Source organism: Megascapheus bottae, chromosome 6 (assembly GCF_031878675.1).
Source record: "Megascapheus bottae isolate mThoBot1 chromosome 6, mThoBot2.hap1, whole genome shotgun sequence".
NCBI classification, from domain to species: domain Eukaryota; kingdom Metazoa; phylum Chordata; class Mammalia; order Rodentia; family Geomyidae; genus Megascapheus; species Megascapheus bottae.
Window position 1 is genome coordinate 66,214,890 of NC_143514.1, and position 71,634 is coordinate 66,286,523.

Consider the following 71,634-nt stretch of genomic DNA (forward strand, 5'->3'; position numbering starts at 1 on the left):
TTGGAAGATGGAGCGAAACCTGCCTAAGAAGGAAGCACAGCCAAATTTTGGGTCTTTGTGACCGAAGCCCACTGTCCTTTTGGTCCCTCAATTCCCAGAACTGGACCGAAGCAGGAGTTGGTACATCTTTCTGAGGGGAGGCCTGAACCCAGAGAGCAGAGAAGGGAAAGGAGGTGAAGCTGGATCCGCGTGGCTTGGTCTCTCACTGTGTGAGTGCCATGGAGACCTGTGCTCACATCTGTACTTCTACACACCATCAGACCCATCTCCTTCTAGGGTCTTCTGAATACCCCAGCGCTGAGCCAGCACCCCACTTTCTCAGGAGCACTAGAGTGCTCTCCTCCACCACCTGCCCAGTAGGTAAACACCTCATCCCATCCTCTGTACTCATCCCCTACGTCCTCTACCGCTTTGGCTGGGGTGTATGTAAGGATCATTTTCTCCAGTGAGGTGACACCTCATGCATGCTGAGTTCCACCAGGGCCATATGGCAAAGGCTTTCCATCGTTCTCCCAGACCGCACAGCATACCTTCCTCCACCCCGCCCCTCGCACCGCTGATGTTAATTACATCTCCTGGAAGGTAATTTGTGGAGAAACAGGGAAGCAGTTATTTTAATAGTGATTATTAAGATCATGCTGGGGGGTTGCAACCTAATGGATAATTATCTGTGACAGAACAACAGGATAGTCAATTCTGTTTAGCTCCACCCACCCATCTCTGAGTTAATCCCAGGAGCGGCCAGCCTCGGGTGATATTGGTTTAATAATATTCTATCAGATGTGAACAGAAGTCACTCTTGAAGTTTTCCCTGAGAGGTGTGTGGTTGACTCACAAAGCCCTTAGCTCCAGGGAGTCCCAACACATTCTGGGGAATTAGGCAGTATCTTGCTTCTAGTTACCCTGGAATTCTCCTTAGAGCTGTCTGGACTACCATCACTGCAAATGTCCATTCTGTGTTTGGCACAGCACTTTTTCGCTGGATAATTTAACTTTTACTTTTTCCCATCCATCCATCCACTCATTCATTCATTCCCTTCTTGGCCTTTTCATTTAGTTACAAATCATTCTTAACACTCATTCATGTGTGAATGTATTCCTTTCTCCCACCAATTCCTCCCTCATTTCTTCTTCTATTCTCTGGCCTTTGGTTCATTCATTTTTTTTCCTTCCCCAGATTTCCCAGTGCTGTTCTTTCCCTTCTTTAAATTCATTAACTCATTCCATTTTTAATTGGATCATTCACTTACTATTAAAGGACAAAGTCCCAATAATTTGCTTTGAGGGTGGTAATTGACTTTATTTTGCAATTCTAGAACAGATCAACACTTCTCATAGCAGAATGAGAGTTCCTGGGGCCTCAGCAGAACTTGGAGCTGGTTTTATAAACAAAGGTGGGGGTGGGAGGAGCGGGGAGAAAAGGACAAAAAGAAAAGAATGGCTGGGTCATTTCAAAGTTACTTTCCTTGTGAATCAGAAGCAGACAATAGTTCGCTTATGTCCTGTCAGGCCTGAGTTCAGAGGAAATTTCATTATTATGCTCACTGAAAGAAGCCTATTTGGAGAGTGTGTCCGTTATCTCTCATTCCTAGATTGTTTTGGAAGGTCAGACAAACAGCTTAATTCCAGTGGTACGGAACTCATTGGATATTAAAATAATGGCTTTACTGTTTCAGCACAGAATGGCTTCTGGGAGCTGTGATTGACATCTGCAGATGGGTGTGCGTCTGTGGCATGCGTGACTCCATTTTGAATTTCAGTCTGGTCCATTGGAGTCAAGTGTACTTGCTCAATTTCAGCTCCTATCCCTAATGAACAGACTCTTCCATGCATGGCTTACTGTGTCCATTATTATTTTTTCCTTCACATGCATACAATTCGTTTATTCATCCATTTCTCTTTTCTTTTTCTTTTTAGCATATTGGCATTGAAATTCAGGCCTTTATGTTTACCAGGCAGACACTCTGCTGTTTCCATCCCTTTTTGACTTGGTTATTTTCGAGATTTGATCTTGCTTTTTGCCCTGGCTGATCTGGAGTATGATTCGCCTCTTTCTACTTTCTGCCAGAATTGAGAGAAGAGGCACCAGCTACTGGTTGTGATGGGAACATTTTGCTCAGGCTACTTTTGAACTACCATTTTTCTATCTCCTGAATAGGCAGAATTCTAGGCATAGCTATCAGAGTCTGGCTATCCACTCATTTCTTTAATTGTTAAACAAACACGTAGTGTCTAAACTCTGTCTGTTTTGTGTCTGCACCTCCCAAGGACCCTGGAGATGACTGCAGACCAGGTGACTAGGCACTTGTTCCAGTCTTGGAGATTAGGAAGTCAAGTGAGTGTGGCAAGTTGGAATGGGGAGAGGAATAATGCATTTGGGGTTGTGTTGTATTTGAGGTGCCAAAAGAGTCCTCAGGAAGAGTGGTCTAAGAAATGCCATGCCAAGGTTGATGGAAAGGGCCTGGGGTGAGGTGGTGTGCATGTCTCATGGAATGGTGGCTGGCAGGACCCAGTTTTCCTGGTATTTCCAGCCCGGGTGTGAGCAAGAAACAGAGAAGCCGAAAGAAACATGGTTTGGTCATCTGGAACAATTTATCCTTGATGTGTTTCTTTTGCTTTTTCATTTCCTTTTCTTTTTCCTTTTCCCGTGATGTTGGGTGTGTGTGGGGCTGGCGAGGGGAGGTAGAATCAAATCTAGGACCTTGTATCTGGTGGTCAATTGTTCTACTCTTAAGAAACATCTCCAGTTTTTTCTTTTTCTTTCTTTCTTTTTTTTTTTGGTTGGTCGTGGGGCCTGAACTCTGGGTCTGGGCGCTGTCCCTGAGCTCTTCAGCCCAAAGTTATGACCCTATCCCTTGAGCCACAGCGCCATTTCTGGTTTTCTAGTGGTTAACTGGAGATCAAAGTCTCATGGACTTTAGTGCCCAGGCTGGCTTTGAACCGCGATCCTCAGATCTCAGCCTCATGAGTAGCTAGGATTACAGGCATGAGCCACTGTGCCCGGGTTTTTCTAGTTTTGAATTTTCATTTAAACCGGGTTTGCACTCCCAAAAAACTCTAAGTTGTACTTCCCTGCTTGGCTGAGCTGCTCGTGCTTTCTCTGAGTACCTAGTGTGTGGAAGGCAGAGGTTCGACAGAGGTTGACAGGGTCAGATTAAACAGACTGGATCAGTGTGGGTGGATCTAGATGCTGACCCTGAAATGCTGCAAGCTCCTGTCCACTGTTCTTACCTGGTGTATAGACCCAGGGCCCGCCTTCTATGGGCAAGTCCAGGCCCCTCTCAAGATTACTCCAAGGGATAGATGGGGTGGGTAGGGTTTCATTTGACAATGGATGGCCCAGCTGATGGCCCTGGAAGCCCATTGGCCCAGGAGTCCTTGCCCAGACATAGAAAAGAAGAGTGTCAAGCATATACATGATGCTTGGGTCTGGGGCCTGGGTAGCCTTCTCCAACTCAGAGTCAGTGTCCCCAGGTGCAAAGCTGAGTGTCTATTTTCCCATTTGGTCCTAACTAGCAAGGGAGCAGGATCTCTGTGAGTGGCCCCATGAGATAAACACCAGCTCCACCAGTCCATCTCCACCTGTGGGGCCAGCCTAGGAGCATCCAGCCTGCCTCGGGGTCTTCTCCTGTCTCTTGGCTTGAGAATTCAGCACTTGGGAAGTTGGAGTAGGAGGAGAACACATATCATTTGGAGTTGGAATTGAAATCCTCTTCTAGTGGGTGACTCACGCATAATATGACTTGGGGCAGGACCTGTCCCCTCAGTGTCATAGAATGCACAGCAAAGAGATGGCATCATTACCCCAATAGCTAGGAAGGGGACACTGTGGATGAAGGGCCCAGGACTGCTCTCTCCCTCATCAGCGATGGTGGCTGTGTCCTTGTGGAGTGGACCGTCCTTCAGTTTGTTATTTTGAGTCAAAGTCTAAGCACATCAAGATCATCTTTCCCTCCTCTTTCTGCCTCTTCATCACTCCTCTCACCCTTTGGCTCATTTGCAGTCTTTGAAGTTGGAGAGACAGAATCTACCAGCTCATGTGGCTCAGCTCCCTTATTTTACTCACTGGGGAAATGGAGAGGAGCCTCAAATGGTTTCAAGGTCACCTTGATAGGCTGGGGTGAAGGCCAATCCTAGCCCCATCTCTATCTTCTCTCCTTGTTGGGCACAATATCCCCATACCTATGGGTCCTTGATGACTTTCTTTGGAATTCTTTCCAGATACTTTAATACAAAAACAAAGCCCCAGCAAATTTTGAATGGCTACACTGTTCTGTGTCTCTGCTTTATTTATTTTTCTTTTTTTTTAAACTACACACACACACACTCACGCCCACACTCATGAACTCTCACATGTATCCTTCTTTGCCTCCAGCCATCCAGATTTCTGGTCTAAACTTGGTTGTCTAATTTGAAGAAATGTGTGAATATAGTGGGTTGTTGACATGCTTATACCCAGTGAAAATTGGAATGAGAGGGTGTTGCACCAGAGATGGGGTATAATTTGGGAAATTCATATTGGCACACAATGTATATATTACTTCAAAAATTATTTTATGGTGATGTACGGAGGGGTAACAGTTACATTCATCAGATGGGGGTATGTTATTTCTTGAAGATTGTTGCCCCTTCCCATGTTTTTCCTCCAACTTTCCCTCCTCCCACCCTCTCCCACTCATCTTTTTCTCTTACCTTCCCTTTTTCAAACAACAAATAAATGTATAGACAATGTACCGGGTACCACATTCAGATATAGTAACCACATGAGATAAACCATAAGGAGAAAAGAAGAGAAAAGAAATAGCTTCACATAGTGCATTAAGAACAACAATCACAAAGATAAACCTCCTGGTTGCATATTCCGGAGTTCATTTTGCTTAGCCTCATCCTGGATGGCCATATGTACAATAATGTATTTACGACTTCTTAAGTAGTTTTGAAGGGACAAGGTGTGCCAAGCTGAGATGGCCAGGTGCTCCGTCACGACCTGGGCATGTCTCCTTCGAGCACCGTTGGGAGTGGGCTCGATCAATGTTTTCCCCTTATCCTGTCACCCCCGCTCCTGTCCCACTGCTCCAAACACTCCCCTTACTGTGCCACCCACAGTGTCCCTTCGCGGCCTTGGGTTTATCTTTTCCAATCTCTTCCAGGACATGATCCAGTTACTGGCTTATAGAGATGAGGCTAGACTGCTGGAGATGTCCATTTCCAGTTTCCTAGTTCCTGTGTGCAGGGGCCATCATACTGGTCGTCTCTTGTGGGCCTACTGGGGGTCAGACAGTCAACATCATCTCTGCCTGGATTATCACTGGATTTACCTCACCACATTCCTAATTCTACACTGGTCTCCTGTGGCCTCTGTTCTACTACATGGCCCGAGAGAGACCCTTTAAAACCCCATACCACCACTTCTTGCTCTGCTCGCACCTTTCGTGGCCGCCATCATCCCAGTTTAAGCTAGAGTAGGTCATTATCTCTAATATTCCATGACTGCCCGCCTCATCTCCTTAGCACTTCCTCCCTATCCTTACCACTGCTGAAACTTGAGCAAGTCAGGCACACTCTTGCCGTCCTCTTGGCTTCGGCTTTTATTTTTTTGCCAGTCCTGGGGCTTGAACTCAGTGCCTGGGCATTGTCCTTGAGCGCTCTACCACATGAACCACAGCACCACTTCTGGCCTTTTCTGTGCATGTGGTACTGAGGCATCGAACCCAGGGATTTGTTCATACTAGGCAAGCACTCCACCACTAAGCCACACTCCCAGGTGGCCTCTGCATTTATGTGGGCTCCCAAGGCCTGGAACATCTCCAGAGTTACCAGAAGCTCACAGTTCTGCATCCTGAAATATGATTCTTGGCCACGTCCTTCTCAGAGGCTTCCCCTGACTGACCACCTTTCCAGTCACAACTCAGCTTCTCATGCCCACTCTTCCCTCTTGGGTCTCACTAGTCATTCTTGGTGCATTCCTGAGTTTAGTGATTCACCTTGCTCCTCCCCTGTGCCCTCAGCTACAGTACAAGCTCTGTGAAGGGGGTTGGGGCTGCATAGTTTTGCTGGTGGCCGATTTCCTGGGCTCCTGGATCACATAAATATTTACTGAGTGGGTGAATGAAAGAATCTCACTTGGGCTGTGTGTGGTCAGGGGGAGTCAAGACAATGAACAAACAATGAATATAAATACAATCTCTGGATGGTGTGGAGAGAGACATATTAGGTGGCAGCTTGCTAGGGAAAATCTCGCTGAGGAGCGGGTTGGGAGTGAAGCCTGGCTTTTTCAGACCAGACCCTAGGATCGAGTAATGGGCAAGTTGCCCAAAGCCTGGCAGGAGATGAGCAGTGGAAGGGCTTTGCCACCAAAGAGCAAGGGCGCCAAGCCCCTGGATCTCTCCGGACACCTCAGTGTGGTAGCTGCTTGGGTCCTGAGCTGTGGTAGGCAATTACTCTGTGATTGCTGTGTAATTACTCCCTCCCTAAGGGACAGACAGCTCCTTGGTGCTTACCTAGGCCTCACCCATCATCTTCTATTCCTAGCTCCCATTACAGTGTCTGTGGATATCCTTGCGCTCGAAAGTGTGCTGCATGGCGCACGTGTGTGGAAAGCTCTGGGGCTGTGAGAATCCTGGTGCCAGCCCAGCTCATTTCGGGCCTGGGACCCAAGGAGAGCAGGGTTTGGAGGAGTTCGAGGTCATCTTGTGAGCAGATGGGAGGATTCCATATGCAGGGATCTGGGAGACTCTAAGAGTCAAGGCTTGCTTTTCATAAGGTTGCAAATAAAAGAAAAATAATACCTGGTAGATGAAGTCCCTGAAGCCCTGTGGATGGACAGACTGATGCCCCAGAGCCTGTATTTTTTCATCATTGGGTGCCCTTGGCACCTTTGCTGAAAATGAATTGACCATCACTACATTTTTCTTTTTGGGCTCTTTGGTCTGTTCTGCATGTCATTATGATAGTACCATGCTGCTTTGGTTATTATAGCTTTGTAGCATATTTTGAAATTAGATAGTTGTATACTTCCAGCTTCATTCTTTATGGAGAAGACTTAAACGGACATTCTCAAAAGAAGACCTACACATGGGCAACAGAAATATGAAAAAGGGCTCAGGTGCTTACAGGTGCCAGGCCCAGAGTTCATAATGGAGACTCCCCCCATGGAGCTGGACCGGACAGATGGGTCCTGCCAGACAGACCTCCTGCCCTGTCCAGTGTGGCTGCTGCCCTGTACACTGTGGCTTCTGCCCTATCCTTACACGGGAACTTCCGCTTTCTGCTCTGGCTGTGGGCACTGCTCACAGCCAGGCAGCATTGTCCCTGCCACACGCTGGTATTAGGATTTTTTTTTCCCCTGATCTTTTTAATTTCCTCAGAGCCCATAAAAAGGAGGAGGAACAAGTCCTGCCCCCCATCTCCTACCCCCAGACAAATGGAGGCCAAACCACAGGGCCAAGTAGGCGACTTCTTATTCCTTCCCATAAGAAATAACCAGGTTAACGGAAATTAATTCAAGGCCAGCCATAACTGCAGAATAAAAAGGAGCCAGTTAGCTTCATTCTCTCAGTCTAGGATTAATCTATTCATCAGCACAGCTCGCGGGGAGCCAACATGCTTCTTCAGGAGTTTTCTAACAGAAAATAAACGCCTCATTACGTTAAACATATTAACCTGCGAGCCGTCTTGATGCAGGCCGACTAATGAAATATCATTACAGGGAGGGCACAGTGGTTCTCAGAGGGACCCTTCCAGCCACCGGGAGCTCTCTACAATTGCACTCAGCCATTGTATTATCTGAGAGAAAGGGAGGGAAAGACTAGGGAGGGATGGGGCGGGGGGGGGGGGGTAGGGTGGAGAAGGATGTGACTGTCCCCAGAGCCACAGCCATCTCTCAGAATGTTTCCTGATTAAGTCCAGCATCTTTGGCTGCCTGAATTGAGGGAGAATACTCAGGTGATATTACTAGAAAAGCCAGGGCGGAAGTTTGGGTCCCAGGGGCAGCCACCTCTCTGTGACAGGATTTGGGTCAATGGGTCTGAAGGTCAGAAGGTTCTTGGTCTTGTCAGCTAAAAATATTCAAGGAGGGACACAGAGGAGATTTAAGCAGGGGCAGATTTATTAATGGGAAACAAAGCAAAAGCCAAAGTTGATGCTCTAGGCAGGCAGTTGGGCAAGCTCAAGAGGGGGTCACGGAGGGTCCTGATAAAACACTTCACGCTTTTATTGGGGGTCTGTGGGCAAGGATGGTCAGTGCTGGAAAACTGATGTAGAAACTGCTCATTCCTGAAGACTGGGTCATGTGGTATCTACTCGGGGAGTTCTTGGCCCTGGTCAGTCAGCCTGAGGCCGACGTTGTTGTTGGATTTGCCAGGGGTGGGCTCCCTGACCTGTGTCCAGTGCACTGAGCTGGTGACTTAATTCAGGTGGGGATATTTGTGCCCAATCTGAGCAAAGGACTGACTATGGCTGGCAAAACCGTGTCTGCCATTATTTTCCTAATGCAGCATGTGTTCAGTGAAAAGATGAGCAGCTATGCAACTGTTTGTTAGATAACAGGACAGAGGGATGTGGAGGGGGATGGAGCTCCTAGCGTCTGAGGGTCGTCTTCCGATCTAGTAGATAGTGTGGCTAAGGAGACTGTGGAAGAACCAGTGTACTGGATGCAGTCCTCCTTGGGCCTCTGGAGTTGGTTTTAATTCTGAATCCCCAGTAAACATGGCCCAGCCTTCCTTGAGGAATGATTGGCTGGAGTTGGTCCAGGGTTTCCTTTCGTGACCCTGAGCCTGTACATGGATGACGTGGGATGTTGGAAACCGGGGTTGTGGGAACCAGAGACTGGTCCCACCACACTCAGGAGGTTTGGGGAGCAGTGATTTCTTGATGGTGGAGGGACTATGGAAAGGATGTCTCCGTCTCCTGCTTGGTGCTGTTCTGTTGTCTGGCAAGACTCATCCACCATCCTCCTTGGGCCCAGAAGTGAAGATTAACTTCAGTTGGAAGAAAAATAATTAAGAATTGTAAACCCTTGTTGTAAATGTCTCAAGGCTCCCTGCAGGGAGGCAAGGCAGAGTTTTATCATTTCTGAGTCTTAGGCAAAAGGCCCCCTTGGTGAGTGATGGGCCACTTAACACTTGTTAATGGATCTAAGTTCCATAGACCTTAAATGATTCCTTGGAATCGATCTTTCCATGAAAAGTATGCTTTGGAGACGTGAAATAACCATGAGAGAGCCTTAAACGACTTACGCTTTATCAAGCAGAGAGAAAAACAGTGAGCCCAGCATCTGCACTGGGAGGGGAATAAAGGCCTGTAGTGCTTCCTCATGAGAGAGAGGTGCAAGGGGAGAATAGCCGGTGGGACGCAGCCCCTTCTGCAGCCCTGCATCCCACTGGCAGGTGCTGTAATCTGGACTGCCATCTCAGCTGAGCAGTACCACATCTCCCGTTCTTGTCCTCATCTTAGTTCAGCCCCCCTCCCAGGGAGAAGGGTCTGTCTGAGTCACTCCCAGACCTCCTCTGCTGGGGAACTGAACCCCAGGGGTGATGGGGAGATATTTCACCAGCGACAGAACCAACACAAGGCCCCTATCCTTCCCCTCAGGGCCCCGAGGTGCTGGGGTCATCCAGCTTACCAGTGTTCACCAGCGCCACGTTATGTCTCTGTGCTTGGAGGTTTAGGAAGGATAAGCCTTGGTTCTCACCCTCATGTGACCCAGGGTGAGGCCCTTGTTGGCCTGAGACCTCTGGGAATTCATGGTGCCCAGAGCTCTCCTTCGAATGGCTCTGGTTCTTGCTGTAGCCCCAGTAGTGCCTGTGTGTCCTGTTGGTGAACACAGAGCTTTTCCTCCCTTGTTCTGGTGATGATCTGGAGTCTGGGTCAGTTCCTGGTGGGCAGTGGCACTCTGTTGTGGAAATACAGGCCGCAGGAGAGGACCAGTTGTGAGGAACAGAAGGCAGGGAGGCTGGTGTTCTCAGGGAGCTCCTTCCTGGGCTGTGAGGGCCAGGGGGACACAGTGGGGCTCCCTGGCATGGGCAAAAATCACAGCACACACAGTAGTTCATCTGGGTCTCAGAGCTAGCAAACCCCATTCTCTGTGGTGGCGAGGACCTGGGATCTCACCCAACCCATGCCAGGGAGAGGATGGGCTGAGTAACCAGCGGAGAAGGAAGGGTGTCCTCAGTGGGAGTGAGTGGCCTGTGATCCATCCTCTGCTCTGAAGTCTGTGGCTTTAGCCCCCTTGGTAGGATTGGGCCTTTTCTGTCTGTGGGGAAGCTTCCACCACTGGCCTTCATTTCCCTCCCCATATAGATTCCAAGTGCACTGTTTTTCTCTCTGCTTGATAAAGCGTAAGTCGTTTAAGGCTTTCTCATGGTTATTTCACGTCTCCGAAGCATACTTTTCATGGAAAGATCAATTCCAAGGAAACATTTAATGTCTGTGGAACTTAGATCCATTAACAAGTGCTAAGTGGCCCATCACTCACCAAGGGGGCCTTTTGCCTAAGACCCAGAAATGATAAAACTCTGCTTTTGTCTGAGACCTGGCAGTGTGTGCCAAGGGCTGGCTGGGCATCCCTGTGGGAGAGCTTTGATGCACTATGAGCTTTGAAGCTCAGTGCAGACAAGACCAGTCATCTTCACAGGGGACTCCTGCAGGAATCTGGGGGACAGAATGTCCTGAGCCCATAACCAGAGGCCAGTCATAGTCTTGGCTTCATCACGAACAAAGGAGTTGGATTTGTACAGATGCTAAGACCTTAGGGCAGAGATGGAGGTCAATAGCACAGAGAGAGAATGCAGGGAGTCATCCCATGTATAGAGTCAATATGGGTTAGGAAGAAGACTGAGCCCCACAAGAGGAGGTAAGGATGGTAGAAGACTCCTCCTCCAAGATAGTGGGTCCTAATCAACATCCAGGTTCAGTGGTCTAGGCATGTTCTCTTGAGCCACAGGCTGGGGTTCAGCTCTGCCACTCCTAGGCCTCAGTTGCTTCATCTGTAGATTAGGAATCATCAACCTTTGCAAATGAGGCAGCAGGAAAGAGCAAGCGTCACAGAGTCAAGATGCTTGAGTTACAGTCCTAGCTGTGTGGCCTTCAGCTATCTCTGCAACTTCTTGGAGAATCGCACCTGTACTATGTATAAAACTACAATGCACTTTGAGGGGCTGCCATGAGGCTTAAGTGAACATATAATAATACCTTGTCCCCAGGTAGCACATGGAGCCATTTTCTTTTCTTTGTGTGTGTGTGTGTGTGTGTGTGTGTGTGTGTGTGTGTGTGTGTGCGTGTGTCATGGGGCTTGAACTAGGCTCTTCAGCTCAAGGCTACTGCCCTACCCCTAGAGCCACAGCCCCACTTCCCATTGTCTAGTGATTAATTGGAGATAAGAGTCTCAAGGTCTTTTTTCCTCGGGCTGGCTTTGAACCTTGATCCTTAGATCTCAGCCTCCTAAGTAGCTAGGATTACAGGCGTGAGCCACTGTGCTCGGCCATGGAGCCATTTTCTATCACTATTATTATAATTTCTATTTATAATTATTCATGTCCATCTTCAGCTCAGAGTCCTCCTTGGCTACAGGGCCTCCTTCCAAGGCTCCTCTGCTTTAGCCTGCTCTAGCCACCATAACAAAATACTTGTCTATAAACTGCTTGCAATTCTGGGCCAGGAGCCCTGAGATCTCATGTGGCCATGGAGGTCACATATATAGGGTGAGAGGCTTTTCCTGGACAGTCTTTGGGTCCCTCTCAGCTCACGTCTTAGCTCTGCAGGCTCCTCATGACAGATATTCTGCTGCCCTCCCCCGCACAAGTAACTGGCTGTTTCCTTACATACATCAGCCTTCTGAGGGAGGAAGGACTTGATCCTGTGTTGGGGGATCCCCTCACAGAGCTGACAAACTCCATGCCTCTATGCCCAAGTCCTCTCAGGCACCAGCTTGCATGCTCCCCAGGGCTCAAAGACAAGGTCCCAGCGCCTTCCTTTCTGAGTGCCATTGCATGTCTTTTCTGGCCATCTCACCAATAACAGAGAAGCCCAATCTCACGACAACTTCATCTTGTTGCAGTTCTACCTCCTGAAAAGCCGCTCCTACCTGCTCACCCCAGCTCCTCCTTTCCTGATATTCTGGCCTCCCCAAGATGTACCAAAGCTGTTAGAGGCGGGGCCTTGATTCCAGAGCCTTTTAGGGGGGTTAGAGAGGGAGTAGGGTTCTACTACCTCTGGGGAGGGGGTGTGCCACTGTCTACTAGATGACCAAGTACTAGGTGTCAATAAGGGTCCTGGCAGACAGAGAGAGAGAGAGACAGAGAGAGACAGAGACACAGAGAGTAGGGTTCTACTACCTCTGGGGAGGGGGGGTGCCATTGTCTACTAGATGACCAAGTACTAGGTGTCAATAAGGGTCCTGGCAGACAGAGAGAGAGAGAGACAGAGAGAGACAGAGAGAGACAGAGACATAGAGACAGAGACACAGAGAGACATAGAGAGGGAGACAGAGAGAGAGAGAGGGAGAGGGAGAGAGAGAGAATTCAGCTGTCTATAAGAATATGAGTTTATTTTTTTTTAAACCATGTTTGAGAACCGCCACGGATCACATATTAAATTCGTAGTGTCTTTATTAAGGATAGAAAAGGAAATGTATCACGCTGCCCAGATATGAATGTTGATTCCATTTCTTTTTCTTTTTAAAGGGACAATATTTATTCCTTTTTCAAATTTTACAGCAAAACCAAGTGAAAGAGAATGTTTTTAGCAATTAGAAAAAAAAAAGTACAAAACTGGGATTTGGCCATTAAAAGTTATTTACAACAATGGGAGAAAAAAAAAAGACAACAAGAAGTTGTTTCACATTACAGACCTCCCTCCCGCCCCAAAAGCCTAGTACTTGCCAGGTCAAGAAAGAGACACAGTTGATTCACAAGCTGGAGGTTTGAACTTGAGTAAGACATCTGTAAAAACCTAGACGGGGCAGTGTCCTCCCCAGCCCAGGTGCCACGAGGCACAGCACAGAGACTAAAAAACTCAACAGGGGAAGGCTGGACACAAGGGTTCGGGAGTATAAGCACCCCACTTCTGGCTCAGGGATTTGAGGAGTAGGATAAACAAAACCTACTTGGAAAAGAACTGGGGGAGAAAACCAGCAACTGCCCTTCTGCAGGGGGAGGAGGGGGAGGAGGAAGAGGGTAGGGCCAGGAACAGGAGCGTTTCACATCACTAACCTAACTTGGGAAACTGTGAGGGACCATCTCAACTGGCCATGAGAGAAAGCCCAGATGGGTGACGGGAGAATCCACAAGAGGGAGAGGAGAGGGAACGTGGCTAGGAGGGGCAGTAAGCCCCGTCCTTTCTGGGCACAGGAAGGCAGCCAGGGCACCCGATCCAGGCAGTGACCTCTTAAGGGCAGCACAGTTTTTGCAGCTTAGAGATCACCCACCTGCCCCCACCCAGCTACTCATTCTGCTCAGCGCTGGCCAAGGCAGGGCCACTCTCGGGCCCCGAGGGAGTAGACGGCTCTGCAGCCTGGGGCCCTGCCTCTTCCCCCTCCAGTGCCCACCGGCCCAACCCCACCAAACCAGAGAAGAGGGTTGCGGGGGGAGAGACCGTGCTGCACCCCAGCACCAAGGCCGACTCTCTAGAATGCCCTGCTGATCCTATTTCTCTCCCAGTCCTAAGCCCCCTCTGTGGACGGAGGCTCAGTTAAAGATTACTTCCCACATAGCAACATGTCCTCTTCTCCAACTGAGCTACCCTGGACTTCCAGCCAACCAGAAAATAAAAGTCTGTTCTCCATCTGGGGTGGGACAGCAAGAGGACAGCTGAAAATCTGGTGCACTGCATTCCCTAGGAAAGAGAGACAGAAGAATTCTTTGAGCCCGAGGCTGTGTCTTCGTTTCCTGATTTTCCTTACTTGTGATAAGTTTAACAAATTTGACTATAGGTCCTAAGAAGTCATTTCTGTTCTGAGTAGTATACAATTCAGCTCCCAACTGTAATACCTGGAGTTGGTGTTCTGGGGGTGAGGAGTGAGCTTGCTGGAGACATGACCAAACAATGACTTCATATGTCACTATAAAGTAATTAATGAAGTAAAAAAAGTCAATGCATGCTGTGAAAGATCTCAAAAAATGGGATAGAAATCCTGAAAAACAAGCTGAAAGCAAAGAAAAGTGAATTTTTTTCTAGTATAGTAGCTGTGATGGAAGACAGGACTTGAGGGTAGAATAAATATAGTAGGACTATCAGGAGAAAACATAGGAAAAAGATTGAAGATATGTAAGAAGGAATTTTTCAAGAACTTTGAGACTCAACCGAAATGCAAAGTGACAAATAAAAATGCTCTGCACTCATAAACTGACAATGCTGAATTGAAAACTCTTAGGGAAATCTTCAAACAGCTAAAAATAAAGTTAAAAAATAGTTAATCAGTTTAAAAATAAGAGACTGAAGTCATGTCTTATTGGCATTGATGAAGGAGAAGAGAGAATAGCTAACACTGGAAATATATTCAACAGCATATGATCAAAAAACTCCACAGATATGGAACATGAGAAATCCATCTAGGTACAAGAGGCTTTTAGAACACCTGACAGACCAGACCAAAAAGGAAGTCTATATGAAATATTATAGTTAAAGCAACAAGCACAGAGAACAAGGAAAGAATACTAAAAGCTGTAAGGGGGGGAAGTCACTTACAAGGGCAAACCCATCAGAATAACAGCAGGTTTCTCAACAAAAACCTTTAAAGGAGGGAGGACTTGATGTGTTTCAAACCCTGAAAGGTAACAGCTGTCAACACAGAATGCTCTACCAAGTATAACCATCATTCACAATAGAAAGCCAAACAAAAACATTCCATTATAAAAATGAAAAACAATTTATCAACACACAACCAGCATTACAGAAAATACTTGAACACACAGATCATCATAAATATGAAAAATGTGGAAAAACATATCCTGCCAGATGAGTAGATTAATATAAGAACAATAAGAAAGAATATAAAGTTAATATTTTGGGGGGAAATGCACAAACTACTACATAGCTTTGGATTTTTGACACTCAATGTCAATGGACTTAATTCTTCAATCAAAACACCTAAAGTAAAGTAATGGATATAAAAAGACCCAGCCATCTGTTGCCTGCAAATAAATATATCCATTTGACAAAAACCTCTCTAGGGTGAAGGATTGCAAAAAAAGTCTTCCGAGCTAATGGACCTTGAAAGCAGGCAGAAATAGGTATACTCATATCTGACCATAAAGTCTGAAATAAAAACTAGTCAGAAGAGACAAAGTCAATGCATATTAATTAAGGTAACTCCTAATAAAAAAATAAAAATTCTTAACATCTATATGCCAAATGTCAGTAGACAACTTTTTAAAATGAACACTACTGGAGTATATACTCATTATGGTATATACTCATTCCCCAAACTAGACAGGGAAGAAACATCAGCCACCACAAAAGAGAACTATAGATGAATATCTTTGATGAATATAGACATAAAACCCTCAATAAAATATTTGCTAACTATATTCCACAACTAATAAAAAAGATCATATACTACAAGAAGATTGGTTTTATTCCTTGATATGCAAGATTTTCTCAATACACATAAACCATAAAATTGTAGTTTTGTGATTTTTTTTTTCTTTTTGGTGCCGATCCTAAGGCTTGAACTCAGGTTCTGGGTGCTGTCCCTGAGCTTCTTTTGCTCAAGTCTAGTGCTCTGCCATTTGAATCACAGCTCTGCTTTTGGCTTTTTTATTTTTTGGTATTTTTAGTGGAGAGAAGTCTCACAGACTTTCCTGCCCAGGCTGGCTTTGAAGCATAATCCTCAGATCTCAGCTGTCTGAGTAGCTAGTAGTATAGGTGTGAACAACCAATGCCCAGGCCCCTTTGTAGTTTTTTTTTTTTTTTTTTTTTTTTTTTTTTTTTTTTTTGCTAGTCCTGGGCTTGAGCTCAGGGACTGAGCACTGTCCTTGGAATTTCTCAAGGCTAGAGCTCTACCACTTGAGCCTCAGCACCACTTCCAGCATTTTTCTATGTATGTGGTACCAAGGAATCAAACCCAGGTCTTCGTGCATGCTAGGCAAGCACTTTAACCACTAGGCTCAACTCCTGCCCCCAGCTCCCTTTGTAATTTTTGAGTGCTGTAGTTAATGTGTTCCTTAAAAATTGTCTGTGAGGTCAGGTATTTGGACTTAAATGATCTCATTTTACAAATGTGAATCAAGGATAAGGAACATATGAGCCTCTTAATTGATGCAGAAAGGCCTTCTCAACATCTTTTTATGACAAAAAAAGTCTCTGGAGAAGCTAGGAATAGATAGATTGCACCTTAACATAATAAAGGCAATGTATAACAAATCCACAGCTAACATCATACATAATGATGAAAAATGGAAACAAAACCCTCAAGGAATCAATAACCCACTGGGGAAAGAAGCTAAACACTTTTCAGAACAAGTACAAATGGCCAATAAATACATGAAAAAATGCCCAACTTCCTGGCCATAGAAGAAATACAAATGGGAACAATAGTGCAACTCCATCTCACTTCAGTCAGAATAATACCACCAATCATTTGAATAAAAATGATGGTCAAGATAGGGGTGGGGAAAGGAGCCCTAGCACATGGTTGCTGGATGTTACAACCACTCTGGAAAGCAGCAAGGAAATTCCTCAGAAATCGAAATATAGAATGACTACTCGATGATCCAGGGAAGGTGCGGGCATTTATCTGAAAAAGTGCAAGTCAGACATAATAAAAGGCACTGGCACAGCCATATTTATTTCAGTGCCATTCATAAGAGTCAAGATATGGAAATTTCCCAGATGCCCTACAGTGGATCAATGGATCAAGACAATATAGTTTGTATAATGAAATTTTATTTCTCCACCAGGAAGAATAAAATTAGGTCATTTTGCAGGTAAAATGGATGGATCTGAAAAAAGCCCCATATTTAATGCCCCATATTTAATGAAGTAATCCAGGCTAGAGAGATAAAGGGTGCTGATTTCTTTCATATACAGTTATTAAATGTAAGATAAACACATACATGTAAACACACAGAGGTCATATACATGTATGTACATGATAAAACGGATTAAAATATGTAGAAGTGAGGTTCTCGAACCATTAACAGTTCAACAAAGCAGTATTAGGAAAGCAAAACATGTCTTGATTGGGGTCGAGGATGGAAGAAAAATAAGGTGGGCAAACCAATGAGAAGAGGAGTGTTGGTTAAATATAGTCCTAATACTCAATGTACATATGTGAAAATGGAACTAGGAAATTTAATGGGGGTGAGAAGAGACATATAGGAAACAATAGAAGGGGTGACTTATAAATGAACATGCTAAATTTAAGTTGTCTTATACAATGATTTGATTATCAAATAAAACAAAATCAACCAAGTAAGCAAAGACAAACAAACAAAAACAATCCAGGTACTAGTGGCTCATATTTATAATCCTAACTATTCAGGGGCATGAGATCTGAGAGTTGAAATGCAAAGCCAGCCTGAGCAGAAAATTCCAGGAGACTTCGCTCTCCAGTTAACCACCAAGTGCTAGAGTAGGAGTGTGGCTGAAGTTGTATAGCACCAACATGGTGTGAAAAAGCTGAGCAAGAGCATAAGATCCCGAGTTCAAGCCCATTACTGCCACATCTTCCTCCTACCTCCATCTCCACACACGCAAAAGAAAAAAAAATTCCCATCTGACCAATCCTAAAGACAACTGAGTATCAGACCACCTGAGTCATCTACAAATACCTCCTCCCACAATTCTCCCTGTTTAACCTAAATGTCTATATCCAAGAAGATGGGTGAATATAAACCAAGGTGCCATCTTCTCATGGCATGCCTATGCCATGTAATCGCTATGTTGTACTTCTTTCCTAATAAACTTCCCTGTTATTAACAAAAAGATGAGAGAGAGAGAGAGAGAGAGAGAGAGAGAGAGAGAGAGAGAGAGAGAGAGAGAGAGAGAGAGGTAGTAGAAGAGAGGGAAAAGAGAAAGTTCATAGAAACAGAATTTTTTTGAAGATGGTAATAAGAATGATAGAATGATGAGCAAACCTGCCACAAAAATCAAAGCTGCCTTCCTTGCAACTGAGTCTTGTTCCCTGGCCAGCCCTGCTCCCTGTTAGGAGACACATCTGGTCTCCTTCAGCCAGAAGACAGGAGCATGGCTGGAAATTATGCAGTCACAGAGATACCGGCAGAGCCAGTGGTCAGACACTTCCATGAGGTCAGCCAAGTGGCTGAGAGGATTTGGGTAAGCGTCTTATGAAAGTCTCTCTTTCCCTTGTTTCCTCACTTGCTGTTGTGGATTTTTGGAGCCACTGGTTGGTAAAAGAATTCACTCAAACAGGAGAATAATAGAAATCAAAGATCTATTAGAACATTGGTATAAGAGAGACACAGTGGACATCCAGACAAAAGAACATAGCACTTTTGGAGTGGGGTTTGTGCCTTCAGTTAGGCTGCTTTTGATTGTCTCCCTTCTTAGGGACTCATGATTGGCTCTCTTTCTTGGACTATGGCAGAATTTCACACACATGGGAACACCTTGAGAGCCCAGTTTTTCTGCCTGGCCTATTACATAGGCTAGACATCTTTCTGCATTCTCTGTGGCCAGTTTCCTGGGCCAGGCTCATTTCTGTATTCCATTCAGCCCTTAGCATTTCTCTGTCTGTCTTGTCTGATGAAATCAGGCTCCTCCCACTTTGCCATGGTGTTATAGGCTCAGTTGACACTGTTCTGAGCGTCTGTTGATTCACCCAGCTGTCAGTGTGGATGGTGACACCATCTCACAGTTGCCAAGGACCTGGGACACGGGAAGGTCCTCTGCAAGCACACATTGTCATGGTTTGTGTCCCTGCTCCAGCACATGGGCACAAACTGAGGAAATATCACCTGAGATTCCAAAAACAAATGGCAGAGTTTGGGGCAGGGTGAGGGGGGCAGGGGAGATTTCTGCAGATAACTTTCTGCATTTGGAAGGGGGAGAAAGAAAGCAGAAGAAAAAGCAGGGGCAGAGACAATGCTAACAAGTGGGAAATCTATACAAACAAGTGTAACTTCTTTTCCTTCAGCTAGCTCTGGCAGGGTCTCAGGGTTATCTCTGATGTCAGCAGCTTTTTGACCCTGTAGGGGTTTGCTGCTGAAACGGGAGAAATAGGACTCTGCAGGCAACTGTAGAAGGAAAACGTTCTAAATTTAACTGAGTTTAATTGAGGAATAGTTTGTGAATCTGGCAACCTCAGGACCAGGACAGATTCCAGAAAGCCCTATGGCTACCATGTGGCTGGATAATATCTATAGAAAAAAAGGCGGGAAGCAACTTACAAAAACCATGCAGGGCTCATGACCACAGAACACCTGTGACTGACTTGGCCGAGACTCAGCTATTTGTCAGCAAAGGTGATTTCCTCCGTGGGTTTTCTGTTCATTTGCACTTGCAGTGAGGTTGCTGCTCCCTCTACCAGGGCTTGGGCGTGAGAGTACCAAAGCTCCCTTCGGCCAATTTGGTTTAACTGGGCAGGTCAAGTCCGAGCTCTGTTGTGATGCTTGTAGGATGGATCAGATCCACTTGTTGCAGCAGGAGGAAGCCTCCTTCCTACCCCCAGAAAACTGCAAATACCTTTACTGGCTCACTCAGGTAGAGGGCTGGGCCTTCAACTCCAGCACCACAGAATCAGCAGCAGCAGAGAGAAGGTTCCTCCAAAGCCCTTCCTCAATACCTGTGAGATGTTCCTGAGAATTTTGGGATGGCATGGCGTGATGACTCCAATGCCTCCATCTTTTCAGAATTCGCATAGGAATGTGTGCACATCTGATGCAATGGCATCTTACTCCTTATTAATGGAGTAAATACTTACGTAAAGAATCAGGTGCAGTGGCTCATGCCTGTAATCCTAGCTACTCAGGAAGCTGAGATCTGAGGATATGCGGTTCAAAAGCCAGCCCTGGCACTAAAGACCATGAGACTCTTATCTCCAATTAACCACTAGAGAACAGGAAGTGGTGTTGTAGCTCAAGGGGTAGGGTAGTCGCCTTGAGCTGAAGAGCTCAGGGACAATGCCCAGGCCCAGGGGTAGGGTGGTAGCCTTGAGCTGAAGAGCTCAGGGACAGCCCTCAGACCCAGAGTTCAAGCCCCACGACTGGCAAGGAAAGAAAGAAAGAAAGAAAGAAAGAAAGAAAGAAAGAAAGAAAGAAAGAAAGAAAAGTTTACCTTCTTTGCCCTTGTGCCTCTACCAAGAAAGGACATAGCCATAAGTCATCATCTACGAAGCAAGAACATCACCCTCTCCTGCCTCAGAATCTTCCAGTCCTTGTTTTGGACTTTCCAGCCCAGGATGGTGAGAAGTCCATCAGCATTGGATATAAATTATCCAGGCTCTGGCATTTCATTATAGCAGTACAGACTGAAACAGGAAGGAACTAATCTTTGAGTCTACTATACAGCATATGGGCAGGGAAGACATTGTGTCTAAGGGAACTTGGTGCTGTGGACCAGGCTGAGTCTGTGCTGCAGTCCTGGTTGGATCTTGGGCCAGCCCCCTTCAAGTCCTTCCTCAACACCATTCCTCTGGTCATCCCTCCCACCTGGCCCTACATGACTTGGCCCTACGTCCTCAGGAGACATGGGATGGGTCAGGCCCCCGGAAGCCGTGGAGGGACAGTGTGCTTGTCAGTTAGCAGAAGCCTCCACTCACCCTCTGGGCAGACAGTAGTCCCAGCAGGTTGGGGTGGGGGCGGCAGAATGTAGCACAGACCCAGGGAGAGCTGATCACCCCTAGTCCTCTGCTCCACATTTCAGTGGTGTCCTGGTGGTGTCTGGACGAGGCTCCCCTCTGAGGCTCCATCATGGAGGCCTTAGGGCAGTCAGGAAAGGGGGGATTTATTGACATTTGGCTACATTCTAGGCATTATGTATAAGGCTTCCCCCCACATGATTCCATTATACTATGAATTGTCTAGTGGTTCTTTCCTGACAAGCCACTGCCCTTCTCTGGACCTCAGTCCCCTTCTTTTTGAAACAGGAGTGGAATGTGCAGGTGTGTCAAAGATCCCTCTCTCCCAGCAGTGATTCTAGGGGTTAGTGGCCGAACTGTAGTCATCCTGCAGGAGAATCTCCTGCAGAACAGGATGGTAATAGCACCTATCTCACTAGGTGCTGAGTGGACAGTGAGGGTGTCCTGCTCTGCTTGGGAGGGGGCAAGTCAGAGGACTGTTACTGTGATGGGCGGGGTTACTACTGTGATGGGCGGATCTACTGTGTGAGGGGTGGGGTCACCACCATTGTGGGTGTGGCTGTGGATACAGTGGTCCAGCCAAGATGTAAGGGCTGGCAGAGAATATGTCCTCCTCCAACCTATGGCATTTTTGCGGAAGCTTCTTGGAGCCATCACGGGTCTAATAAGCTTTGCATTGTAATTTTCTTTCTGTTCTCATGATCCACTGTGGGATAGAGGCAAAGATCCTGAGTAAACTGTGTAGGTAAAATACAGATCCCTCCTGACCCTGGTCTCTTGAAGCTCAGGGACTCCCATGGTAGAGATGACACTCGAATGGCTTTTAGAGTCTGAGAGGCCTAGCTTCTTCTACCTGTCCCCTCCATCATCACCAGAGAGGTGATGAGACAAACACAACGTCCTTTCGTCTGGAGATAATGTCAGCCATCAGTCCAGAGCTCACTCAACGTACCCACAGGTCCTCAGTGGTCAGGTGCCCAGCCAGAGGCTCTTCACCAATTGAGCAGCACTCTTTCTCTCCCACACCTGTGTTGGATGGACACATGCGTCCCACTGCAGGCCAAATCCTGTCCAGCCCAGGCGCTGGGCGACCTCATTTAGAACTCGGTTTGCGCTGCATGGGACCTGACGCTCTGGTTCTCCCTGGTTTACTCTCTCCCCCAGTTCTACACACAGAGTGAGGAGTGGGTTGTGGGAGCCCCAGGAGGGTCCGTACACACCTCCATGTGCTGTGTTTGCCTTTGTAGGGAACAGCAGCTCATCACCATGCTGGGCTCATCCCCATCCTGCGGTCAGTCCCCAGCTCTTTAATAGCTAACAGTGCCAGCTCTGGAGGGGCAGAGAGAAGGCAGCTGGAGACCCCCTTTTGTCCTTCACTGAGTCTTTGGAAGCATCTAGATCGAGGCACATGAGCATCAGTGTCAGAGAATAAGACTGGGCTACATTTCTGTCCAGTTCATCAGTTGATGAACGTGGCCTATGCACGAGCTGAGGGCACCTGGAGTGCCTCTCCTCCCCAGTGTTTCCTACAGTCCATCTTGCTGCAGGCCTTGCTGGGACTCAGGCATAGCAAGTGTAGGCCCATCCCTCTCCTCTTTCATCCCTCCTTCATGGGACAAGTGGGAAGCCCTTAGGCCCTGAGCTGTGGGGGGAGCAGGATACAAATGATTTCCAAGGGGCTCTCAGTCCAATGGCCGAGGCAAGAGCCCAAGGGGACAATTATGTGGCCGGATCAGGAAGCCTTGTGGTTAGGGGAGTTACATGGTCTGTAGCAGTATGCTCTGAGGTGGTGGAGGGTTAAAGGCTCCATGGCCTTGAGACCTGGCTGAGTCTGTCCTATCGTCTTCACAATGGGTCTCAAGGTTAGCACGTGTAGCATTGGGATATTGGAGGAACAGATGAAGCTTATTAGGGAGTACCTGGTATTACTATACCTTACTCAGAGATATTGTGGGGGTGGGAGGGGCACCTACTTTCTGCTGGATTGGAAAAACAGTTGACTGATGAATAAATGATACAGTAGATTTTTGTTGTGCCAGTCCTGGAGCTTGAACCTGGGGCCTGAGCATTATCTCCTGAGCTTTTGTGCTCAAGACTAGTGTTCTACCACCTTGAGCTACAGCTTCATTTCCCGCTGTTTGGTTGCTAAGTGGAGATGAGTCACACAGATGTTCCTGCCCTGAGATGGCTTTGAACTGCAATCCTTAGATCTTCACTTCCTGAGTAGCTAGGATCACAGACATAGTCACTAGTACCAGGCAAAAGACATAGTTTTTGAGCTTAGAAATCTCAGACTATTGGAAGAGAAAGAAAATTATGTGCTTACAGGGGTCAAACATGAACCATCCCCTGAGCTTGACTGTGAGAGGAAAGAAAGCCTGCAGGGAAGGGTCCTAACTTGCTTGTGTGCATGGGCTGGATGGGTGGGGGCCCAGTCATGGAGGAGATGGTAAGTCAGCGGAGATCTGAAGGAGGAATAAAATTTAAGTGGGTGTTAGAAACAAAGACTTGTGGTAGTGAAAGACAAAAAGGGTCTCACTGGGGACCAGGGACCAGGGTGATCCTGAGGGAGGACTGAGGGCAGTAGGAGCACATAGAAGTCTGGCTATCCTGAGGGTGTGTGTGTGTGTGTGTGTGTGTGTGTGTGTGTGTGTGTGCCAAGAGCAGAGAGAAGCAAAGGCTGCATGCAGGCAGATTCCTCACAGTCTCTCAGTCTCTCAAGGGAAGGGTGGGGGGAGGGGGCGAGCAGGTCCAAGGAAGGGTTATAGCAGTGGCCACACCAGATATTAAGAAAACGTGGGGGAGAGATCAGGTTCAAAGACCTTAGGACAGGCCAGAATGTTGAAGGACGAGAGAAGAGATCAAAGGAAGTGGGATTCTCTCTCTCTCTCTCTCTCTCTCTCTCTCTCTCTCTCTCTCTCTCTCTCTCTTTCTCTCTCTCTCTCTCTCATTTTCTGGCAATACTGGGGTTTCTACTCAAGGCCTTGTACCACTTGAGTCATACTCCCAAGCCCTCTGGCTTTAGTTGTTTTTCTGATGGGATCTTATAATTTTTTCCCAGGCTGGCCTTGGGTTTGGGTTCTCCTCCCTAGGCCTCCTACATGACTGAAATTTTGGACATGCACCACCATGATGGGCTTACTGAGTTGAGGTGAAGTAGTGAAGTTCACTGTTCGCCCAAGCCAGTCTTGTTCCTTGATATTCCTATCTCTCCTCCTGAGGAGCTAGGATTACACCCTTATTGCTAGGCAACCACCAACAATGGTGATACTCTGCATTGTGAGGGAAGACCTTTGAGCAGAGAGGTCTGACATGCAAGTTTGTGGAGGGGCAACCTCTGATAGGTTGGCTCCCCAGTGTCCCCAATTTTCTGGAATAGATAAGAAATCCTGGAACATAACCTTTTGTCTTCATTCAAAATACATCCCACAGCTTCCTGTGGAGTCACTAGTAAAGTGAATGAGGGTAGCTGGATTTAATGTGTTGGTTAAAAGTCCAAAAAAAGTTGAGAGAAAAGGTAGATGGGGAAGAACTTTTGTTCATGAAAGATGTTGGCAAGGAAGTCAAGTTTATTGCTCTTACCTATTATCTGACTATGGTGTAGATTCAAAGAGATCGATACCTTTTGTAATATGGCCTGGCCCCATGAATCCATATCTTAATGCTCTTTTCTGCAAAAATATATGTAAAGAAGGGACCCCAGTTTTGGTAGGACCATTCCCCAAATGGAAAAAAAAGAATTAGCTCTCAAAGCAAGGAGTCCCACAGTCTGAGAAAAACATTTGGGAATCCACCTGGAGTAAAAAAAAGAGAAAGTAGGTTGTTATTTTCTAGAACCCAAAATATTTACATGCTGAAATGAAGTAAGATATGGGGAAAATTTTAAAGTGGATCCTCGATCCACAAAAGGATCCAAACCAAGGTCTAACTCCTCCCAGATTTCTTACTAAAGTCAAGCCCCAAAAGCAACCATCAGTGAATATATTCTTACCCTTTCCCATCCCAGTCCCATAAGGCAGACCACATCTGATAAGACCGCATATGTTTTTATTTTCAGTTAATCATCTTACTGCTCTTTAATTTGCTTCTAGTTTTTAAAAGCAGTTTTCACTTTGGTTTCGTATGGGTTGAATCCTCCCAGCCTCATTTAAAAACAACAAAAAAGAGTCCCAGTCCATTAGTTATATGTAAACTTGATCTGTCTTATTTACCTACCATCTATATCTACCATCTTGTATCTATGTACATTTTCTAACCCATGTTTTTCTGCCTGCCGATCTCTGTCTCTCTTTCATCAGTTTAGAAAAGTTGGCAAAAATCACAAATTACATCACATCGAAACAACCAAGAACAGCCCTGGGGCCTATTTTCTTTTTCCTCACCATAAATTTCTGACTCTTTACAAATACCACAAGATGTGCTTGTCACCAGGTACACACAAACAGCAACCTTTTCAAGAAATGAATTTATGTATCTGTAAAACATCAGCAACAACAGCGATTAAGCACAAAATAAATCTCTGTCGTGTCAAAGGAGGTATCTGGGTATGGCAGGAGTCCCCATCGTCTCAGCTGGGTATGTCTCTTTCTGGTATGTCTCGTTCTATTCTAAGAGCTTTCAGCAGCAAGCAAGAAGAGCCTCTGTTAGAGAAGGGAGACAAAGAAAAGCGGCTTGGAATCAAAAGGATGGGAACCCTGAGTTTCTAAGGAGTGGGCTCATGTAGGTGCTGTGAACATTCAAAGCTGTGTGGCGGGGTGGAAAGGGGCTGGGGGGGGTGGGGGAACGTGGGCCCAGCTTGACGGGGGAGGAGCCTAGATGGGCGGAGCCAGCCCGGGGCAGGGCGGGGCCAGCGCCTACTGAGGGCTCTTGTGACGTCAGCGTGACGCGCTGCCTGGTATATAAGGCCGGGCCCCCAGCTGGGCCCGCTTACTTCGCCCGCACCTGCACCCTGCCTCACCGCCGGCCTGCTGTCCGAGAGCTGGGATCGGAGCGGTGAGCCAGAGGCGGCGCCGATTCGCTGACATGGGAGGGGGCATGATGACCAGGCTGGGGCTGGGGCTGCTGCTCCTAGCGCTGCTTCTACCCTCGCAGTTGGACGCGGATGAGGCCGCGACACCCGCGCCCCAAACCGATGGCGCCCAGGGTGGCTCCAGCGCCCTGCAGTCTTCATTCAGTGTCCTCATCTTGTCGCTGTCCTTTCTCCTCCATCTCTACTGTTAAAAGACTCAGGCCGGGAAACATCTTCACTCTGCAGCTTATCTTTAGACCCTCCAGGCGAATGGTACCAGAGAGAGGTGAGGGTGCGGCGAGGAAGACGGAGATTTTTGGTGTTTTTTTTTTTGTTTTAATTCTCTTCACCCGAGTTGACCCATTTCCATCCAGCTTCCAGCTTTGAAGAACCATCTGAATTTGACGACCGACACCCAACACCCGAGAACCGCCCGAGTCAGTGAGAAGAGAGCTGTGGAGGCGCGGGCTGAAGGAATGGACTCTCTAGTCACAATCTTGGCTAGATCCCACCTCTGTGGAGGGGAAAGGATGGGATTGTAGAATGGAGATTTTTGTTTCGATTCACCAAATCTGTAAGGCCATAAAAACGAACGATTATGTACTATAAACATCTTCTGTGGTTTTTTTCCTCTATTGTAGATAGGCAGAGGCGTCCATTGGTTCCTGCGAATTCCCACTCATTGGATGTTTTAATTGTGTGGGGGGGGGGGTCGGGGAAGGGGGCAGGAATCTATTTCTTCTAGGTTTTCACGGAGTCATGGGTGAAATATGGCTCGAAGCGTAAAATCCCAGCATCCAGAGTCGTCTTTTTACCAAGGTAAAGGGCACATGACAGAGAGGAAGGGTCAAAAGGCAGAGGCACAAGACAAAGGGCAGGTATTAGTTACCATCTAACAAGTTCTGTAATTTCTTCCCTCCCATACTTACCTCTACTTTTTTTTTTTTTTTTTTTTTTTTTGCACATGCCAGGGAAATTTAGCCACCCAGATTCATTTAGCTACTAAGTAGACCTGGTTCTAAAGAGTAGAAGAAGAGCACTGAGTAGAAGAGCACTGACTTCAAGAAATATTCAAAGACAGACATTTTATAGGTAGATGACCCTTCTCAGAGATGACATCTCTAACCCAGCCGAGGGAGGACTTGGGTCATAGGGGCTCTCCAGGTCCCAGCCCCACAGTCTGAAAACTGAAAATGAAGGGACCTTATCCTCAGGAGCTGACATTTAGTTCCCTACAGCTTTTTAATCTCCTCTAGCTCCTCCACCTCTGTTCGTAGAGCTTCTCTTTACAGGTTCAAATCCCCTTTACAGGTTCACATTCTCCATTTGATATGTGATAATTACTAGATCTGGTTCTTCAAACGCCAAACTCCCCTTAAGTTTCAATGTGAAGAGTTGAGGCCTGCCTTTTAACACCCCAGATTACCTGTATTACATCCTCAGCATGGCCTTACAATGGCTATGCTATGAGGTGAGCACATGCTGTGATGTGAGCTCATGCTGTGGTACCTCCAGAATGCAAGCTAAATGTTTGTCCTTTGTCTCCTAGCCCTTGGGTTCGTTCAAGTGATTTGCTGTGGACAATGGATTATTAGCAGTGGTGACACAGGCTTAGAATGTATGCAGCAGTATGTCTTCATGCTGTTTTTGGTCCACGGGTGGTGACAGAGCAGGTGGATGGAAGAAATATGGAACAATGCTACTTCATTGTTGTGTGTCATTGACCCTTGGGGGGGGGATAACATTTTATCCTGATAGTTGACATGATTTGGGATCACTTCACACCCTTGTCAATAGTCAAACTATAAACCCACAAAGAACTTTGCTCATTGGGGCAAGTGGATGTTTTACCAAACCTCACTAGATCCTCATGCAGTAAGCAACTGAGCCATGGAATGATGTCTAGTTCCCGAGCTCAGTGTTCCGCACCCTGATATGGGTCTCTGGCAGCCCACTGGATTCCCCAACAGCTTTTTCTGGAGTTGATCATCGTAAGAAGGTAGGGTAGGGCACCTGTCTCCCAATGCCAGGCATGGCTTTGGTCAGGTTATTGATGCTCTGACTGGTAACCATGGTAGTGGCTTAATAAAGGCCATTTTCTAGTTGTGCAACCTGTCCATTGTGGGTCAGATGGAGAGGCTGCGCCCTATAAGGTAACTCAGGGACTTGGGAAACAAGCAGTGAGGGAAAGTGAGTATTGGAGGTGTAACACTGACAATCAAATGCTGGAGGTGGAAGTTACTCAGGAACCTGGACAGCCAGAGAGGAGGGCAAGATGTCCTACAAGGGGCAAAACAAAACATAACACTAACGGAAGGCCCAGTCAACTCTAGGCAGCTCCCCAATCTGTCTCCACACTTCACATTCTATTTTCATTCACACCTTGATCCCTCTGCACAATAATCCCAGTAACCTTGACATGGAGGCTCGGAGTGACAGCATGACTTGACCAAGACCTCTGACCTCAGGAGTCTCAGGATGGCAACTGCAGCTCTAAAGCAGACTGTTCCTCCTCTGCTTGAACCATGGGGCCCTTCCACTGTCAGAAAACCCACATGGCCAGGGTAAGATGCTCTGGAGCAGACAGACTGTCCCACCACCCAGGGATGTGGAAGGACACTAACCTGGAATATGGACAGAAAAGCACATGGAAGGCTGAGTGGCCAGAAGCTTGGGAGGATTAGCAGGTGCTTCAAGCAAAGGTGAGAAAACTCCAGGGAATGGACAAGCCCTCAGAAAAATGGCCTGGCCCAGAGGAGGTGGGAGGAAAATGAGACAGATGTGGGGTAGAGCAGGGCTTGAAGGCTGAGACTGGGCTGCCAGGCAGGCTCCTTGCAGGGAAATCAGCTCAGGCAACCCTAGGAGCCTTGTTAAGCCAGATACTGAATCCCCAAGGACTTGGGCATGCAGGCTGCATTACAAAACAAGGCTTGGTGGGCCAGGACTTTAGCCTAGTGGTACAGTGCTTGCCTAGCATACGCGAAGACCTGGGTTCAATTCCTTGGTACCACAAACACAGAAAAAAGCCAGAAGTGGTGCTGAGGCTCAAGTGGTAGATGCTCTAATCTTGAGAAAGTCCAAGGACAGTGCTCAGGCTCTGAACTCAAGCCCAGGCCTGGCAAAAAAAAAAAAAAAGTCTTGGGAGATACCAAGGCTGTTGGTTCAGAGACCAATTTGAATAACAAGAAGGGAAATAAGAGGCTCAGGTAACCCTGGGCTTGATACCCAGATAAGCCATCCTTTGTTTCTTAATGGCTTAAGCTAGCTGTGTTTGTTTCCCAAATTCCACACCTGTGAATGGATGGTTGGGGGAACTGAGATGAGGTATGCTGTGGCACACAGTGGGTGCTAAGTGTAAACAGCAACAAGAGTGAGAGCCCCTCCTCTGTGCCAGGCCCTACTTCCCACCAGAGTCCCAGAACAAGTCCTTGCTGAGGGCCCATTGTTACATCCTTTTCACAACAGGCAGCACAGGTTGCTGCCCGAGGCCCCAGCTGGTCACTGGGCTGGATGTGTTCCCTGTGCATTTCCTTAGGTACTTGACTCTTGTGGATGGATCTGGACCATCATGGGGGACCACTGATTACCCATGCTTCACTGCACCTTGCCAAATCCTGACCCAATGATTAAAGAGCTCCATTTCCCCCCCTGAGGGACCCACTTAGTTCAGCATCCCTTTGGAAATCAGTGTGCTCTGCTCATGATTCCAGCATCTGTTGGTAGCTAATTTTAACTGGACGGGCTCCTCACCGGGCTCATCTGCCTGGCTTCGAAAAGCATAGTGGATCTTTTGCCTAATGCGTCTTCCTAAAATATAAGTCTACTGTTGCTCGGAAAGCTGCTTGCCATGCAGCAGCAGAGACGTGCTATGGAGGACAACACCCACAATTCCACGGTGCCACTGTCTCCTGCTCCTGCAGCCCACCTCTCCCACTGCTTGACTTTGGCTTCCCAGTTGGGTCCTGGGAAACTAATGTCTTTTACCATTTCACCTCTAGCTCAGAGCTACAGGGACAGGACAGTGGGTATAAATGAGCCACAGGAACAGAGACAGTGTGAAGGGTATTTCTGACTGTGGGCAAGACTTAGTTGACCCTGTTGATTTGCAGGAGACAGGGTCAGTGCCAGAGGCTAAGGAGGCAGCAAGCAGAGTCTGGACCCCCAGAGAGTAAACACATTGGTCTTAATTTACATCTGAGCCATTGAAGAACTGAGATTCCATAAGACATAGGGTTAAGAAGTCCTCTTTCCTCTATTTTCTAAAAGACTGAATGGAAGAGAGTTATCATTCCTTATTTAAGTAGTGGTTGGAATTCATCTATGAATTAATCTGGGCATGGAATTTTCTTTGTGGAAAGGTTTTTTAATTAGAAATTCAATTTGTATACTAGGTACAGGATTCAGATTTTTTTCCTATTTCTTCCTGTGTTTGTCTTGATGTCTTTAAAGAAGGTGACTGTTTCTTCTAAGTTGACAAATTCGTTGACATGTTCTGGGATATTTTCTTTCTGTACTTCTATCTTGGTAGGGTCTGTAGTAATGTTTCTTTTCTACACTTTGTACTTGTGATTGGCAAACTTCTTGGTCAGTTTCACTAAAAGTTTATATGCTTTATTAGTCTTCTCAAAGACTCAGTTTTGGCTGTATGGTTTTTTTCTCTTACATAATTGACAAACTGGGATTTGTTGCATTTTTGTGATGACTCATTTCAAAATATTTGCCAATACAGGGCCTCTGGCCTATTTATTTATTTATTTACCCGCGGTTGGCTCTCTATCACTGAGCCTCTAATTCTGGCTTTATAGTGGTTAATTGCAGAGGTAAGAGTCTCTTGAATTTGTCTACTGAACCTGGGGAGCCACTAGGCTCAGTTTAAAATATTTATTGTGATTTCTTCTTTGACTCATAGGTTCTTGGATGGAATTGTTTTGCTTCCATATGTGTAGGAAATACCCAGATGTGATGGTTTGAATATGAAAGGTCATCCATAGGCTCATGAATTTAGTGCTTGGTTCCCAGCTGGTAGCACTATTTTGGAAGGTTCTAGAAAGCTTAGGAGGTGGCGGATGGGGGTCTAGTAGGAGATCTAGGTCATTGGAGGCATACCTTAGCAGGTTATACTTAGTTTCCGGTTCCTTCCCCTGTCTCTGCTTCCTGTCCATCATGAGAAGAACTGCTCTCTCCATAGACTCTGCTATGATCTTCCCAAACTCTTGGGGCAACCAGGTGGTCATGGAAGAAATGTTCTAAAACCAGAAGCAAAATGTCAGGCATTTGGTTCTGGTGATGAAAAAGTAATGAACTTGACAACAGTTACCTGTTTGTGACTGATTGTGTAGGGTATGAATCCTCTAAAAAGTGATTTAATACTTATTTTATGGTTCAACCCATGATCTGTCTTAGTGAATATTTTATGTGGGTTTGCAAAGAATCTGTAACCCTGCCTGCAGATGGACCAACTGTTTTATAAATATCAATTAGCTCAAGCTGGTCTCGCTCAAGTCTGTAGACTTACTGGCTTAATTAGACTTCGTGTTCTTAGTTCTTGCTTCATGGATGTTTTACAGATCTGTTCTTTGGTGATCTGATTCATACATCCAGTTAGAAATGTATCATAGCTGAATTGATCTTTTTTCATGAAGTGTTATTTTTGATCTTTTTTTTCTTTAACAGCCTTGGCCTGAAGCCAAGGATGTCAGTAGATTTGTTTAGCTTTTTATGATTGTCTGCATATCCTTGTGGCATATCTCCCACCCCCTCTTTTTTGCCTGTCCTGAGGCTTAAACTCAAGGCCTGGACTCAGTCCCTGAGCCTCTCTCTGCTCAAAGCTAGTACTCTACCACTTGAGCCACAACACCACCTCTGACTTTTTCTGAGTAGTTTATTGAAGATAAGAGTCCTGCCTGGGCTGACTTTGAACCGTGATCCTTAGATCTCAGCCTCCTGAGAAGCTAAGATTACAGATGTGAGTCACTGGCGTGTAGCACCATTCTTTTTTTTTTAATTAATGTGTTCCTTTCATATATAAAGTGAATAGTTTCCCTATAGATAGCACAGAATTGAGTCTATAAAAACTTTGATCCTTGCTTTCCCCAGTGTGTGTGTGTGTGTGTGTGTGTGTGTGTGTGTGTGTGTGTGTGTAAAATGACTAACCCCTCAGATATTTGGGAGGTGGAGACGTCCTACACAAGTATGTGGCTCCCAGGCCTCTGAAAGTTTTGAGTCCAGGTTAGGAAAATCAGAAAACTGACTGACTGACTCTCTGTAGCCCTAACTGACCTTTCAAGTGATGAATTGTACTTCTAAATATTTAAGTAGCCTTGGCTGTACATATTAAAAGTTAATACGCCTCCATCGAGCTTCTGCTAGCCAGTTTTAACATCCTGCTATGGACTCTTTCCAACCCAGAATCTTTTCATGTGGCCCGAGGCCTGTGAGTGACGTGGGTGACCATCCAGCAGAACTTGCTGCTGGATTCATTCCAAGGGAAGTGGGCCTCTGTGTTCTTCCTACCAGACTCTTCCCTTGAATTTTCCAGGAATCTGGAGCTTCAACTTAGAAACCTTGCCTAAATTCGGGCTGAGGGGGGAACTGATTTCTGCTGAGCTGACCCGAGTGGATGGGAGGGCTCCTCTGCTGGGTGTGGAAAGCTGCCAGGCCAGTGTTTGTGGAGATGAGAAGGAGGTGGGGGAGGAGTGAAGGAAGAGGAGCCAGCATGTGCTGCTAAGGGGATCTGTTTACTCCTATTCACTCCAGGAGATCTTTGAACAGGCTAAAAATATCACCTAATCCTCTTCATCTCAGTTCAGTGCTCCTAAAAGAGACACTTGACATTTAAAGCTGTGGAAAAGAGGAAAAAATATATAAATATGAGAGAGAGAGGATATGTGTTGGAAACCACAGAATGGAGATATTCCGGGGAGCTCGTGGAGAGCTCCTTAAAGTCTGAGGAAATGAAAGCAGGTGAGAGGAGGAGGAGGTGAGATCAGTACAATCCCTCAGCCTGGGAATGCTTTTGCATCTCTCCAGCATCTCCCCTCCAGGGAGGAGAAGCTTTGCCTCTCTATCCTCCTGGCCTAGTGTCTTACAACACAGAAGCTGTAAGCCTATTGGCTATCTCAGCCCTGTGGGCTCATCCCTATCACCTGCCCTCAGTGCCCCCTTCCACCTTTCACCTCTGAGCATCTGCATCTCCACTTCTGAGACAGAGGTTTGTCAGGAATAATGGCCAGGAGGAGTATCAGTCTGGACTTAACTTGGAGTTGAGCAGGTGCAAACCACTGGGCTGTGGGGGATAGGATGTCACACCTTCTTGAGGCAGAGGCTGGGGATTGATGGCTCTGGAACCTAAGAGGGAGAGATCTTTGGTCCTGACTCTCAAGATAGAGGAAGATTCACAGGTAGCCAAATGTTCTATCTCAAAGCAAGAGACCAACCACATCCTCACTGTCTACACCAGGGGACCAAGAACAGGTTTAGTTGGTTGATTGATGACAAAGAATAAGCCTTTCATCTTAGATGTGGTGCCATTCATCTCAAGGGTGTGTCATAGCCATTTTTTTGCAAGTCTTCTGAAAAGGGTGCCTAGTAGACTGAATGCTTTTGGTGTACATTGCCAAACTGCCTGAGCTCGAAGCTCAGCTTCAATGTCTATACTGTGTGACCTGGGACAAAGATGTCGCTTCTCCAGTCTGCATCTAAAATAAGGACAAAGGGCTGCAAGTGTGGCCTACTTGGTAGAGTGCTTGCCTAGCATGCACAAAGCCCGGGGTTCAATTCCTCGGTACGACATACACAGACAAAGCTAGAAGTGGTGTTGTGGCTCAAGTGCTGGAGTGTTAGCCTTGAGAAAGCTCAGGGACTGACATGAAATAAAATAAAATAAGGACAAGTGCAATGCCCACTGCTAGGGTTGTGAGGATTTAAAGCATCTGTCTTGGCTGTACAGTAGCAGCAGCTATGCTGTGTCTTCAATTACTGTTGTTATTTTTAATTAGGATGTTATCAATCACAATTTTCATTCCTGCAAAGAGCTTTTATGCCAGTAAACTTTTGACTGGTTTAAAAATAGATACGGAGGACTAAGCTTGCTTCTTGCATTTGATCTGTTGGTGACTCCGTGTATGATTCTGTGTGAGTCTTTTCCCCTTACCCCAAGGCCCCATTTTCTCATCTGCTTACTGAGACTTCTTCTAGGCCAATAAATCCATGAAACGAAATGCTTAGGGAACAATGAGCTCCTTAAACAGGGCAGACATTCCCTCTTCTTCTTTTTTTTTTTTTAATTCCTACTCTCCCCCCAATACTTCAACCTGTGCTCCTTGTCTTCTCAGTGGGGCCTTATCTCTGCAGACTTTTGCCTTTACTTCCCCTGGGCTTCAGACAGAGTGATCTGGAACTTCCTTATTGTTTTAAGAGCTTTGAACTTCTGAGCACAGGAATTGATGTGCTTGCTTGTTCCCTCCCAGATAGCCTTAGGCCACTTAAGTCAAATTGCTCCCAAAGCTGCTATCCTTCAAGTCTATGTGGTTCAATCGTTTTTTTTTTTTTTTTCTCTAGGAAAATATTCAAGTTCCAACTCACTGGATACCCGGCAACAGAATAAAAAGGTTGCCTAGCACAAGTCAAGGCTCCAGGTATTAGCAGCTCCATGTCTATGGGCTTAGTGCTGTAAGCCCGTGAAATCGCTTCTCATTGAGCATGGGGGAGGAGATGCTGCACCCATCTGGGTCCCAGAGGAAACCACTTCACAGTTAGTTAAACAGCAGGAGTGCAACATGACATGGTTTAACCTTTCTAACCCTCAAGTTGGAAAGATAACTGTAAAGAATCCAGTAGGGCTAGACATGTGTGGTGGCACATATCTGGAATTCCAGTTACTCCAGAAACAGAGACAGAGGAGGGCAAACTCAAGCCTCAAAAACAACAAACAACAAAAAATGCAAACAAAAGAACAGGGGGTTTGGCCTAAGAGGCAAGACACTTAACCTAACAAGCTTGATGCCCTGCCTAAGGTTCAATCCCTATTAATGAGAGTGGGTAAGAGACACCCTAGAGCCAAGGAAGAAGACGATTGGAAGAAGCTGAGCCTCAGATATTCCCAGAGAAGGTGGGGCTGGGATCCTCTGGATGGCAAAAACAAACACAGAGCTGCTTACCTAGAACAGACAGACTGACTTGCCTACAGGAAAATGCCTAGTGCTAGGAAGCTTCTGGAACTGCTCAGGGTACAGAGCTGCCTGCTCTCAACAGTGCATCCAGCACCATTTCTAATGCTGAATCTTTTCTGATGTCCTCAGTTTCCACAACCTGCTAATTGCCGATTTTCTTCTCTGCCCGGGGTTTTATATGGTGCCTCTGAAGCCAACTACCTTCTGGGACTCCCTCCTCCCCTTTTCCTTCTTCCTCTCCTGCAACCAGCTGTGAGAGCTCTTGCTGTGAGCTCTATCCTGGCTCAGGCAGGGCAAGCATAAATGAACGAATAAATGAATGAATGAATGAATCTCTTCAGCAGATTGCTTGGCCTGGAGCTTATCAGGAAAATATGTGCCCTACACAGACAGCTACCATGTAGTTTTGCATGAGGATGGAGACTCAGTTATTATTGGCTATATCCCTGTACAGAGCTGAAGGCTCAGAGCATTGCAGGCCCTTTAGTAGCTGTGTGACTTTAAACAAATCCCTAACTTCTGTGAGCCTCGGTGAGGTGCTGTAATAGCTACCTTGTGGTAGAGAGCCCCGTCTCTTCCTGCATGCATGCCCCCTCTCAGTGTCTTCACCTCTTCCTACCCGGAAGTGGAATCTCTCCCACTTCCTGAGTCTGTGCTGGCCTTGGGTCTTATTTTGGCCACGTGAAAAAAGTGTAAAAGTTGTATGGAAGTCCAGACCTCTAGAGGCATTGGATATTTCTACCCACATTCTTGGTAAGCTGGTTAGACTCTGGGGGCCCAGCTGGCTCTACCCCCTGGACTAGATGGAACATCTACCCTAGGTGCTCCATAAGTGTGAGTCAAATGAGTCACAGAGATGGTGTCAGCTCTGTCCCTCCAGGCCATGGTGTCACTTTCTTTCAGGCTTTACTGGCCCCACTCTTTTTTCTGTCACAGTTCACTTGACCATACCCTCAAGGAACGTAATGCTTGCCCTAACAATTCTATTCCCTGCCTTTTGGACTCCACTTCAGACATTTGAATGGGATCCTGCTATTCCTGGGACAATATGCCCTTTGTAGTTCCCTGATCTGGCCTTCTTTCCTACTTGCAGCCTCCTTTCACAGGTTCCCCTCTCTCCCCCACCACACTGGTCTTAAAAATTCTTCATGGCTGTGCCCAGATATTCATCCACAGTGCCTCTGGGACACCCCTAAATGCAAATGTATTCCCTTTGGATTCCAGCTCAAACAGTCTAGACCTTGGGCTGGGGGGCGGGGGTTGGGAGGGAGAGGCTCCCTCAGTCTTCCTGTTTATGTCTTGGCAACACATAGTTCCTTGCTGCACAAGTAAGATGATCCTTCTTGAGATTCATTGATTAAAGTCTATGTCCTGTTCCCCCCTCTCCTCCCCATCCTTCCCCCAGACTGAAAGCTCAATTACACTAGAGCACTTCTCTTCCAAGAGCAGCTTCTACCCAGGGCTAGAACATCTCCTCATTGCCCTGCAGCCTCGTGTTCATCTCAGGATCTTCACTGAAGAGGCATGGACAGGTTTATCTACAGAGCGGGAGGAGAAGGGAGGCAGGCAGGAAGGAGAACTCAGCAAAGGAATCTGTGACTCCAGCATCTGGAATGCTGATCTGTGCAGAGATGGAAGCAGCCCCACTCATGCAGGCATCTGGCTCCCTTAGTAGTCCCAGCCCCACCTCACGTCTCAAGCAACCTTGGCAGCTGAGTGAGTGCATGCCCCTGCTCGGTGATGCCGGTCAATTTCCCTAACTTTGTCATGGGATATGGATGTCAACTGGCTTCGGGGCCATCTGTGATGGCCTAGTATTTCATGTTGTGCCACATTGCTTACAAAGTTCAAGAACCTCCTTCACCTCGGTGAGGCAGAACAAGAGTCCCACTATGCCCTTCGAGGGCATGGCCTCAGTGACCCCTCATCTTCAAAGTTCTACCATCTCCTGACAGAGCTGATCTAGAGCCCAAGCCTTTCCACACAGGCTCTTGGGGCCATTCCAGACTTAAACCATAGCAGGCAGATACGTGCTTAGCCTCCGTGTCTCTTTCTCCTCCTTTTCATCTCTACTTGTCTGCATTGCCTTTGTTCCCGGACGGCAGTTTTGTAAGGGGTTGCCAGAAACTCACATTCAGCTTCAGCAGTTCAGCAGCCTTGAAGAAAAGCAAGAGCCTCTTTCCACTTCTATCAGAACTAGCTGGCTCACTGTGAGAACATCCCAGGCCATGTGCTCATCTCTGGGCCTCTCCCTGAATCCATTCTGAAGAATGGAAATTACTAGCTGCTCTGGACAGAGTCACGTGCACAGTACACAGCTGGGTGTATGCTGAACTCTGGCCAAGTATCTCTGCCGAGGAGATGGGAAGGTGGAAGAAAACCTATAGAACCTTACAGGAAATGTCAGGAGAAGGGGGATAGATGCTGACAGGCAAAACAATTGGCTGTGCAAGACCAATGCTCTTCAGATGTAAAGATGAGACAGCAAACTGGGATAACAGTAGGCAGAGAGGTGGAACACACAAGAAAGGTGTGAAGTGACTCATCCTTAAGATGCCCCAACCTCCCCCAAATTCCCCTTTTGTGGTTATCGCCTTACCTTGTGGTGATTGCAACCTGCAAAGGGGTAAGGGAAGATGAGTGGTTTTAGCCACTCCCCAAAACATGTGTAGACTTGTCCAATTGTGACCCCCTAGGATCGTTTTTAGCATTTTTCCTGTTTAACAGCTCATGAATATTTCTTGCATCTCATGCATCTGATTAAAAACCCAGGAACAAGCATTCAGCAAATGAATGGTATGGCTTGAATTATATAACTTAGACCCATCATTCAGACTCTAATTAGCTTAATTACTCCCAGTAGGAAATGCCTTCAAAATCCTACTTGTAGAATATAAGAGGAATGATCCAGGCTATGAAGCTCTTGAGTTCTTCTAGCCCACTGTCTCTCTTGACAATGTACTTTTGCTTTTGAATAAAGTTTGCTGCTTTGCAAATGTACTACTGTCTCTTGGCTCAGTTCTTTGATCTTGACTCCTGGGGAGAGAACAAGACCAAACCCTAGACTGTTGGTAACAAGGGCACACCAGGGTTAAAATGGAAGATTTCGGCCAATAAATCAACAGGAAAGCAATGGCTAAGATAAGTGAGAGACCTGGATTACTTGTGTAGCATGCAATAAAACAGATAAACCCATGGTGATATTGGTAAGGAAAAGAGACCGTGGAAGAGCCTTAAAGATCAGGAATGAGAGAAACCATGCCACCACTCATAGTATTAGAAAAATGACTATGACGAACAACTTAATGTCATTTAGTTGTTTTTTTTTAAATTTAATTGTAATTGTAATTAATAGAAGGGTTACATTATATTTGCCAGATAGAAGGTGCATTACTTCATAAACATTGATACCCCTTCTCATGTTTTTGTCCCCTTTTCCCTCCCCCCACCCCTCCCCTCATCTTGTTTTCCCCCCTTCCTTATCCTATTTCAAGTAAACAAATAAACATATATACAATATACCAGATAACAAGGTAAGATTTTTTTTTTTTGCCAGTCCTGTCCTTGGGTTTTCTCAAGGCTAGAGCTCTACCACTTGAGCCACAGCACCACTTCTGGCTTTTTTTTTCCTCCTATGTATGTGGTACCAAGGAATCAAAAGAGGTCTTCGTGCATGCTAGGCAAGCACTCCACCACTAGGCCAAACTCCCAGCCATTTAGTTTTATTGTATGGAAGAAATGTACAGATTCCTTGGCAGACAAAAACTTCTGGTCTTTCAAGTGGAGCTAGAAAGGCTGGTGAAGTAGCTCAGCATTAGCACACACAAAGATCCAGCACTACCCAAACAAACAGACAGACAACAACACAAAAGAAGAGATAACTCAAATACATATCTACTTTAAAAGTTGAATTTATAGCGGAGAACATTCTCACACAATAAAGCTCCAGATATAGATGGCTTTATTGGTGAATTTTATCAAATATGTAAAAAGCTAAAAATGTAAGAATCAGGAAAGCAGGCAGAACTAAAATTTGGGGGAGAATGGCAGGAACCATGATATACCTTTCAATTTTACCTCTATCAATAGGCTCAATTCTCTAATCAAAAGACATAGAGAGTCTGGGTGAAGGTGGTGGTTGCCTCCAATTTTAGCTACTCAGGGGCTGAGATTTGAGGATCATAGCTCAATGCCAGTTTAAGCAGGAAAGTCCATGAGACTCATCTCCAATTAACCACCAAAAAACCAGAAGTGGAACTATGGCTCTATGAATAGTGTACCACCCCTGAGCAAAAAAGCTCAGGGACAACACACACACACACACACACACAGAATGACAAGTTGGATCAAAAGACAAAACCCAGCCATCTGTTGCAAACAAGAAACAAATGTAATCTGATAAAAGCAAACACAGATTTAGGGGAAAAATTGAGAAAAAAAGTTTTCCAAACAAATAGACCCTGAAAGCAGGCCAGGAGTATCTATACTCATATCTGAAAAAGTATATTTCAAATAAAAACTAGATGAGACAAAGTTCTTCATAATTAATAAAGGGACTTATCAAAGAGACAGCAACTTTAAAAAATTTATGTGCCAAATATCAGGGAACCTACCCTTGTTGAACATTATTGGACTATAAAACACACATAGACCATAACAGTGATAGCTGGATGCTTCAATACCCTCCCCTCCCTAATAGCTTGGTCATCCTGGCCAAACAAACAAACAAACAAACAACCCCACCCCCAGCAAAACAATTAAGATTTAAATGACACTACAGATGAATTGGACCTAATGAGACTTATTAGATATGTCATCCAGAAACTGTACAATACATATTCTCAGCAGCCTGTGGAATAGTCTTCAAATTAAACCCCATTCTAAGACATAAAATAAGTCTTGGCAAAGTCTCCAAAAAGATTGAAATTACTCTCTATATCCATTATAGGATAAGTTAAAGGTTAGCAGCAAACCCCACAAAATAATATCTAAGCTTATGGAAATCAGACAACACATGGCTGAATGATTAGTGGGTCATTGAAGAAATAAGAGGAGAAATAGAAAAGTTCCTAGAATTTACTTAAAATGAAAACATAACTAACTAGAGCCTTTGAGACACAGAGAAATGCAAAGGCGAACAGGAAAGTTTATAGCTATAAGGGTGTACATCAATAAAACAGAGAGATCTCAAATTAATACTCAGATGATATCCCTCAAGCTCTTAGAAAAACAAGAACAAGCTGATGGAAAAAATAATAAAAGGGTAGAAATCAACTAAATTTGAACTAGAAAAACTACTCAGGGAAGCAATAAGACAAAATGCTAGTTCTTCAAAAAATGTAAACAGAATCAATAAACCTTAGCTAATCCAACAGGAAGGAGAAGAGAAATCACCCCAATAGATAAAATTAGGGATGAAAAATGGAGTTTTCACAACAAATACAAATGAGATCCTGAAGGTTATGATGGAATATTTCACAAACCTTGACTCAAATAACCCAGAACATCTAGTAGAAATGGGTGCATTCCTGGATAATCTGATCTCATCAAAATTGAATCAAGAGGGTATAAACCATTTTAAACAGAGGTGTAACAGCAATAAGACTGAAACAGCAATAATGAAAAGTCTAGGACCCACTGGATCCATTAGTAATTTCTATAAGATCTCTAAAGAGCTAACACCAATCTTCTTCAGATTTTTCCATGAAGTAGTAAGAGAGGGATCAACTCTAAATTCATTCTATGAAGTCATCATTGCACTCATCCCCAAACCAGACAAGGAAACAACAAAAAAAGAGAGCTATCCACCAATCTCCTTGATGAACATAGATTTTAAAACGCCTTAAATACCTGCTAACTGAATTCAGTAATAAATCACAAGACCATACAACACAATCCAGTTGGTTTCCTCCCAGGTGTGTTGGGTTGATTGTAACATTTGTAAACCAATAGACATAATACAGCATATAAGCAAAATTAAGGACAAGAATTATGGGATCATTTCAATAGATGTAGAAAAAACTTTGATAGAATCCAACATTCTATGAAAAAATTCTGGAAAAGCTAGGAAAGAGAGGAGAGAGGAGACAGCGAGAGAGAGAGAGAGAGAGAGAGAGAGAGAGAGAGAGAGAGAGAGAGAGAGAGAGAGAGAGAGAGAGAGCGCGAGCGCGAGAACATGTGTTCTAATACTGGGACACACTTGAACTTGGGGCCTGAGTGCTGTCCCTGAGCTTTTTTTTTTTTTTCCTCATGATCAGTGCTCTACCACTTGAGCTACAGCTCCACTTTGGCTTTTTGGTGGCTAACTAGAGGTAAGAGTCTCATAGACTTTGCAGAATGGGCTGACTTTGAATCATGATCCTCAGATCTCAACCTCCTGAGACACTAGAATTATAGACATGAGCCAATAGCAGAATAGAATAATTTTTTTAACTCAATACAATAAAGGTTTTACATATTATATGTGTGTATGTGTGTATGTATATATCTAATAAAAAATAGAGTAGAAGAACTTTTTTACCTTGACATAATAAAGGTTTTATTCCCCCATGTCAGAGCAGGGGGCTCATTTTTATTGTCTCCAGGGCTTCCTCTTACTCAGCAAGATGGAGTTAGTTATGCTGGTCCCTGACACGCCCTGTGGCCAGACCAGCAGAGATGAGCGCCAGGCTGTGTCATTTTCTTTCTGATCATAGTAATTATGTGTCACAGCCAAGCAGACATTTTCTTCTCTACTCTTTCCTCCCAGAGAGATGGCTAGCTACAGGAACTGTACTGATTTAACCTGAAAATTCCCATTGCCAGGCATGAAGGGCAACCTGTCCTGCAGAGGAGGAGCCCAGGACGAAGAACAGCTGGACTGTGGAGAGACAGAGTCGGGTCAGCTCGATGGATTCATGGGATGAGTGTACATGACCGAAGAGAGCCTGGGATTGGCCTTCTAGCCCATTCTTGACACTGGACTGTGTCTTAGACACAGGAGGCATGGCTAGGGCATGGTTGGGTCAGAATCTCCTCTGTGGGGGGGCAGGTTAGATGGCTGCACTGGGTGGAGAAGCAGGGAGACTAAGCCTGGAGTGCTGCGGTGCCCTGAGCCCTGAAAGCCTCCAGTGAGGGAGCCTCATGGTACTGACGCCCCATGGCCAAACTGGAACCTGAAGCCATGGCAGGCTGGGATGAAATTGTCATGGGTGCCTGGTAAGATGAGGAGAAGTGGGCCTATGTCATCCGTCCTCATGGCACTGCCAACTGTCAACACCTCCTGAATGTGTGAGTTCTGATCCTACTTTGGGAAATGCCGTGTTCAAGCATTTAAAAGTCAGTGTGATTCAAGGCTGAATGATCAGAGCCTGCGCTGGCTTTTACTGGGAGCAAGTCTGAGTGTGGAGGGAGAGAGTGCGAGGGTGTGTGCGTGCGTACGTCTGCTCTGCTCCACTGGGCACGATGTCGTGCATGCAGAACAAATCACCCTGGTTCCAGTAGAGCTTCTGGCCTGGCACGGGGTGGGGCAGGGTGGACCCGGGGAAGCAGAATAATTCCAGAGAGTGAGAAGTTCTATGTGGGGATAGAAGAGGGTGGTGGAAGAGGAGATGCAAGTGAGAAGGGTAATGGTGCCTCAATTTGGTCCCCGGGGTAGTGGGGGGACCACAGAGCCCAGGAGGCAAGGCCCAAGCAGGGAGCATTGTGGAAACTCACCTGGCATTGTGGAACATGCAGATGACAAATGCAGATGTGGGCCATGGAGACTGCAGTGGGGAACGAAGAAGGGAAAGGAGTGATTGGGGGGGGGTCGTTCTAAGAGGTCCCTTGGTTCTCCAGGCCGGCCTCAATCTCAGAATAAGTCACAGTATGTGGAGAGGAGACAGTGTGTCTGTGGTCTCAGACCACCCTGGCCTTGGAGGTGAGGCACGGTCAGAACCAGGAGATAAACACCCTGTGGGGTGATGGCTGCCCATAAAGAACATGATGCCCTGGGTACTGATGCCTGAGGAGGAGTTCCCTGCATGGGGAGGTAGGGATGGAGTGTCCTAGGGAGAGGGCACAATAGAAGCTGAGGCCTGGTGGTGCAGGCCAGACTTCACTGCTGCCCAGCCTCCTACAGACTATTGGGGACACAAGAGAATAGAGACCAGCTTGAGGGGACCAGCGTGGAAAGTGGCTTGTGCCCAGCCCTCCTGGAGAGGCCCACCTCTGGGGGGGGGGAGGGCTGTTGGAGAAGTTATAAATGTAGTGTTCAAGTCATGAATTTGGGAGACAACTGCTTGGTGGCCAATCCTGTCTTCATATTTTTCACCTCTGCTGCTGATGCTGGGGGAGTTACCTAACATTTCTGTGCCTCAGTTTCTACATGGGTGGCCCGGGGCTGTGACAGCTCCCAAATGGGCTGAAGAGGAAGAACCCTATGCAAGGTACTGCCAGCCCAGTGCAGCACCTACCATGTTGGGCTCTTTCTGCACCAATCCTGAGCCTTTCTTCTTGCTTCCAAAACCCACCTAGCAGGTGAGAAGGGCAGGATCATGGATTGCTTTGGAGGAACTGAGTCTCAGATGAAGTGGTTGGGTCTAAGGGGTTTGACTGGACTGGTGAGTCGCCTGCTCTCTGTCCCTGTCTGCCTGATGCTGGAGATGTGGCCCTCAGACTCCTCTGGGGAGGCTTCTGTCATACAAGATGAGGCCTCTCCCTTCCTCACCCCTCTCCTTGCCCAGGTCTGCTGCTGCCTAAGGACCCTCCCCCCACCAACATGGCCCTCTGCCCTGCCGGGAGCCAGTACAAGAAGGACACAGGTGTTGCCGAGAGTGTCTGACGCGCCCTGCTGCAGGAATTAGCTTGTGTACACACAGAAAATCTCCCAAGATTCATCTCCCAATATTGACTCTGGAAATTGGAACATGCAGATAAGGCGAGTGTGAGACACGGGAGCGCAGAATAAATTTACATTCTCCAATCCACAGGGTGATGCATTCACACAGTACTGGGGTTGTGTGTGGGTGGAGGGGTGCAGAAAGCTCAAAGCCACCTCTGATGTCCTGTCCCCAGCAGAAGGGGTAGTCCAGCACCCCAGAACTTCCCATCCTACAGCCCTAGGCTTTCAGGCCCCTAGGTCTTAGTCTCTGAGAGATAACATTACCCCCGACCCCTCGCTGTCTAAGCACTAAGCTGTGTATCATTCACTCACTCATTCATTCATTCACTAATTCATCTGTGCATTCATTCATTTATTCACTCATTTACTACTCATTCTTTCACTAATTCATCTATTTATTCATTCATTCACTCTTTCACTACTCATTCACTCATTCATCTGGTCTTTCATTTATTCACTCATTCATTACTCATTCATTTATTCACTCATTCACTACTCATTCATTTATTCACGTATTTATTTACTTATTTATATCTCTCCTCTCCTTCCCCCATCCCCCTCTTCTTCTCTCTCCTCTGTCTTCTCTTTTCCATACATCAGGAGGCCATGACTCCTCCCTGTGGACCCCCTGGGACTGAGGAAGTCACCCCTCTGCTTTTAGTCCCTAGGTATTAATAGCGGGATCTAAGACTTTCAAGATCACCTGTGAGTGAGCCAGCCTAGACTCCTCGGGAGGGCCAGAGGACAGGGCGGAAGGGACAGCGTCCGTGGAGTTGCACAGCAGCTGGAATTGACCACAAGGACACAGACTCCACAAAGGAGGTGGGCAGGGTGCAGGGAGGTGGAACACTTCCTTTCCAAACACATTTATGGAGAGTTAATTGCATTACTGCTTCTCTGCATCCTTTTATTGTGGCTGAGGGTACAAGGAAGGCGGGGCCTAGCCTGGCTCTGTGGCCTCTGCCTTTTGTGATGGCCGTGGTCAATGACTGCCATGAGGTAGGCAGAGCTGGCCATGCTGCCGGCCCAACCTGTGGTTTTTCCTGAGTGTGTGTGTGTGTGTGTGTGTGTGTGTGTGTGTGTGTGTGTGTGTGTATGTATTTGTGTGTGAGAAAGAGTATGCCTAGACCTTATTACTTAATTACAATCCTGAAAGATTTCCCAGACATCAAGTCCTGGGGCTTTCAGGAAACCAATTGCAGAGAGTTAGCAGCAGTAGCAGGGGTTCAGGAAGCCCCCACATGGGGGCAACCACAGGAACTCACTGGCAGTGGTCATAGCCCAGAGAGGTGGAAGCTCTCAGAGCAGACTGTCTGCTCTTCCTAGTGCAGTGGTCTTGGTTCTTCTCAGCCAGGCTCGTGGGGCCTGTCAGTGATGCCATGCTCTCAGCCCCTTGAGAGGGAGTGAGAGTGGAGGAGGGCCCCTTATGGAGAAGGTCAGTCACAGGGGCCACTGAGCGTGGTGACAGGAGGGAGACACTGCTGCTCCTATTGTGGGAGGAACTAAAGGTGTGCCATTCTAGTGAAGAGCTCTGGGCTCATATCCCCTCCTACTCTCTCCCCTGCTGTGCAATCTTGGGCAAGAGTGGCACCTCTCTGATCATCTCTGGGGGGGCCAAGGAGGGCCCTGGTGACTGCTGCACAGGATGTGCGAGCCAGGGTGCACACTTGGTGTGGGGTCCACAGTGGGGTCCTGAGATGGTCAACAATCCTGGTCATAGGAACCCTGGTTTTAGGGACTCTGCATGCCTCAGGGGTCTGTCCCAGGAGGCTGGCTCTGCATTCCCAGGGCCCAGGGCTTGTCCTGTCCACCTTTCTGGGTCCAGTCCCCACATGGAGATGAAGATCGGGGCTCCATCTGTCCCCCCTTTCCTTCTACCCCATAACAAACAGCTCCACTTAAAAAGCCATCTGGGAGGATGGATGGCACCAGGCACGTTTTGTAGAATAAGTTTTCAGGGAGAAGAGCCAAGAAATTAAAGGCACAGCGCTTAGCATCCCAATCTCATGAGGCCCCATAACTCTGAGTGAGGAAGAATTACGCTTCTAAATTATAAATGTATCCTTCACCACTCCACGCCGTGTTCTGGGCTTGGTTCTCGTTTATCTTCGGGTGGCCTGGCCCTGCTGCCTCAGAGTCTCTCACCAGGATGGGTGAGAGGCCCTCCTGACCACAGTACTGTTACTGTCCCACTAGAGTGGCTGTCCCCTCTCCTTCTGGGGAGCAGGTTGGGTGAAGGCTTGTCTTCTGTGGGTCACCCAAGGGAGATTTGGGGTCAAGGGGCAGACGCCCCAAGAAGGAGAGCTGTGTCCAGAGCTAGGATTGGCAGGTGGCTCTGGGGAGGGCTGGTGAGTGCCCCATCAATGGAGGTGTGCACAGAGGGGACACGCACTGGGCAGAGAGGACTCGTAGGTGCACAGGCAGAGGCTGTGGTGTGGGCCTGGGAGGCCCGGAGAAATGGGGGAGTCCTGGCCACGCCACTGCCTCCAAGGTGTCTGACCTTCAGCAGCCCATCTTGACTCAGTTTTTCTCATCTGGAAAATCAGGCTGAATAATTATCCTCCCTTCCTGGGGTTGCCATGGAGATGACAGGACGCAGCGTGGGCAAGGCACTGAGCGCAATGCCCGGCACAATTTATACTTAATATATATTGGAAATTAGTACCACCAGGAAAGTAGCCATTGCCTGGAACAGGGTATGAATACAGGTCACTGCATGAAAGGAACTGGAGACATCCTAGGCTTTAAGATGATATATCTATATCTATATCTATATCTATCTATCTATCTATCTATCTATCTATCTATCTATGGACTTACGATCATGACCAAGGTAGGTAAAATAACAGGGACTAAATCTATCCTTCCACCTGAATATGTGAGAGAGAGAGGGGGGGAGAGAGGGAGAGAGAAAGAGAGAGAGAGAGAGAGAGAGAGAGAGAGAGAGAGAGAGAGAGAGAGAGGAAGAGGGAAGAGGAAGAGAAGGAGGAGGGAAGATAAAACAGGAAGCAGGAAAACATCAAAAGAGAATAAAAGGAGAGAAGGGCCAAATGGAAATTGACTAAAAAGCACAAATGGCCAGGCATGGGTGGCTCATGCCTGTAATCCTAGCTATTCTCCAGAGACCAAGATCTGAGGATTGTGGTTCAAATCCAGTCAGGGCAGGAAAGTCCATGAGGCTCTTATTTCCAATGAATCACCAGAAAACCAGCAGTGGAGCTGTGGCTCAAGGATAGTGCCCAGGCTCTGAGTTCAAGTCCCACAACTGACAGGAAAGAGAGAGAAAAAGTCATATAAACGTGAGTGATCAGGTAATGAATACATTCATTTTAGAACGGCGTCACCTCTTCCCTCATTTTCTCCCAGTTTTTTCCCTCCCAACTCCCCTTTCCCACAAGTTGCATACTTCATTTTCAGCATAGTGTCACTGTCATTAGACACTAGATTGGATTAGTTCATCTTTTGTCCCCTTACCTTCCCCAAATCAGATAAACGTACATAGAAGACACTAGGTACAGAAAAAAATGATCCCAGCAACCAAAGGGGAAAAACAGAAAAAAGAAAAATCACAGAAAGTAAAATAAAAAGCCTCTTGTTTGAACTCAGATCTGCTTCTTGAAATCCGGCCCCCCTGTATGAAGGCCAAGATCGAGGTTCCTCTTTGGGAGATGTCTTTCCATGGCTCCCCTCCTCTTTGTCCAGTGCAGTTTGTGTCAATGACGGGCACAGCCTCTTCTCTTCCCCATCCTCCCCATCTTCCTCCTTGGGAGGCCTCACCCCTTCCAACTCCCACCTTGGTGTCCTTCAAGGCCCCACCCTGCTCCCCAGGTGATGACGAGACACTGACGGTGCAGAAGATGAGGGGCAGCCAGGCAGCTTTCTCCCTGCCCTCTTCTTCCCCCTCCTTTCCCACCTGCGATGGGCAACAGGCGCGCTCCAGCCCTGGGGAGGCAGGTGGGAAGGAGGGCCCTCACTCTAGTCTCACTCTCACCTCCAGGCCTGTGCTGGGCACGGTGCAGTCAGCTAAGAAGGTACTGCCCAGATGTTCAGATGCAGGACTCCACCCATGCTCAGTTATGAGGAGATGGAGCTTGAGGAGTCCTTTACTATTCCAAGTGCGATTTGCTGGCCAGCAATATGGGCTCGCCCAGGAGCTCATTAGAAAGATAAGACCTCAGACACCACACAGGTCTCCCGGACTGGAGCCAGTGTGCCAGCAAGATCCTGGCTAGCATCGATGTGCACTGAAGGCTGCAGAGGGCGGAGGCAGAACTCTGAGACTTCATGTCAACGGCCGCAGTGCCACTTGCACGTTATAGACCCAGAGAATCTGTATCTGGGGCCAAGGCGAGCACTGACAGGTTTTTTCTCCCTGGGTACCCAGGACTGAGAACTGCTGGTCTCTGTCTCTCCACATGTGGGTTTGTAGCTCATGGAAGGAGTCTGTGATGGTGTCACTTGTCACCAGGAGGGAAGGACAAATGTGGATACCTTTCCAATCCCACAGATTGGGCTTGAGAAGGTAAAAGAAAATAGACTAAGTCTTCATTCTGATGCTGCTACAAGAAAGCAGCTGGGGAAGCAGGAAGTAAGGCCTGTGTCTGGGAGTGAACCAGTGAGTGAGTGAGTGTGTGTGTGTGTGTGTGTGTGTGTGTGTGGTACATATAGCACTCATTAATCTAAAGCATACTCACACCTTCCTCCACACACTTAGATTCACTCTCACACCCACCCCTTCCTACACACTTATATGTGCACATGGGCATAACATGCACACTCACACCTCCCACATACAATCACCCACACATACACACATACTTTCAAATATTCCCACACTCTTCCTCCCCACATCTTATCGATTCTGTTTCTCTGCAGAGCTTGGACCAATGTAATTTGTTATAATGACCAATATTACTATCAGAAATTCTTACCATCGCCACCATGATTGCACTGTCACCATCACCACCCCCACCATCATCGCCATCATCTTGGGTCTCTACTGAGTCCTGTGACCTCCAGGCACTGTGCAGGTTGCTGCTTTGTGACAAGTCCTCCTCATCAGGCTCTTTCCCCACAGTCCCAGAAGGCACGTGCTATTTTTTCTTCCCTTTGCAGAACTAACCAGGCTCAGGGAGATGGAGAGCCTGCCCACACTGTGAAGTAAGTGGTAGTCTCAGGTCCTCACACCCCAGCACAGTGCTCTTTTTACCATGGAAAACTCCTGACCCCTGGGGGCCTCCACAGGGTGAGTGTAGAGCATGACAAGGGTGGAGGAGACTCAGACCTGGGTTCACATCCCCGCATCACCACGGCTGTCTGGCTGAGTCGTGGGTGATCATCACAGCTCCCTGGGGACTGAGCAGCCTCCGTCTCCCAGGCAGTCTCCCAGTCTCCCATGGGCCTGGCATCTAATCCTATTTCCTTGACAACATGGTCCTTTCTGACCACTGCTCCCCCACAGTTCCCCTCCTCAAGACAACAGGTCACCGCTGAGGTTGCCTCTCCAGCTTCCTTGGGCCCCCACCTGAGGTCCTCTGGCTACCACCCAGTCCTAGACCCTTACCCAGCCCCTCTGTGGAGAATGAGTGACTGACAATTCCTTCTTGGGGTGACAGTGAAGTGACAGTGCATGCCTTCTCTCACCCCTTCAGAGGTGACAGTCCTTGAATGGGGGGAGGTGTCTTTGTTTGTGGCTATAAAACTCTAAACTCTGCTTCTCCTACTGAGTGTCTTCTAGTTTGGCCAGACAGAAATGGATGTGGCCAGGTTAGATCAAAGAAAATCAATAAGTAATAAAAGTGAACATGGGAGGCCAGTGCCTTATCTCAATTACAAGATGTGTGGTGGAGAGGTGGAAGGGTGGAGGGGTGGAGAGGAGGGGAGGTAGCATGAGGCGAGGACAGAGAGGCAGATGCAGTCTGGGCCACTCAAGTGGCCTTCATGTCCAAGGGGGCAGGTGGGATGTTTCCTGACCCCAAGGCAGAGCAGTGGACAAGGAGAGAAGGGCCGGATACCAACCTGGTGTTTTCATTGGGGGTGGGGAGGAGGATGACAGTGCAGTTCTAGGTCTGACCACTGGGTGGTGCGCGGGGACACGTAGAATGGTAGAGTCCCTTGGCTAGGTGTCTTGTCTCTTGGGTGGCTTTCTAACTTTAGAGGGATACATGCTGCGCCTGGGAAGGGCCAAGCTTTTCATCTCCAGGGAAAGTTCCAGAATAAGGTTGTCCTTCCTTCTCTTGACTTCTCATCCCCAGCTCTGACCAGTGGTTCCCACCTCACAATGTTCCTGACAGCTCAGCCCTTCTACCCTGGATCTAAGAACCCTTTTGGACAGCGGGGACTGACCATTCTAGGATCACATCAGTTGACACCCACAAGGCCCATACTAAGTACATCACATGACAACTTCCACCCTAGGAGCAGGCGCTGTATGTGGTTGAGGAAACTGAGGCAAAGAGAGGTGAGATTACCTACTGGAGGTCACACTGCTCCTAACTCACAGACCAACCTCCCACATCCCACAACATCTGTGCTAGTCTATCCTTCCCTTTTTGGTTTACAGAAGGGAAAAATGAGGCCCAGAGAGGGGAAGAATCTTGTCCAAGGCCACACAGCATATTAAATAGCTAAGGCTATAGCCCCTCACATTTTGCCTACCATTCCTTTATCTGCTGGTCGTCTTCCCAGCCACCAATGTGAAGGTGAGTCAGAGGTCAAGGAAAGACCAGAGAGAGAGAAAGAGAGAGACGTAGTGGGCACATGAAGGTGCCAGCAAGAGGAGTAAATCCCATAGTAGCTGCTTGGGACCTGGGGGCCCCCTTCTCACACCCAAATTCCATGCAGGAACAAATCCTTAAAAAATGAGTTGCCTTGGAATAAACAGGCTAGTGATGGCTATTGCCAGAACTTTATTAATTAAGTCTCCCGAATACATTTAAACCTGAGCATTTAATTTAGATTTATAGGATAAGTTGAATTTATGAGACTAGTTATTATGCACTAAGTACAGGAACGCCTGTTGGTTTCATGGGTGACATTTATTGAAGGGTATAAAAGGAAATTGTGGAAAGTATAATCCCCTCCTGCTGGTATGAGGGCTGCCAGGGAGGTTGGGAGTTGATGCTTCTAGCTTGCACTTGTAGAATGTGTAACACACAGAGCCATGAGGTCTTGGGCCTATCCTGGGCTGGGGGTCTGGCCAGAGGCAAGGGACATAGCTGCTGGCTCTAGATGCTGTGACAGCCAGCATGGGATTCAGAGGAGAGGGGTGCTTAGGGGTTATCTGCTTGACCCTTCCTCCCCCAACCCCCTTTGACAGGGCCCTGCACAAGGCCACAGGGCTTCAGGGGGCAGGAGGAGAGAATAACCAGCCAAAATTTGCAAGTTAATCAAGTGGTAGAGCTCCAGCCTTGAGTGAAAAAACTAAGCAAGATTTGGAGGTCCTGGGTTTAAGTCCTAGTACCTGCATGCATACATGTGTATACACACATAGTAACCAGGGGAAGGGATCTTTTTTTGGCCTCGTTGAGGGTGTGGTATCTGGCTGAAGTAGGAAACTGAGGCAGTTGGTGGTGTGGGGAGGGGATGGGATGGGATGGTGTGGGGAGTATATGAAAGGAGAAATAGGGTAGAGGGGACTGGTAAGATGGCAAGGAAGGAGAAGAGGGGAAAGGCATGGCAGGGAGAAGGGGGGAAGGAGGGAGGGGGAGGGAAGCAGAAGGGAGGGCACAGAAGAACCTATAGGACATGCAGGCATGGACAGGACTTGAGACTAGAATTGAGCTTTGTGGGCAGTCAGGGATCTGGTGTCTCTCTTGTTCCCAGTGTGACCCGGGGAAGGGGACATCCAGTCTTCACAGTGCTGTGTCTACCTCTGCACTGGACTGAAGTCTCACCTCACTCTCCAACCTTCTGTCTTCTCTTCTGTGAAATGGAGCATCCTGGGGGTGGAGGAGCATGGGAAAGACAAAGGGTGGTGATCAGAACTCAGAACACACTGATTCCTCTATGGCCAGCTGTGTCCAGATTGAGGGAAGCCAGAAGGGTTCCACTGCCATGGAGAACACGCAGCTTGATTTCATTTCCAGATGCACCATCAAGGCTAGGGACAAGGAGTCTGGACTCAGACGGAAATGAGTGCCAGTCTCACCAGAACCCTGGGCAGCCCTGGGCCACTCCGAGCCTCCCTGCCTCCCCAGTAGGGAGGCCTCAGCAGCATCTGAGACAATCCAAGGAGGATCACACAAATGGAGGCGTGGTATCTCCCTGCAGACGCCATCTGTCCATCTTCATCTGGGGTTTCCAGGCGGTGGTCACTAGGTTTCTTGTCATCACACTATCAGCTTCAGGAGGATGGGAACATGGTGGCATCACTCTACTTGGTGCCCTGACTTGCCAGTCCAAGTCTCAGGGCCCAAATTGAACCTGGGGATTCAGGGCTGAGCTGGAGTTGAGTGTGTCAGTATTGCCTCAAACTTTCCTCCTGTTCCTTCCCTCCCTGCTATGTGAGATGCTTCAGGGGATGGTGTGGTTTGTCCCCTCTAGCTATCTGTCCACGCAGGATGGTGGATGAGCAGGTGTGCCACTCCAGGTACTGGCTGCTGGGACAGTGGGCCCCTCCCTGGTGGTTTTTCAGGCGCCTCTGGAGGGAAGGAATCTCAGGAAGGATCCTCTTTTAAGCCAGGCCTCCGTTTCTCTTCCTCATCTGCCTGGTCAACAGGTTGCTGGTAAGAGAACAGACAACAGCCCTAATGAAGGAAGGGGTGGGGGCTGTTCCAGCCACCTGTGAACACGGCTCAGTTTGATTGAGCCACCTGTTCCTACATCTTAGCCATGTCGCCAGGGTCTGCTGGAGCAGAAAGTCACATTGACACCATTTCAGTGACTGCTGTGCATGCCCACATGGATGGCTCAGCAGATCAGGTGACACCCGGCTGCTGACAGACAGCCAATATCTCATGGTTCCTGGAGGCCCCACGGGGAGCAGTTCCCTTCAGCTGCGTGCAGTGATTTACTCTGACTCCCTGCGGGGCTGGGCTGCTGGGGCTTGTCTGCAGCTTCCAAAGCAACTCCATCTGCCGCAGACAGATCATTAGATGCGCCATCATGAGGTCCTGGGAGAAAACAGCCAGCACTGCGGCCTACGCTTCCCAAAGGGCTTTCTTGCCTCGTCCTGCACACAGCCAGCAGCATTAGGGGTCTACCAATAAAAATGAGGTAAGGACTACATGACTTCCGGAATCCAGAGAAGCCCTTTCTGAGTGAAATGTGCCTGGGTTATTGGACACCAGAAGTTCCATTTAGGAACCAGCCCCTGACCTCTGATGGCATTCTCTTACCTATCTGCACCCAGCCTGTGCGTGTGTGTGTGTGTGTGTGTGTGTGTGTGTGTGTGTGTGTGTGTGTGTACGCATGCGTGTGCTGGTCCTGGGGGTTGAAATCAGGGCCTTGGTGCTTTTTTTTTTTTTTTTTTTTAAATCTTCTTAAGGCTAGTGTTCTACCTCTTGGGCCACAGCTCCATTTCTGGCTTTTTGGTGGTTAATTAGAGATAAGTGTTTATTAACTTATAAATTTGTAGGTAACTACAATGGGTGATATGCAAGTGTATTCAAATGTATTAACTGAAATATGGTAGATTCAAGGGAGGATGCAAATAGTAACATTGCTTAGAAAGACCAAGTCAGAGTTCAACAAAATAAACACCAGGAAATAGATACTCGAAAGGGGATGAAGTGGGGTCAAGGGGAGAATGCAGTCCAGAATTTACACAAAATTAAGAAAAGTGAGAGAAGGGGTGGGCTGAGAAGCATGGGTTGAGGGTGTGGAGAGGGATGACATTGATCAAGATGCATTGCTTTCACATACTGCTTCCATTAAATGGTAACTGCCTTTGCACAACTACTTAAAGGCAATGAAAAGGAAGTCTTACAGACTTAACTGCTGAGGCTGCCTTTGAACCTCAGTCTGCAGCTCTCAGCCTCCTGAGTAACTAGGATTACAGACATGAGCCACCAGTGCCCAGAGCTGGCTGGGCTGTCTGTCCCCACCTAGCCAGTCCAGCCAGGCATGGGTCACCAGTCTCATGACTCAGCTGAGAGTTCTTATGATGCCAACTCTTCAAGTCCCTTTGGTCTGGGCCATGTGCCATTTAGTGAGTTGGCACAGACCCAGTTAAGGCAGAATATCCTGCTGTCCCAGCTGAGTTCTCACGAGCTATTTCTGGGAGATACTGCGCAGTAGCCTTGTGCAGTTCTAGGTGCTGGGCTGAGCTGAGCTCCGTTGAGCTTGCTTTCTTCCCCCAGAAAGTTCCTACGTCTGCAGAGACTTAGAGCAGGTTGGGTAGTTCCGGCTGCTGCTTTCCAAGGTCCTTCTGCTTCTGCGCAGAACACCCAGGTAAGTCCTGTGAAAATCCAAAGATGTGACAGGAATGGCCACTATCTTTATCAGGTCACGTGCTATGATGTTGGTGGATGGGGCCAAGTGGTGACTGCTGAGATGGCTGGAGCCCCTGCTGCTGCCAGAGCCATGGTCCATGGCTGCCGTTCCTTCCCCAGGGACATGGTGAAGAGAAAGGAGACTTCATTCCCATCTCCAAGCTCTCCTACAAGCTCCTCTGGTCATCTTAACCGAAACCCAGAGCTGGTGGTCGAGGGGAAGCCTGGGAAATGCAGCTTTGGGATTCCAGTGACCCTTTGAGAGCAGGGTGGCAGAGAGAATGGACAAATGACCACCCAGAGGAAGCAGGACACAGCTTTGGTACCACATCAAGTCAGTTCAGACCAGCTCTGTCCTTCCTAGTCAGATGGCAGCTTGAGAGATGTAGAACTTTCCCCTTGCACAAGACGGGAACGATCCTCGACTGAGATGTACATTAAGTATCACTATCAGCCACAGGGCCTGGCACCTAAAGTGCCCTCTGGCATGGTTCTTGCTTCTCCTTAACTTCCTCCGTGACCTTGATTGAACAAGACCTTGCCGCCCAGGCTCTGTTTTCTGGCCAATGACAGGCAGAGCTTTGGGCTGAGATTTTGATGACATTGCACAGTGCAGCTTCCCTTACAGGAAATGGCAGATTGTGTGGGGAAGGAAGGACAAGGAACTTCTTCTCCTGAGCCATCTGCTTGCACACTTCACTGGAGAATGTGCTAGAATTTGCTAGAATGTCCGCCAGGCCACACCTCAGTCCCCTGAGTGTACTTTACATCTTCAGACTATGACACTGAGCTGGTCTCCGGTTTCCTCTGATGTGCTCACTGTGAACACTGCCCAGGGGACCAGATGTGGCCACAGGCAGGCTGCCCTGCACACGTGCACACCATATCATTGTAGATTATACCCATTGTAGGTATTAGGTTTGTAAGTCTGGGCCCTGCCTGGGTCTGAGTGCCTGAGCTTTGAGAATTGTTGGAGCTTGGCTTAGGGATTTAAACCTGTTGGAACTCAGCTGTGGGCGGCTGGAGGTGCCTTGCAGAAGCCAAGGGCTCTGGAACCGTCTGTGGCTCAGTGGTTAATGGTGAAGGGTTTATGAATTTTGTTTTCAGTGGGATACTATAGGCCTGGACTCTCTAAGACGCTTGTTTCCTCTTTTGTGAAGCTGGATGGATCGTGCTAACTGTAAGTGAAGCATATGTTTTTGTTGCTACTCTTTCTTTAGGTAATGGAGCCTCTTGCATTTACCCCAGAGCCCTGAGATTCAGATGGCATCACCCATTACAGCGCCCAGCCAGCCTTCCCTCCTTGGAGATCTATAATGGCACAGCCAGGCCAGTCAAGCCATTCTAACCACCAGCTCTCAAGAAATGGGCCTGTGACCCAAATTGGGCCAATCAGAATTGTTTGGGAATTTACTATAGGATGGGAGAGACATTCTTTGTTCCTCTCATGTCCCAGTTGAAATGATGCAAGTTTGGATGGTTGATGTTTATGACTCCCACGGTGGGGAAGCCTCACTTTTCTGAATTGAAGAATCTGCAGTGCACAGGGAGAAAGAACAATCTGGTGGAAAGCACAATAAAGCAACGTTGAAATCAAATGACATCTGCTGTTCTCATTCGAACCCCTAGATCCAGCTGTACTTGAGGCTGAGTCATTCCTCATCAGGCCACCACCAACCCTGTACACTGCAGATGATGCCAGGTTGATGGCTATAGTCCACACAGGTCTAGCCAGGCACTCCTAGGTCCTCCTTTCTGCTGCCAGTGAGTTCCTAGGACTCACTGTATAAAACAGAGCATTCTATTATTTTTAATAGATGGGGAAACTGAGGTCCCAAGGAGGCAAAGGGTTTGTCTAAAGCCATTCCTTACTAGGGAGGAATGGAAAAAAGAACTGCAGGAGAAGTCAGGCAGTTGGAGATTTGCACCCAGCTCCACACTGCCTGGGCTGTGTGACTCTGAGCTTTCTCTCGTCTTCTCTGTTTCCCTTGGATAAGGATGGTGGCTCCCATTGACAGGCTGGCTGGCTTGACTGTCAACCAGGTGCTCAGTGCATGGGGATTCCATTATCCCCTGAAGACAAGCTTATTGTTCACACGAGGCAACAGGGTCTCTGGTGCAAAATGAACTTGGAGAGGCCTTTGTCTGCACCTGTTTATTAAGTGACCAGTGTATATCTTAGTCTTTGTGACTAAGATATGGCTTTGGTGAACCCAGCCACTGTTTTTCTGGAGCAGTATAGGATGGGGTGACCAGACTACAGGCACAGTGGCTCAGGAGGTCAGCTGCCGCAGGTGTGAAATGGGAAGGGACACGCTAATAGCCAACAGCCACCTCCAAGTTGTTTCCATCAGCTACTGACAACTTTCCAGATCTAGCTGGCATGCCTGGAGTGCTTTGTGAAAGGTTCCTTCTCACCGGAGGGGGGGCAGGGCTATGGGGCTGGCCTATAGTGACCCCATGACCAGCTGCCTGCTCTTCACCAGCCCTCCTGCCCCTGCAAACCCACAGCAACTCCCTGCTGACATCACTCCACACTCCATGCTGGTCCCAGGGCCACAGAGACAGACTCCTCCAGAGAGGCTGGGGGAGGGGGAGGGAGCATCCCCTGCAAGGGGGAGCTGCCAACGCAGGTGCTAGGCCAAACTCAGTTGAGATCCTAAGGATTTTCAAAGCTCTTACAGCATATGAAGTCACCAGGGGCTGGGGCCAGAAAGGGGTTAAGAAAACAGGGAGTCAGGGAGAAGCACCCAAAGCAGCAGCAGCACCACCCACTTTCCAGGTGAGAGTTTAACCAACCACATTGCAAGGTGGAGTGGGGCCAGATCCTCTTTGTGTCCCCAAGTGTCACTGCTTGAATGGGCAGCAGGACTGGCTCTGGGACCCACCAACAGCTCTATTATCCACTTCAAAGCTGCATAGTCAAAGTCTTGCTGTAATCAACCAGCGTGCCTCCCCCCCCCCCCCCCCCCGCCACATAGACTAGGCAGAGTGCATGTTGCCAGTAAATTCTTTCTAAAGAGTAGTATCTTTCCCGGAGTTCATGGCATATCTAGATTTATCTCTGTTAATGGATATACCACTAGAATGAACAAGAGGTGCTCTCATTTAAAAGAAGAGAGAGAGAGAGAGAGAGAGAGAGAGAGAGAGAGAGAGAGAGAGAGAGAGAGAGAGAGAGAGAGAGAGAGAGAGAAAGATTGTCAGCTTGGAGAGAGGAAACTTGGTGCTCAGCAGAATTGGAGACTTAAAAAGCAAGGGCTACATTGGGTAAATGGCTTGGCCAGGAGGCAGAAGGAAGGGACACTGGCTTTCCAGAATCTGAGCAATATCCAGGTAGGAGAAAAGAATGGTTCCAGTGAGGTTCTCAGGGGGAAATAGAGAGTCTTCATGCATACTGGGAATGTGTGTGTATTTCCACAGACTAAGCTGGAGCTGGCCTTATGGAGCTGATAGGGAGACACAGGACAGCAGGGGCCCCCACAGGGCACTGTGGAAGGGAGACGTGGAGTGAGTGACAGCTATGGGAATGATGACAACCCTTCCTGTGAGCCCCTGAGCATCCCCCTGCAAGCCACCCAGTTCATGGTGCCAATCTGCCTGGGATGGCAGCATCTTTCATTCTGGGCCCTGTGCTGGGTGTTCTGTGAGGAAGATTTTAGTCCTCCGGGGGACTCAGAAGGAAGAGCTGTGATTGCCCCCTTTGCTGATGGGAGACTGAAGCGGGGAGGTGTGGCAGGATCACAGACAGAAACCAGGGTCCTAGACAGGGGTGGCGGACACATGAGGACTGTACTGGGCATGCTCTGTTTTCTCTTATGATGTTATTGCTGTGATCCTGGAAGGTCTTCTTTTCCCCACCCCAGGCTCAGAGCAGAGGGAAACCATGAGGAGGACAGTTTCAATCTCACCTGCCTGTTCACCATCCCCAGAGCTCTCCAAGGAAAGAGAATGGCCCTTGGGCACGGCATCATCATGCACTTGCTTCTGGCTTCCCAGCCATTCTGCTTCCCAGCTGCCAGTCAAGATTGCTCATGCTAAGCGCCATCTCCAGCCTGGTGTCTCTGGCTGGCCCAATGGTGGCCCTGCAGCTGGGCTGACAAGGGAAGGCTCAGTATTCCTTTCCCAATTGAGGGCAGCCAAGGGGCCAATGAAGTCCTCTTGCATGATGATAGAGGCGCCTCTCTTTATGATTGTCATGGAGACAGGGTTTCCTACTGGGACACCCCAACAGCCTAAGAACTGGACCTTAGCTTTGATGCCTGGTGGGTGTGTTCGAGTGTGTGTGTGTGTGTGTGTGTGTGTGTGTGTGTGTGTGTGAGTGAGAGAGAGAGAGAGAGAGAGAGAGAGAGAGAGAGAGAGAGAGAGGAGAGAGAGAGAGAGAGAGAGACCTGAGATCTAGGCTTCAGTGCTTTGGGGTTTGCAGTTTTGCTCTCATACCCACAGGTGCCCCTTAACTCACCTCCTAAAGCTTTTGAGCCTGAGAGCCTACAATATGTTCTCTAGCTCATAACCACTGACTAGCCCTTGAGCTTGAGCTTGGCCTGGCCATCCAGCGTCAGTGTCTACATCACTGACTTGACTTTGTTTGCCTTCCACATTCCATCATAGATGCCAGGAGCCTCCTCACCCGATCCTCACCCCAGCGCCAAACAGGAAGCCTCACAGGAGATGGAATCACTCCTGCTTTAGTTAGACTGCATAAAAAGGGAATTATAACACAGAGTACACCCTGGAAGGACCAGATCCTAGAGTGGGCACCTGTCAGGTGTTTGCTTCCCCTTCCAGGTCAGCCATGGGTCCTTCATGCCACAGGAATGGAAATCCAGGCCCCGCCAGATGCTTTGATTGCATTCAAATTGCTCTTCCTGGGGCCTACTTACCTCATTTTCCTTTCCAGCCTGCAGCTCCCCTCTCTGCCTCTCTTGGCTGTCTCTCTAATGCATCCTTTTGTGTTGTTAGAAATTGCTTCCAGTCCCAGCAAAGCAGGTCTCTGGTGTTGCATAAAGTCCAAGTTCTCTGGCCCTGGAGGAATGGCTTTTCATCATCTTTCCCTCCTTCCCTTTCCATTCCCCAGTCCCATTGTCTGAGCCACAAAGGAAGATGAAGTGGGGCCCTGAGTGTGGCAGCAAGGTCTCTTTCCTGAGGCCCCTATTGTGCTCTCCACGAGTCAGCCCAGAGAGTCCCCTCGCCATGTGATCATAGAACCAAAACTGAATGTAACTCACGGCCACTGAGCCCTTCCTGAGGGCCAGGACTCAGCAGAGCTATGGCTGCACCAAGCAACTCATGAAATGGGGGTGATGAAGACCCCTGATCATCTGCACACACAGCTGCTGAGGCTTTAGAAGCAACACACCCCCCTTCCCTTCCCCTGCCAGCCCACAGTGTTCCAAAGTGTGGAGTGGGTCAGCATGAGCAGGGTTTTTACATCTGGGTCTGAGGTGTGCCTAGACACCTGCACTGCAGAAAGCCTGACTCACAGACATAAGGTAAACACTTCAGGGGTAACACATCCTCGTGACCTGGTGAGAAGCCACTCCTGTCCCCAGGAATGGTTGGCCCAGCCTGGCCCAACACTGTGAATTTACTGGTGGGTCCGAAGCAAGGCTCATGGCTGTTTAGTGGAACAGATTCTTGAGTGGCTAACCCACAGTCCCACAGGCCTACCTGTGCTTTCAGGCGCCCATGCATACATCTGCTACATCCTTCCTTCCCCAGGGACAGAGGGCAACAACAAATTCCCCTAGCTTAGCAGCCACCCAGCAGGTAACTCCTGTGCTCTCACAAACTCAGGTTACTTGGTAATGGTGACTCCTGTCTTATCTGTATTCCTTCTGGCAAATTAAATCAGCAATTGTGCTCTCCAGCATCACGACATTGGCAGGGGGAATGGTGGTCATGGGGTGGGAGGGAGGTGTATCTGAAATGGTCTCATCTCTGTTTCTTCCTCTGGGATGGGCTCACTGACCTGGAAAATGCCAAGGAACTGGAGAAAAGGTTTGGGGATAAGGCATGGGGGTTCTTGGCCTGGGCTTGGTGTGCAGGTGCTGGGTGGGTCTCTTCCCTTCCTTTTGAGGGTGTGGTTCAGAGTGGGATCAGGAGGAGAAGAGCCAGGTGCTGCCTGTTCGTGGATCACCCCATCCCCAGATTGAGAAGGCATAGGAGTGGGGCAGGGCTGCCTACGTGGCTAGAGGGTTAGCATGTCTGCAGGGCTTGTAGACTGGGGAGGACCAGGGTGCAACCCCCAGCCTGGATTGTGGTTGGCCATAATTGCCACCTCCTTACCACCCCCATCTCCGGAGATGCTTCATGCATCTCCATCCCTGCTGTCCTCTGTGTTCTGATGATGGAGCCCATTCTTCCTCACCCGCACAGTCACTCCCCCCTCCCCTGACTGTATTGGCTTTTGTCATTTTCCATCTGTGTGTGTGTGTGTGTGTGTGTGTGTGTGTGTGTGTGTCCATCTTTATGTATTTTTCTGCTTCTTTTCCTCCCTCTAGCACTTTCTCTTTTTTTCTTAAAATTAAAAAAATGTTTTCTGTCTCCTTCCATTGCATGACTTTCCTGTTTCTCTGCTCATGTTCTCTCTAGCTGGCTGGCTCCACTTCTCCATGTATTTTTCTCTGTGTGTGGTGGGCTTTGCTTTCTCTCCCACCCCATCTTCGTGCTGTGAGCAGCAGGGACACTGGCACACACTGTGACTGGAGGAAAGAGAACCCCTTAGTGGTCCAGGCACTGTCAGAAAAGGAGAACTTGTAACTCAAGGGAGCTGAGTTGCCTCACCCAGGGGTGAGAAAACCACTTGATTAGGTCTAGTCTTCTCCACGGCCTGTGGGTGGACCCTCAATAAACCATTAGTAAAATGGGGCTACTGTAGAAATGGTTAGATTGGATTAGACAACTATGAAATAGGAAGTCTGGGACAGTGTGGGGTGTGGTAAACAGGAGAGTGAGGCAAGAGCCAGTGGCTGTCACTGTGCAAATAAAGACCAATGGACCCCTGGGAATAGGGTGTCAGAGAGGAGCTGGACTCAGTATTCTCTGAAGAGTTAGGAGTTCTTGCTGCTATGTGTCCTTGAGCACGTGAATTAATGTCTCCGAGCCATCACTTTTCATGCAGAAAGTAGGGATAACTGCAATAAATCTCCCCAATCCCTCCCCACCCCTGAAGCAGTCTAGAAATTGGGTCCTATCTGTGGATGAACTGGAGAAGATGTCCTTCTTGCCTTTAACCACGCAGGTCTTTGTTATATACCTACTGCATGCTTTGCGGAGTCCCAGCTGTTCTTACTCTCTAGTTCCTGTGTTTGTGTGCACCCTGGGGACTGCTTCATCTTCCCGTGCAGTGAGCCCTGCCGATGAGGGCAGCCCTGCTCTGAGGGCTCCCACAGCCTCCCAGGGCGGCATCCTTGGATCTGCTCAGAGACCTCAGGCTGAGCGCTCATGAATTCCGCACTGTCTCTGCTGCAAGACTCGGAATGCATGAAACATCAAACCACTTCCCAAGCAAGAGAACAGTCAAAGCAGTGCCTGGTTCCTGGATGAGGTTTCCGGTTTCCAGCTGACCTGACCCCTCTGGATCCCTGCAACCTCTCTGGCCCAGCCACATGGCTCACTGACCCTATGACCTTTCCCTTAGTGCGGGGAGCAATGAGCCTCTTGTCCATCCATTATCTCCCTCGTGGGCTCACTGAGCACTGGGTGGGTGGGGAGGTGGGGAGCTGTGGACACTGTGCAGGGGAGGAAGGAGTTGTGGCATAGGGATCAAGCACACTCAAGGCCCAGAAAGGTTTGGGGCGGGGGGGGGGGGGGGGCGCGGCAGGCCTGGTAGGAGCCACCACCAGAGAATTCTAGAGGGATGATTAAACCTCCATCTCTCTCTCTCTCTGCCAGGAATACATCCCACAGGCCTTTTGTGGTCTCTCTGCCGTGGTCTCTCAGGCATTGGCCTGCCCCAGTTTAAGAGAGGATCACAATGGCTCAGTAGCTACGTGGGTATGACCATATGAAGTGATGCTTATCGAAATGAACTCCAAGAAATGAAAAGAAGAGGCTTTCTTTGTTGTTATACTGTTTTCCATTCTTTTGTTCCTTTGGTTTATTCCCTGTTGTCACAGTTTGATTTCCGTACCCTTTGTCTTGTACGTAAGTTTGTCTGATTTGGGGAAGGGAAGGGGAATCCACAGAAATGGCGAGATCAAGGGTGAATCAATTCAACAGTGATATTCACTAGACACGCTGATGGAAATGAACTTTACAACTTGGGGAAGGAGGGGAGTAAGGGGAGGGAATAGGAGAAAACGAGGGGTAACATTGTGCAAAAAGAAATGTGCTCATTACAATACTTATGTGAGTGTAACCCCTCTGAACATCACCTTTACAATAACATTTAAATAAATAAAAAAAGAAACTGGGGATCTAAGGGGTACCCACATGGAGAGGGGAGAGGACAGAGGCAGACAGAGAGTAGATAGGCCAGATCAACCACCCACATCTCTTCTTGGGACATGGCTAGATCAAGGCTGCTCCCTCTAGTCTCCAGAGGGAGTGGTGAGGCTGGGAAGAAAGGCGATGGGAAGAAGAGGGCCCTGGGATGTGTGTCAGCCAACCACAGGGCAGAGGTACAACAGAACCATGCATTCCCTTACACATGCACAGAGCTTACTCAGACATGAACTCTTACACAATGTGATACCTGGCTCCTCCAGGTGTCCTGTCACCCGCTGTCTCCTCATCTTTCCCCTTACCCCTAGGGTCTTCTGGACTCTGTGAGTGGCTCATACCTCCCAACCTCCCTTTCTTTGTGGCTGTGCTCTCTCCCTGCCTCCCTCCTTCATCTCCTCTACTACCTCCAGGCTTCTCACTCTCCAGCTCTTGTTTACACTCAGTTCTCTTCTACTGGCTGCCATGGCTGCTTTTGATCCAGTCTGTTCCCCATTTCTGATTTTCTCTCTGTTGGCTCACCTCTGGCTCCCTGAGGTCTCTTGGAACCACTGTGTCTTGGATTTGTCTTTGTGTGGGAATCTCTCTCTTTCTGTTGTCTTTTTCTGGCTTTCTTGTTGTCTCTTTCTGTGTTCCTTATTCTGTGTCTCTGTCTGTCTGTCTGTCTGTCTGTCTGTCTGTCTGTCTGTCTCTCTCTCTCTCTCTCTCTCTCTCTCTCTCTCTCTCTCTCTCTCTCTCTCTCTCTCTCACACACACACACACACACACACACACATCTTCCTCTGTTAGCTTCTGGCCTGTGGCCTGCCTCTGCTGTCTCCTGAGGTTCAGCAAGCCCTAGGTAGCAGTAGGTTAGACTATAGGCGTCTGTTCAAGTCTGGTCCAGGGATAAGAGAAGCCAGCAGGATGTAGGGAGAGGCTGTTGGTCAAGGGAGAGAGTGCTTGGTTTTCAAAACACAGGCCCCTGGGCATTTAATCTTGAATGTTCCACAGCTTCGCACCTCCCTGCTCTCTGATTTGTTCCCAGCCTTATTCACTATCAGGGCCTGTTTAGACTCTTCATGCTTTAGGTAGGGCTGGGCCTGAGGAGCAGGGATGGGGGGGTGGGGCAGATGAGCAGGCTTGGCAGGCAGAGGAAGCAATGGCCAGCAATGTTCCTTGAGCTTGTCCAACTCCCTGTGCATGTTCCAGGCTGCTCCTGGCCCCTCTGAACCTTCTCCAGGGAGGATCCTGGGACCCCAGTCTAAATGATTCCATTAAGATGATATCAGAGGTGGTGTGGGCCTCATAGGGCAGGGAGAGGTGAAGGAGGTACTGCTGGCCAGGAACTTGGGGGAATACCCAGAGATTGGGGCTGCTATGGTAGAAGGAACAGCTCAGACCATCAGTGGCATGTGGTGGGCATTGTGGAGGCTATATGAACTCTGAAGGTTATTGCAAGGAGCACTACTTTGCTCAGATAATCTCCAGACCAGTTACCACTGTGGAGTGGTGACTCCCTCTTCCAGGCAGCACAGAGGTCTAGCCCTGTGCAGTAGTGACACACTAATCATGTTACTGAGCCTTAGATTCCTCACACGGCTGCTACGAACAGAGGAGCTGGATGGAAGCTGGACAGAACTCTGGCCATGCAAGCATCCTTATGACTCCCTGCCTGTGCCTGGCCTCAACAGGCCAAATTCAGAGCAGGACTTTCCTTGTCTTCCTGGTGCCTGGAGGAGCTTTTGCTGCCTCTGGCTTGTCAGAGCACTGTCCTGGCTCAGATTTAGCTGCTTCCATAGTGCTCACCCAGAATCCAGCCAGCAGAGCCCTCATGTGCTTCAAAGCTCTATCCAGGGTCTTGCTAGCCAGAGTCTGCCTCCAGGAAGGATGGTAAGGACAAAACTCAAAACTATGGGGTTGCTGGGGAAGGCAGGCTGGGATGGTAGCATGTGAGTGTTCTCTGGGGCTGTGTTACTCACTGAGGTGGGAGCTGCTCACCCACCAGGACCATGATGCCCCGGATCCACAGCAGAGGAACATGTGAATGAATGGCATGGTACAGTGCTGTGGCCAGCTTGTTTATCACTTCTGGGATTCTAGGACTCCCTGCTTCTGGTTCCTGACTCTGACCAGAGAGAGATGTGGGGCTACCCTGGTTTTCCTTGCAGTCCCAGACTTGCTACTTCAGCATCTGGATCTTTGTCTCTCCATCCCCCAGTCTGCCATCAGCTCACTCACTGGTAGAGTACAGAAGCCAGGACTAGAGGAGGTCAGAGCCATAGAAAGTCAGGGCCCGAGGAAGTCAGGGCCAGAGAAAGTCAGGGCCAGGGGAGGTCAGAGCCAGAGGAGGTCAGGGCCATAGGAAGTCAGGCCAAGAGGTGGTCAGTGCCAGAAAAATTCAGGGCCAGAGGAGGTCAGAGCCAGAGGAGGTTAGGACCAGAGGAGGCCAGGGCCAGAGGAGGTCAGGGCCATAGGGAGCCAAGGCCAGAGGATGTCAGAGCCAGAGGAGGTCAGGGCCAGAGAAAGTGAGGGAAGAAGTGGTCAGGGCCAGAAGATGCAGGAAGAGCCAGGAGCCCCACTGGACCCTGACCTAGTAGCAAAAAATGGTACCACAGAATGCAGCAGATTACTTTCAGAGATGAACTATTTTTACTCCTATCTTCAAAATTATATAATCAGATAAAATCATCATCAGTGAGACGTCCTCTCTCAAGCTGATCATTCTAAGCTCTCTGATGCTTATAAGAAACAATCACCCAGGAACAACAAAAAATAGCAGAGAAAGAAAAGAAAAAGAGAATGACATGGTATTTAAAACCATGAGGAGTGACCAGAGAGCAAAGCCAGTGGGCAACAGGAATGACAGAGCCTGTTGTGCCTCACTCTGGACACAAATCCCATGAGTTTGAGGAATACAATGAGAAGAAGGCCTTTGAATATGAACAGTGTGGTCCACTTATCTTCCAATGCCCTTTAAAGTATCTGAGAGAATGTAAGCCATGTGGTAAATTCTTTGGATATCAGGAGATAAACAGGAGAATAGGCACAGGAATGTAAGCAATGACATTGAGCCATCAGGGGGCACATTCCCTCTGGAACTTACAAGAACTCATACTGGAGACATAGCCTATGCATGTAAATGTGGTCAAGCTTAGTTTTCCCAAGTCCTGTGGACAACGTAACAAACTGAATATTGAAGAATCCTGTGAATGTCTGCTTGTTTGGATAACAAGCCTCACTTTACATCATATAAATGAACTTATGCTGGTAAGATCTTGTTGACATCAACCAGGTGGTAAAGCCTCTGAGATCAGCCTTCCCTTGGAACACATGAGAGAACTCATACCGGAGAAGCAAACACCCTGGGAATGAGAATGTAAACACTGATTGCCCCATTTCTTTCAAATGTATGGAAAAATTCATTGGTGAAGCTTTCCAAAAAAAAGGTCAAAATCATAGGTAAAACATTGGTGACCTGATGTGGTTATATAAGAGGCAATCTAAAGGCTGCTTTTGCCGGGCCTGTGAATTAACTAAAAAGCCAGATACCCAGCCTCTTCTTCCACTTTGTATTTGCACTGTTTGATCTGAGTTATTCCCTGCTACAATCACTTTACAATTATGTTGGAGTCTAGGAAGAATGAGACTCCTCGATAAACTCCTCAGGAACCTTAGGTTCCATTGTATTTTGTGTGGCCTGTCCTGTACAAGGTGCCGTGGGGCAAGCACACACCAAGGAAGGACGTTTCCAATGGTCACCAGGATGAGAGTGGCCACTGCCACTTCCACTTTCACTCCAGTGGCTGATGATAGTCACACCTTCTCCCCAGCAAAGGGCCTGGGGCTATCCCAACATCCTGAGAAGTCATATGACAGTGAGGGAGGAAGGAAGTGGAAACAAAATCCCCCGTCCCATCTCAGACTTGGGCCCCTCTTGCAGGAACAAGGTGTCTCTATCTAACATTGGGGAAGTACCTCCAAGTATTTCAATATCATATCAGTGTTTTGAACCCAAGTCCTGGGCATGATGGGATGTCCAGAGGCTTCTCTAGGACTTTGTACTTCCCAAGGATTTAAGGTCACCTGATCTTCCTCCTCCAATTTCCTGACCCCTCCCACCTCCTTTCTGCTCTATTCTCTGTGCAGAAAGCTTCCAGACTAAGCCAGAAAAATAGCCAGCCCTGCCTTTTACTGGCTACCAAAAGCCATCTAATCTGTGTTTCTACATTGTGTTGTTATAAAAAAAAATGCTCAGTTGTTGGCATTGTTAGTGTGGGCTGCCTCCTTAGGGTGGTTCTAAAATCACTTCCAGGGCCTTAGAGAGTTAAGGGACATTGCTGCCAGTAACACCAAGGCAATTGGCATAAGTGGACTGGCCCAGGGCTGGTGGGCATTAGAGCTGCCTTACCCCTTCCTTACCCCCAGAGTCTCTTCATTTACTGTAGTCCCCCTCAACAGCCCAGCCATGGCACAATGATCACCGCAGGTGACCTGCTAGCCCTAGGGTGAAGAGGGGCTGTGGATGGGCTATGGCTTATGTCTCTTTAAGGACTCTGACCTTAGCATTGTGATGCAGAAGGCAATGGCTGGGCTGCAGCTGCTTCTCTTCCTCCAGCAGCTGGCCATCTCCTCCGACCTCCCTTGCACGTTTTTTTTTCCGTTATCTTTAAGTAGTTGTACAAAGGAATTGTCCTTCAACAAAGTAGTTTGTGAACACATTGAGTCTCAATTGATGCTTCTTGGGCTTTGACAACACAACCACAGTCCCTGGGAGAGATGCGTATCACCAAGGTTCCTTCTGCAGAGCCTCCAGCCCCACCTGTAGCTCACTGCACCACAGATGCCAACTCCAGGCCTCTGCACGGAGTGTGAGCAATTTCCTGGAGAAGCGATGTCAGGGGGTTGGGTGAGGTCAGGGGTGGGCTCTGGGTACAGAGGGGACTGGGAAGAGTCAGCAGACTTGGGGCAGACAGTGGCTCTGTCAGTGTGACTTGGGACAGATTGCCTTGATTCTCTGGGCCTCTGTTCCTTCATCTGTACACTACACCATTAAACCTCCCTGGTAGAATTGAAATGAGAACCTGATGGTGTGTTGAAAGTTCTGCAGCCTCATTTCTGCCCCAGGAGGTTAATTCCTAAAGGACATATGAATGTAAAGCCTCTATACTTTTACATGCATGCACATACCTGCACATGCACCCACATATCCCTTAACACACCCCCAGGATGCCTTTTTGTCAGGAGCTCAGCTCAGAGCCCCCTCCAGGAAATCTTTCTGAGTCACCAGACCGCTGGCTGTCCTGGATCTTTTCCCCCTCTAAAACCACCCAGGAATAGCTGACTGCTTCCCTGCTGTGCTCCTTAGCCTTTGAAGGGCCCAGTGAGCCATGGCTGGCAGTTCTGTTATTCCTCTATGCTGTGATCCCTTCTGTGGGTAAGATCATCTGCTCCCCTTGAAGGGCCCAGCAGGGCAAAGTAGAGCTGTGACAGTGGTCACTCTTTTGGGAGGTATCCTTGCTTCCTCAACTCCTTACCCAGCATTCTAAGTTCTAAAACAAAAAGCCAGCTCCTCAATATGAAGATGCTAATTGTGATTTAATCTTTCAGTATACAGAAACCAAGGTTTCTGGCGAACATTAGAAGGTGTAAGACTCTTCTTATTTCTGTAATCCTGGGACCCAACTTACACAAAGCCCATGATTGCTGTGAGATTTAACTTGTAAGAATGTTTGTCTAATGAATTACCTGGAAAGTCAATTGCTGTGTTCTTGCTAGAGTAACGAGTGAAGGGATGGGGGAAGAAACATCCTCTGGATATCAAAGTCCCCTGATTATCATGTATCCTTTCTGCCTATGGTCCCTTGCCCCTTCTTTCCCTTTCTTCCTGGAGATAACATCAGATGGTAAAAGGTCAGGGTGGGCTCCAAGGAGGAAGTGGAACATAAGATAAGCCTTGGAAGATGGGTGAACACTCCTGATTAATGATATTCTCAGTGTATCAGGAATTATTGGTGATGATGATGATGATGATGATTGAGGATCTTATCCAAGGCCTTACACATACTTGGCCAGTGCTCTACCACTGATCTACTTCCCAGCCTTCGTGTCTAGTATTAGAAATCTACAGCTTAACCAGAGGGGATTCAGGCTCAAAGAAGTCTCAGCAAATCTAAAGGAAGGATTGTGCTCACACTCCAGCTGCTCCCTCTTTCTGTCTCCCTTTTATCCCAACTCTCTTTCTGCAGGCCAGCTCCTACTACATCCAGGCACCATGTCAAGTCTTTCTATTCCAGGTCTGGCTAAGTAGAGAAGTTAACTCAAGGGTGCAATTCTAAATTCTTTACTTGCCTGGCAGGGCTCAGTGACCACTCCTGGGTCTAACAGCCTGTGACTGAGGAGCAGGTGGCTGTGGGGTTTCACTGCCAAAGATGGGGATACAGGGAGGAAGAGACAAACCCAAGGAGTCCTTCAAGGACAGAAAATCACCAAACTCTAACAAAACAGAGAGACATTGTGCAGCAGGAGGTGGGAAGGCAAGCTCAGGAATGGCTGTCCAGGGAACACTGTGAACCGTGCAGCAGCGTCTTCTGAAGCAGCCCCAGGGAGCTGTTCTTCAACTAAGTCCTCAGAGCCCTAGGCTCTATGCTGAGTATTCATCTGATCTTCCTCACTTAAGTATGGCAAGGACTATGGGCACTCCTATCCTCGATAATGAGGAAACTGAGGCACACAAACTGGAGACCACTTGTTCTGGAGTGCCTGGAGGCTAAGTGACAGAGCCTGATCTGAGAGATAGATTATCATGCAGCTGATGACGTGTGGTTGAGATTCTTGCACATCCCAGCTAAAATCCCTAGGCCACCGCAGTCCCTCTCAACCCTCCCCTCATGGATAACCTCAGTCTCCTGGTCCCCTCTCAGCTAGATGAACTATTAGGCCCCTAAACTGGACAGATGGTCTCCATCTCTCTCTCTCAGCTCCACCCAGTGGCCTTTGGCTCTCCAGTGACCGGATGCTCATTCCTTTGCTGCAGACTCTGCCCACCTCAGCTCCATGGCTCCAGCTTCAGGTCCCCTGGTGGGTGTCATCCCTTACCCACCTTCAGCTCCTTCCACTTCCTTCCTCTTCTCTGAGGTTCTCTGCTCTGACACTTTCCCTACATGCATTGCTTCCCTGTTATCACTTTTCCTCCAAAGTGTCAGCTGTAAGGGCGAAGCATCGGCTGGTCTTGTTCCCTGTTCTACCCCGGGGTTCAGAGGACATTAAAACACATGGTGCGGTCTGTAACTCTCTGTGCTAGCCAACCTGGACATGGGTGACCATGCCCACCACTCACACGGGACAGTGGCCCACAGCCCTGCGGGTACCCATCCCAGCAAGTAGTGGGGAAGTTGAGTTACTTGCTGGAACATTGATGGCTGATAGGAAACCCTTGAGTTCTCTGTCTATCTGCTGTAGTGACCAGCAAGGTGCCAGGCAGTGGCCACACTGTCACCTGGGTCCCTGAGTACAGACTTCATTGGGCAGGGCTTCAGCTGAGCTCAGTGGACACAAAGCTGATCTGGGGCTGTGGGTCCTGCTGCAGAGCCACCTCACTGCAGGACACAGTGATGGGCCGGGAGGGGCCCCTGCCACTGCAGAATGACAACTCTGTGACTGTGACTGACTGTGTTCAGTCCTTGTCGCCTGTCTCTGTCCTGGATGGGGATGACAAAGACCTGGTCCCATCCTCTCCATACTAGCCGTGGCCTCTCCTGACCCACGGGGACACCAGAGACTTTCCTTCCCAGAACACACATGGGTTCCTGAATAATTAAATGACATAAAGAGTGTGATCTGAGTGTCCAGCCACTGTTCAAGTGTGGATACTGATTGGCTGCTGTCGGGGTTCTTTTCAGGCCTCTGCATCTGTCTCTGGTTTCCTGGCTCCGGGAGTCTCCTGGGAAGGTGGCCCTGGTCACCCAGAGCCATTAACACCCCTCAGGTGAGGAAATGTGAGGTTTGCCTGCTGTCACATTTAATGCAGACTCCAAGCCTGGTCACTTACTCACTGTCATCTGTCCCTTCCCTCAGACCTTATACCTAGCTCCTTCCCACTAATGAGGCTCCTGGGAGCCTCCTGGATCTATCTGGATCTTGTTCCTCCTGGCCCTAACTGTCATACCCAGAGGAAGATGGCAATCAAGCCATCCGTCAGCCAGAGGAAGTGAGCCTTGCAGATGCAACATTGGCTAGAGGGCTGTTTTTCTGGTTTGGCCATTTTTGGGGCACTTTGGACTATGCTTATCATGTGGAGAGGATGTTCCAGAAGCAGGGGGGATTGCTGCCTCTTTTCAGTTTCTGTTATCCTCTACGTGACTGGATGGGGAGTAAATTAGGCAGAGGTTGCCAAGTAACATTGGCCTTTGTTCCCCCTATCTCTTCAAACATCAGCCAAAGGTGCAAGGTTGGAGCAGAGGACATCATCAGACTCACAGCATGAATGGAAGGAGAGAAGACCAGGGGTGAAATGGTGCCGGAAACCAGACAGAGCAGAGGCAGTTTGATAACAGTCAGCATCTTTAGTGGCAAAACTATTAACAAAAATTATTATCACCACAATGGCCTTATTGTCCTAGGGAAGATTCAGAATTCTCTGGACCCATCTGATTATGTTCTGATTATGTTTCAGGATTCAGCTAGAATTCTACAATGGCTTCAATCCCAACATGTTGACAACCCCCTTGCCCTTGGCAGGGTAGTCCTCTGCCCCTGAGCTCTGTGCTGCTGCAGGCCCCACAGCTGGAGGAAACTGGGACTCAGGACTCACTGCGGGCACAGAGTGCCCCACCCCCAGCTGCTACCTTCTCCCACCAGATCAGGGTTCTGGGTGCTGGGAGGTTAATGGAAGCCAGAGGCAGTGACATGAAGGAAAATTGCTTGATGTTATTCTCTTTCCTTCCATAGTCGCCTTGTCCTCATCCATGGGTCAGGCCAAGCTC

The 71,634-nt window shown here is 48.0% G+C and overlaps 2 long non-coding RNA genes across 2 annotated transcripts; one reads left to right on the top strand and one right to left on the bottom strand.

Annotated features, from left to right (window-relative positions):
* Positions 1-8,210: 8,210 nt before the first annotated feature.
* On the bottom strand, positions 8,211-23,960 carry LOC150062205 (uncharacterized). Its single transcript, XR_016535866.1, has 3 exons — positions 23,898-23,960; positions 9,623-9,981; positions 8,211-8,978 (listed from the first exon to the last, which is right to left on the bottom strand). It is a non-coding gene; the product is annotated as an uncharacterized LOC150062205 (long non-coding RNA).
* Positions 23,961-25,680: 1,720 nt separating this feature from the next.
* Positions 25,681-26,373, top strand: LOC150062206 (uncharacterized). Its single transcript, XR_016535867.1, has 2 exons — positions 25,681-26,049; positions 26,138-26,373. It is a non-coding gene; the product is annotated as an uncharacterized LOC150062206 (long non-coding RNA).
* Positions 26,374-71,634: the final 45,261 nt, after the last annotated feature.